This window comes from Lutra lutra, chromosome 2 (genome assembly GCF_902655055.1).
Source record: "Lutra lutra chromosome 2, mLutLut1.2, whole genome shotgun sequence".
NCBI classification, from domain to species: domain Eukaryota; kingdom Metazoa; phylum Chordata; class Mammalia; order Carnivora; family Mustelidae; genus Lutra; species Lutra lutra.
This window is the reverse complement of record NC_062279.1, coordinates 54330126-54402214: the sequence shown is the minus strand read 5'-3', so window position 1 is coordinate 54402214 and position 72089 is coordinate 54330126. Positions and strand designations below refer to the sequence as shown.

Sequence of the window (72089 nt, the reverse complement as noted above, 5' to 3'; positions counted from 1 at the left end):
TTACACTTGGTGGTTTCCTAAGAAATTTCTGAATATACACAGAGTATATTTTTTTCTTTCCTAAAGGGAAGAAAGGCATGGTTAAAAAGGACGTGTGAGGGGGCACCTGGGTGGCTCAGTGAGTTGGGCCTCTGCCTTTGGCTGGGGTCATGATCTCAGGGTTCTAGGCTCGAGGCGCACATCGGCCTCTCTGCTCAGTGAGGAGCCTTCTTCCCCCTCTCTCTGTCAAATAAATAAATAAACTTAAAAAAAAAAAAAAGGATGTGTGAGGACATGGGCTTCTCTATATGCCCAAATGAGTCAGCAAGACTGCTGAAAGTCGGGTATTAAGACTTTTAGAAGACGTTACGGTATGCAGAAAAAAGGCAGTGTCTTGGTGGGTAAGGGCAAATGTGGGACGTGTGCATTCCTGCTGTTCCTGAGAGTCCATGACAAATGCTGCTCATCAATCCTGACTGAACTCTTAGAAGCATGCTCAACATGGTACTCCAGACAATATTCAGGTTGGTAACGATTAGCACTTTCATCTAAGAACAATGTATTTGCTCATGGCTAACTGATGGCTACCAGTCTCTTCTATTTGTGCCACTACAGAGCTTATTTTGAAGTCAGCTCTGTTTCTCAGAAGTGAATCCTCGTGACAGCCAAACATCCCTAATTTAGTTCCTCCCTCAGGTTGAACCAGACGGCTATAGTGGCGGTTTGTCAGAGATCAAAGCATGATAAGACATGTTGTATAGCAACAACATAGATTCGGGAATCAGAAATTGGTTTGATCATGACTTTGTTACTTATCATTGGGTGACTCCTGGGAAAGTATGTAAACTTTTCTGATTTTCAGCTTTATAATTTCTGAAGGATAATAATAATAGAATCTAACCTACCACAATCCTGGGAAGAATAAAGGAAATAATACACGTGTATTTGCCTAATAAACTCCTGAAGATTACAAGTGATCTAGAAGTAGTGTATCAAGATAGAAAATTCACTTGATTTGGAGTTCAACATGATATTTCTAATTTTAATTTAACATTATTGGAAATTTCATAAACTTCTATTTTTACATATATTTTTCTTGTACTGAAAATCACATTTCTATTAACATTCATATACTTCTTTATTTTGCCATAGTCTGTTGATAACCAATACCAGACAAACTAGCTTATAAGCAACGGAAACATTTCTTAAAGTTCTGGAGGCTAGAAGTTCAAGATCAAGATCTCAGCATAGCAGGGTGAACACTTGCTTCCTGGTTCATTGTCAGCACCTTTTCACTGTGTTCTCACTTGGTGGAAGGGTCTAAGGAACTCAGTAATGTCTCTTAATAAGGGCACTAATTCCATTTATGATGGCTCCAACTTTGTGACCTAATCACCTCCCAAAGGCCTTCTACTTTCTACCATCTTCTACCATCATCTTTGGTATTAGGATTCAACATATGAGTTTTGGGGTGACCCAAATATTTAGATCATAGTAATATTTATACTGTTATATACTAAAATAATTTCAAATAACCAAAACCAGTGTTAGTATTAACAGTAAAACTACTGACTAATCGATAAGACTTCTGGCTTTTAGAATATATAATATTAAAGATACATAGACAACTATGTTCAAATATCATTTGAAATAATTATATGTATATTACATTGCCAATGTGATATTCAATAGTTTCAGTTTGTTTTTTTTTTTACCTCAATGATCTGTTTCTTTTCATCATTTTTCTTTTTGATTGAACTCTATTTTGGTAATGTAAAACATTTATATGGTTCAAAGGTCAAAATTACTTAAAAAGATAAATTCATCTTGCTTCCATCTCTGGTCCATCCAATCCATGTCTCACTTCCCCCCCCTTTAAGTTAATCATTTTTATTTATTTCTTTGAAAGATTTGGCAAAAACTAAGCAATTATACATATACAAACATGCTTTTTTTCCTTTACTTATTAGACAAACATAGAGAATACACAGTTCTGCCCATTGTGTTTTTCACAGGATAAGTAAAATCAGCAAGGATACAGGAGACCAGATCAATATACAAAAATTAATCATACTTCTATATACCAATAATAGACTAAAAATAAACTTAAGGGAAAATTCCACTTCCAATAGCATAGAAACATATCTAAGAATACATTGTTTTAAAGAAATTTAAGACTTGTAAACTGAAAACTACAAAACTGATGAGAGAAACTAATGAAGATCTAAATAAATGGAGACTTTTCCATGTTCATGAATCAGAACTCAGTGTGGTTAAGATGGTAGTTCTTTCCAAAATGATCTATTGATTCATTAAACCCCTATAAAAATCCCAGCAGGAGTTTTTCCCCCAGAAATTGACAAACTACTCCTGATATTTTTATAGAAGCACTATTCATTTTTTTATCATGAAATTTGAAATCTTTAGTGAACAGTCATCTCTATCTACACCCCTCCCCCACTTTCTGCCTAGTTTATTCTGCATCAGGCACCTGTTTTTTTTTTCTTTTTCTTTTTCTTTTTTTAATTTTATTTTTCCCTCCCTATTCCCTGAGTTAACTATACACCTTTACCTTTAGGGCCCACATGAGCTGGGTTTTTTTGCTCTGCACCTTCCTGACAAAGCTCTTCCAACCCCACCAACTGCACACATTCTTTGCTTACTTTGAAAATACTTATTCATTCTTCAGATTTTTACCTAAACCTTATTTCTAGCTTTATCCATCACCTCCTTCATAAATTACTGCTCCCTATCCTGTTATATATCCTCTTCTACTGTGAATATTTCTTTCATATACCAAATAATAATTGTTGGAAGAAAAATTCTGTACATATTTTAAACAGAGACTTGGACTGCTTTGTTCTGATCTCTGTTTTCAATTTTTTTTTTTTTTTTAAATAATGAACAGCCTTGCAAGGTAGAGCTAGTGTTTTCTTCTAGAGCAAAGGTCAGGTTTGTTTACTGTCTGGTATAATAAAGATAATATTTCCCTCTGGAGCAAAAGTCAGGCAGACTAACTTTAGCATCCCTTAAGATTTGAGTTCTTCTGTGATAAAACCCACCATGTGTGGTAGTAGGACCAGGAATCCATACTGTGCTCCCAGGGCTGCTAAAGCTGAGATTAAGAAAGGCCTTTATTTCAGACTCCAGCATTTTGTGTCTTCTGCTAGCATCCAAGAATCAGTGGCGGGCTAACTTGCTAGTTCTCATAGTAACGTTAAAGAGAACTAATACTTCTAGCATTTATTATGTGCTAAATATCTTATATCAATTGGCATGACAAATTTTCAAAGTAGTTCTAGTATGAAGGAACTCTCATTTAGTACATTTGCAAATAAGAAAACTAAATTCTTAAGGATATTAAATATTATAACTATTAGAAGTTGTTGAGATGAGGTTTGAACTCAAACTGTCTCCAAAGATCATACATTTAAACCAATGTATTATTTTGCTTTCCTCCATTTCAACTATATGACTATAAAAATATGTTGTTTAATACTCTTATGTCTATTTACTATAGTCTACTATCAGCACTATGAGAGAAGGGCACATTTGTCTTTCGTTCTCTACTATAATCTCAATGTCCAAACATGGTTTGCCAAATACTAGAAGTTAAATAAATATTTATTTAACAAGTTAATCTCCAAAAGATTAAACATTTAAGGACGGCTAAATGATCCCAGACCATATTATGAAAACTAAGGGTCCATAAATCACAAAATACTTACAATATAACGTTCCTGTTTCATAACACATTTTTAAAATTCTATTTCTTTGATTGATAAAAATATATGCTATACATCTATTAGAACACCTTCTTAAATATGAGTGTGGTCCCATAATTTCAATACCTGCATTTTCACCTCGGTTAATAATTGCAAATAGTGCCATATTTGTTGTGTAAAGCCTATGAGAATAGCAGAATTAAATCCATAAATTCAACATTTGTTTAAAATGAAGACTACAGGGCGCCTGGGTGGCTCAGTGGGTTAAGCCGCTGCCTTCGGCTCAGGTCATGATCTCAGGGTCCTGGGATCGAGGCCCGCATCGGGCTCTCTGCTCAGCAGGGAGCCTGCTTCCCTCTCTCTCTCTCTCTGCCTGCCTCTCCATCTACTTGTGATCTCTCTCTGTCAAATAAATAAATAAAAATCTTTAAAAAAAAATGAAGACTACAAGTTCTTAGTATTTGGGGTGGTTATGGAATTTTCACATTAACTGTAATAAAGACAAGTGATTAAATTATTGAGTGGCCATAAAGATCATATGTCAATACTTAAAAATCAAAACAATTGGTATTATATCCATTCATACCAAATTAATATTTTATATGCTCATTAGTCAGGAAAGCAACATTAATCATCACATTAAAAAAGTGTTAATTTAATTACATTGGTTTCTTAGGCTGGTTTATAATTTATTAAATTTCCTTGGCTTTATATATTCTGTAAGGACATAAATAGGAGTTAATCTAAATTGATTCAATAAAATTATTTATTCTGTTAAATATTATTTTCCTTCCCAAGCAGTCTATATATAACTTCTGTTAAAGAAACTCTCGTCTGGGGGGCCTGTGTGGCTCAGTGCGTTAAGGCCTCTGCCCTTGGCTCAGGTCATGATCCCAGGGTCTTGGGATTGAGCCCTGCATCGGGCTCTCTGCTCAGTGGGAAGCCTGCTTCTTCCTCTTTCTCTGCCTGCCTCTCTGCCTACTTGTGATCTCTGTCTGTCAAATAAATAAATAAAATCTTAAAAAAAAAGAGTCTCTTATTAGAATTGCCAAATTCTGGAAAACAAACAAGACCAAATGCTGCTAAAGATGTGAAGCAACCTGGTAGAAATGCAAAATGGTACAGCCTTTGAAGGACAGTTTTGTGGCTTCTTATAAAACCATACTCTGATCCTTTGATCCAGCAGTCACACTATTTGGTATTTACCCAAAGGAGTTGAAAACTTATGTTTACACAGAAGTCTGCACCCAGATATTTATCGAAGCTTTATTCAACACGGTCAAAACTGAGATGTGACTGAGATGTCCTTCAGGAAGTGAACAAATACATAAATGGTGGTGCATCCAGACAATGGAATATTATTCAGCACTAAAAAGAAATAAGCTATCAAGCTGTGAAAAGATATGGAGGAAACTTAAATGCATATTGCTAAATTAAATAAGTCAATCTTTTAAGGTTATATACTGTATAGTTACACTGTAAGACATTCAGGAAAAGGCAAAACTATGGAGGCACTAAAACATTTAGTGATTTTTAGTTTAGAAAGGGAGGGGTAAATAGGTAGAACATAGAAAATTTTTAGGGAAGTGGAACTATTCTGTATGATTCTAAAACGGTGGTTACATGTCATTAACATTTGTCCAAACCTCCCAAAATGTACAATACCAACAATAAACCTAATGTAAATTTTGGATTCGGCCTGATAACGTGTCACTGTAAGTTCATCAGTTGTAACAGATGTACCACTCCAGTAGGGAATATCAATTATGGAGGCTATGCATGTGTAGGGAGCAGGGATATATGGGAAATCTATATCCTTCCCTCAATTTTGTTGTGAATTAAAAATGTCTTTAAAAAGTCTATTAAAAATTCATTTTGTATTTTAATTCTTATTTAGAGTGACATTATCAAATGTCACTCTAATGTATCAAATAAAAAAAAACGATGAGAAGTTGAGAAAAACAACAGAAGAATGGAAAAGACTTTATATTTCAATATCTTTGGTAGTACTTTTTTCTGTACCTTTTGACAGGAGGCCCAAATATTCATTTTACATTGGAACCTGACAATTATATTTCCAGCCCCAGTTTTGGGAGCTATTCTTGGAAATTTAACCTTAGGTTTATTTCTCCAGTCTTTACAGAGATTCTGAGAAGTATCTAAAATTTCTTAATTAACCCTGTTCACTTAAAAATTAATAGAGGGCACTCACTTGTTTTGACAACTAAGAACTCTCATTACATAAATAAAATAAAAATAAAATACAAATCTGATATACGTAATATACACTTTAAATTCTAAGAACATGGGAGAATTAAAAAAAAGGTATAAAATGTTTTGGTTATTAGTTTCACATCAAATGAATGGAGCGTATTCTAGTTATTAATTAAACTTGGTTTTCATTTCTTCAACACTCATGACACCCTGAAATTAATGTAACCTCATAAAAGAATTCAAAAGACTCACAGTTATAATTTTAACAATATATTAGAACACTGTCATTAGAAATTCTTTTCTGTAGAATTCATTTATAAAATTGCTATTTCTAAATCAATTATATCTCTTTTTCTATTCTTTCAAATTTCCCCTTGTGGAATGTTAATGCATGGCAGTGTTCGTCTATTAAAATGTTAGTATTATGACTTTGTAGATCTTTATTATCTGTTGCTTTTAATGAAATGATGGCATTATCTTTGTAGGAATTAGTAAGGACTGTAAAATTAAATAATAATTTTTTTGCTTTGTCTAAACTATGCATTGTATTTATCTCATATTCTGTAAGTCTATAAAAAACACTATTCTCTGTTCTCATTTGTCCAGAGAGAGGTAAAGATTTAGAGGAAACAAAAAAATCCTACCATATTCTTTTTACAGATTTGCTGTCAGAAAATTAATATATTCTTTGCTAGATTGGAAGAGACTGAAAGCATTTAACAAATCTAACAAATGACAAAAACATAGATTAGTCCTATCTACACATTGTCATCATCGTTACTTTATTTTTTTTTTTTTATTTTTTTTAAAGATTTTATTTATTTGACAGAGAGAGATCACAAGTGGGCGGAGAGGCAGGCAGAGAGAGAGAGAGGAGGAAGCAGGCTCCCTGCAGAGCAGAGAGCCCGATGTGGGACTCGATCCCAGGACCCTGAGATCATGACCTGAGCTGAAGGCAGAGGCTTAACCACTGAGCCACCCAGGTGCCCCTCATTGTTACTTTAAAAGTGTATTTTCTTGTTTCCAGTAGTGATTTCAAAATCAGTTTTATAGCAAAGTGGCTTACTTTAGAGTCTTTTCACTGAGTGGCATTCCTGTAAATTATTTATACTCAATAAAACTCGATTATTGAGGTTTTTGTATTTTAAAGGGAGTATTTAAATTGTTTTGATTTGAAATACACTCTCAAGGAGGAGCCAGTAGAAGAAATAGTAAGTATATAAGTATAAAGCAAGGTACAAATTTATAAATATGAAAGGAAAGTAGTTACTCCTCTGGCTCTTTGTGCTTCACCAATATATATGAGCTTTTTATGAATTAAACATAATTTTCCTTTATCTTTCCCAGTTTCTGCTTAATTTTTGCCTTTTTAAGTGGATTTGTTGTATTTTAAATTTTTAAGAGGTCAAAGAATGGATCATTGCTTTTATGCATAGCAAAATTTGGACTATATGATTCTTATTAATTATATGTAGTAAATTATTCCTTAATATGCAAATATATTCATAATGAGCAAATCTTTTAAAATCATGTATCAATTCAGCTATACTTACAGTCGCTTTTCTAGCATTTGTAATTTAGAGTTTTTTACACTATATAAACAAAACATTTGTATTAAAGATGATTTAAACTACAAAAAGGCATATCAAAAATTTCTAGAATGTCCTAGAAAAATTGTAGTGGTTTAAACATTAAAAAAAATACAAACTGAAACAAAAGAATTACATAACATTTAAATGAAAAATACAAGGTTTACCTTGGAAAATAACAATGAAGTTGCTTTTCTGTTTAAAATTCATAAAGTAGTCCTTGAACTACATGATAAGCTAATACAAGTGGACAATGACCTCAGGTTTTTACTTTCTGCCAGAAGGAAGGTCATTCACGTGTATTTCTCCTTTTGCCTTCTTTGTTGAATTGCTTGAGTGCAAAGGATGTAAACAATTTGATCTAGTCTAATTTTAGAGTTAACATTATTTACCAGATTGAGAAGGTCATTTTGGTGTTATTATGTAATTAATGTATGAAGCAATAGGTAGAGTACTAAGGATAAAAACAAAAGACAGAGTGGTAACCTTGTTTTAAAACAGAATTTTTTTTTATGTATGGTTACTAAACTTATAAATGGCTATCATCTTTAGAACTTGAATTAATCTCATTTTCTATTTCTTCTATTGTGTTCTTGATATTACAAGTCTCTCCCTGCCAGTCAACTGACCATTTACATATTACACTTCAACAGTTCTTGGTTTTGGGATGGAAAACCAGTTTGTGAGAGCTTTGCTTGTCAACACAGTAAACACATATGTGGAATTTGGGATTTCAGTGTTGAATTATTTAAGATCTGCTGTGGGCACAGGACCCCATACCAAAGTAGGACTCAAGACATGTTTGTTGAACTAGACTTATTCTCAGAAATTTCTAGTGCTTAAAACATAACTTTATAAAGTTATACATGTGAAGTATCCATGATAATATGTTTTCCACAACAAGCACAGAATGATTTTCAAACTTAAAATAATCCTTTGCATTGTTTTTAGTTTTCAAATTGACCCACTCTCCATCATCTTTTCTAGGCTTTCCAAGTATGCAATCAGAACAAAGCCACAAGTTTGTAAAGATATAACAATTATATGCATAATTATAAAAATACACTAAAGTTCAAGGTACTTTTGTGAAAGCTATTTAAAAATATGTTGATACATTTCTAAAACCAGATTTTATTGCATTAGGTTAGCGAAATTAACTCATTCTAATATTAATCTCCAATATTTTGCTTTAAAATAATACAATAATGTTTGTTCTTCATAGCCCAGCTGTAGAACCTGGACTTTTTTGTTTTGCATATAGATTGAGGCAGGTGTTTGAAGTGTGTTCCAATTTCTCAACTTTGTTCTCATATAACAGATGAGCTATTATTCTATAGAAATATTTCATAAAATTGTGAGAAAACAGTGCACTGTGATTACAGAAAAGAGTTTAGAGTTAAGCTATAATAAAATAAGATAGGCATTGTGTCTTTGAGATATGTGATTAGAAATGTGAAGAAAAACCAATTTGTTTAGAAATTTGTAGAGAATCTTATACATTAGGGTTATCTGACTTGTGTTTGTATTAACTTGATCATGATGAATAGAGAAGTTACAGTTAAAAAAGGAAACTAAAATGAAAGGAGTAATGGCATATATTTTAAATTCTTTTGTTCAACTGGAGATACATGGAATTATTCTGACATAATACAGTGTTCTCAGGGGAAATTATAAACATTTTATATATGCACCAAGAATTGCAAAGGCTTCTGAATGCTTTCTTCAGCTTCTCTGAAGAAAGAGAAAACCTATTTGACCAAAGATTTATATGCTAATGAATTATAATCTCATTCTTTAAACCAACACACAGAGATATACGGTGACATTGGGACTTTTACTACCCACCTTAACCCATATATAGCACACCTCAATACGGAGTCCATTGCTATCAACTCAAATCCATTATGCAATTGCTCAATATGTTACAGAAAAGCAAAAAACAAAAACAAAAAAAAGTCAAAATGCACATTTTTGAAATTAGGAATATAAACTTGATTTTAAGAGCTTAGAACTTAAAGTCATACTCCCAGGAATAGGAGCCCAGTTCTAATATTTAAGAGCTGTGGTACCTAGAAAAATTGAACTTCTCTAAATCTTGTATATCTTACTTATAAAACACATGTTTGTCATGAGGACTCAATGAGACAATCTGTATAAATCATTTTGCACAAAGCCCGGGTCAGCGCAAAATTCACTAAATGTTAAGGGCCAGTCAACCAAATGAATTGCAAATAGTTTGAAAAAAATAGTAATTAGTCTAATGTCTATTTTTTTTTAGATACGTATTTAAAATATTTTTTTAATTTACATATCTTTTTATGTTAAATTTATGCACATGATAAACAAGAAGCATTTGTATAGAACTCCTCAATAGGATGAATGTGAATGACAGGACCCTTCTAGATTAGGACGCTTCAAAGAAATTAATTGTTTAAGGTTTTAGAATATCAGAATTTATGATTATAATTTCAATTGAAATACCAATGCTTAATATATTTATGATATAAATAAATATAAGTAATATGATATAAATAATCTGATATAAATAATTGGAAATAAATATAATTTAAAAGTATAATATATTGTTTTTATGCAGATTCTGAAAATTTTAACATAACAAAAGAATACTGTATTAAAAACATTTCGCATCATTCCAGACTTTAGGAACAACTATTACTTACAGGAGACAAATTATGCACTTGGATTAACATTTTTCTCAATTTTAGGTTTGGGTGATATTTGAAAGATTAATATGAATAAAAAAAAGACAATTGGAGAAATGCCATAAACTTAAAATATTTTGTGCTGAATCAAATTTTTTTATAATTCATATATGCAAAGATGTACTTCTGTCCAGTAAGTTTTGCTAATACAATACTTTTCCGAGAAAGGATGGGATTTTTTAATGCCCTATAGATTAAGATTCCTTATGAACCAAAGACTTTGGCCTGTGTAGTTTGTTTAGCCTTTACTACTGTGCTTTAGTGATTCTAAATGTTAACTCCCTAAAATCATTTAGCTATTTTTTTTAAAGATTTTATTTATTTGACAGAGAAAGAGAGAGAGCACAAACAGGGAGAGCAGTAGAGGGAGAGGGAGAAGCAGGTTCCCTGCAGAGCAGGGAGCCCAACACGGGACTAGATCCCAGGATCCTGGGATCATGACCCGAGCCGAAAGCAGAGGCTGAACCATCTGAGCCAACTAGGCACCCCCATTTAGCTATTTTTTAATGATAGCAGCACATTGCTCCTGATAAACTAACTTAATAGAGGTCAACTAGCTTGGGTTTGAATATTTTTTATTTTTAAAATACTTTTTTAAATAATAAAGCAAAATAAGCTTATGGTAAAAATGGAAAGTGTATACAAAAACAAATAGGTACTCTTTCCTCTCCTGATTTTCAACTATTTTCCTATAGAGGTAACTATTATTAACACCTATGTATATTACAAAATATATATATACAAAATATACAAATATGTATACAAAATATATATATACAACACACATTTACCTAAGTATAAATATTATCTTTTTGCATAAATAATATAATAAAATCTAAATTTTTAACACAGTCCCTTGCATATATTAAGCATTTAATAAGCTGTATTTGAATTACTTTTTCATAATCTTGTCTGATTTTTCCCAAGAAAGACATTGGACATATATTTATTAACCTACTTTTTTGAGACAACATAAATGGACTGTCATTTGAGATATTAGAGCATAAGTAAATATGGTTTATCAAGTAAAGAGAATAATGACAAATAATTTCACTATCTTGATTTATTTCAGGAGTTTCTTGCATAACATCTTGCTTGGGCCATTTTCCTGAAAGTAATCTCCGTTATGTATACTCCTGTTGGCAGCAAACCACAGCTGACACATCTCTAATGCAAGCATTATCCATTACAGGGCAGAGCTAAAATGGAAAAATGTGTAATTGGTTTTCCAGCAGACCAAGATCATTAACATGAAACACACTTGAATAAGCTTTGCTGGAAAGGTTTCATGCTACTGGATATTGATCGAAGGCAAAGGATCACTGGAAATGGTAGAATGAGTGTGAAGGAAAGTGGAAAATGGCTGAAGTTGCTTAAGCATACTAAACAACTAACTTTAAAAATTAAAAAAAAACTAAAAATCTAAGAACAGATGGCTTCACTATCAGCCATAGTATTGACTAACTTGTCTTTATGCTTTTGGTTAAACAAGAAAGCAAAGATATTTATTTTTATTGCTTAGATATTTTACATCTCAGTGTAAAATAAATATATGGCTAATTTACATAAACACAATGCTTATTTTATTTATTAATTTATTTAACGATTTTACTTATTTATTTGAGAAGGAGAACAAGAGAATCTCAAGCAGACTCATGGTAAGTGGGAACACCAACCCAGGGCTCAAACTCATGACCTTGAGATCATGACCTGAGATAAAATCAACAGTCTGTTGCTTAACTGATTGAGCAACCCAGCAGCCCCCCAATGTTTCTTTTAATTTTATTTCCTAGAAACTATTGCCCATGAGAATGAAGGCAATGACCGTGTAATTTCTATGAAATTTGAATTGCTGAGTCATTTCAATAGTATTATTTTTGCACGTTATAATTTGACAGTCATGTACTAATTCAGATTTACTATTTTTAAAATAAATTCATATCATTAAATATACTAAATAGAATTAATAAAAACTATAGTCATATACAGATTTCATATTTTCATGTTGTTTTACCAAGAGTTCAAGTATAATTAATATAATGATTATAATATAGATGCAGAGGGTGCTAGATAACATTTACATTTTGCACTTTAGATGTGGGAAACTTGGTAAACAGGAAGACTAAAAGAAAGTTCATGGAAAAGAAAACCTCATTACAGTGACCTTAAAATATACATTTTTCAAAAGGAAAAATAATTATTTCTCATTTTAAAGGAAAGCAATTTTTTTTAATGGGATAGCCTGTCAACTCAGTATGAAATCGCAACCAATTAAGGAAGAAAGCTTCTTCCTGGTAATGATGATAATTCTATACTTTAATTCTGTAAAACCTTTTTATTCATATAGCTCACATATATTTTCTTATTTCATTTACAGTAAACCTAGTGTCTTAAAATGTAAATGATATAACATGAAAAGAAATTGGGACACATAAATGTCCCAATGATTTCAGTCAATCTAACTCTTAAAAGAAATAGTATTTTGTTTACTCCTTAACCAAGTCAACTTAGAATATTCTGTACTTATAAATGAATTAAGTTTGCAAAAAATATTTAAAATAAAAAATAACTTTATATGATACTGAGGTATTAAATATGTTTGCAAATTCTTTGACCCTTCACCCGTATAAAAGTGAAATCTCTTTCTACTTCTCTGAAATAAGAACTGGCTTCTCGTCTCACTACTAATGAATAGAATAGAATAGAATAGAATACCATTAAACATTAGAGCTTCTAGGAATCATGAGGCTGCTGCCTCAAGGTAGTCATACCATAAACCCGAGAGATTAATAAGTATTGCTTTTGTTTAACAATGCAACAGATTATAAATTGACTCATCAAAAAACTCATAATTTTGTTTAAGGAATATATACCAGCTTGTCCTGAGAGGGACAGAATGAGTCCACAATTTAAAGAGGCAATTTGAGGGTACCTGGGTGGCTCAGTTGGTTAAGTGACTGCCTTTGGCTCAGGTCATGATCCTAGAGTCCCGAGACTGAGTCCCACCTCAGGCTCCCTGCTTGGCAGGGAACCGTCTTCTCCCTCTGACCCTCCCTCTTCTCATGCTCTCTCTCTCTCTCTCATTCTCTCTCTCAAATAAACAAATAAGTAAATAAATAATATCTTAAAAAAAAAAAAAGAGAAGCAATTTGATCCCCAAACTTCCATGGTTAGAGACAGGCTGGAAAATCTATAGTACTGAGAATATGGCCTATGTTCTATGGAAAAGTAAGAATGACTCATAAAGGGGAACCCAGACTCCAAAAGAGAGACAAGAGTCATGCTGAACAACTCCTAGAAAGTAGTTTAAAGCTTTAAAGAACTGACACTATGTACCTGATTGATTTCAGAATCACCATGGACTAGTGATTGTTATGTGCTTTTCTTTTATCAATTGTTTTTTTCTCATTTTGGACCACTATGTTCATTATATAGAATGAAGGTAAATCTTCTCTTTAGTTCATAGTTTTCCAGATGAAGAATAACTATACCCTAGCTGCAGTACTAAAGAAAAATACTTGAGGTACACATTTACCTTATTTAGATCCTGGAACTTGAGCCTAAATCTGATACTGAATAGAAAAGATGGGGAATATTAAAAGTCAACGAGTGAATTTTGCATATGGAGGAAATATAAATAATGTGTGGCCAGGCAGAGGATCTTAGTGGCTTTAGACATGCACACAAATTCTTTGAGATTCCTTCCTTTGGAGTGATGTCGTGTTTTCATCCTCTTGAATCCATGCAAATCTTATTAACTTGCCCTGAATGAAACCAGAGAAATGATGCTGCATTGCTTGGAAGTCTACGTCATCAAAGACAGCGGTCCTTCTTCCTGGCTCTTTCTCTTTGGGGTTATTTACTTTTGGAACTGAGCATTATGTTATGAGTAAACCAAGCAAATGGATGAAAAGTTCTCATGTAAGTGCTCTAGGCACAGGCCCAGTGAAGGTGTTAGCAACAGACAGAATCAACTACCAGGCATGTGAGTGGCTGAATTTTTAGCTACTTCATTCTTCAACCTCTGGTGCACTGCAGCTCATACCCTATGGACCATAGAAAAACTATTCTTACCAAGTCCTGGCAAATTGCAGACTGGTGAGCAAAACATATTTTACAGTTGTTTTAAACTACTCAGTTCTGGGATGATTTTCAATGCAGCAATAGATAACTGGAACATATATCTAAAATTGTTGAATGAGGACAGAATGAGATCATTTAATTATTCACTATATATGTGTTAAGCAGCTACCGTGGAAGTAATCTCAGAATTGAGCCTGAAAATAGCTTGCAGTCCATGTGTTTAAAACAATCTAAGAGTTTTATACTTTCTCATTGCAGGTTTCCTGAGACCACTATAATAAAAATTCATCATAATAAATGTCCAATTATTTTCTTAATGCAAAAGTTTATAAGAAACAAGTCACCACAATAAAATGTAGTTCACTCTGTAAGAGTACTTAGAAGGCCATACCTAGAAATTCTCCTCTGAATTTCCATACATGCATTCATGTACATTGATTGTAGAGATCATTGATCATGTATGTGCATTTGTTTTCCAGAAAACTCTCAGAACACTGTTGAAAAGCACCTGTAATTAGAAAAGAATAGTGGTATTTCAGAAAATCTGCAAGAGGAGAAGCTGAGTAATTCCTGGTTTTTCAAAGCTGCTTTCCATTGTGTGCAATCCATCCATTAATATGCAATATTAATTCAGAGTTGAAGAATATAGCTTAGGAAGCAGCTGAGCTAAGTAAGACTCTCTATTTTACCCCATCCCAATGCTGAGTTTCATATTAAGAGTTCTGAGGCAAAAATAATTAGAACATTAAGGAAATAGACCTATGCACAGATCTTTGTGGCTTCTAATGACAGGCACCTCTCATAATTACCTTCCCTTTCAATACTAAGTTCAGTTTATCAGGTGTTGACTTATTGCCCATAATATCTGCTCTGGTACTATAAAAACGACTGCAATAGGAGTTAGGAACCCTATCCCAAAGGAAATTGCTCTCACAAGATCAATATAGAGCATGTATATTTGTTGACGTTCCTCATAATACCCATTATTTGCTCTCCTCTCCCAGATCCAGGTCCTTTGTAAATTACTAACTTCTTGTCAGAAGTTCTACATTGGTGTAAAGTTTAAGCATATTAGTATATAATGGGTCACAGTCTTTCTTAATAGAATAGCATTATTTCCTTTGAATGCTGGTCCATTAGGTGGACCATCATTTCTATATTCACCATAGTCCCCATCATGTGGACTTGTTTATTTTTCCATTAAAATTGACTGTTTTTCACCTCCTATATTATACAACTTTGTTATTAGCTGAATACATGTTTAGGAGTGTTATGTCTTCTTTGAGAATTTGTCTCTAATACTATATATTTGTCCATATTTATCCCTGAGAATCTGCCCTGTTCCTGAAGTCTAATTATCTGAAGTAAATATAGCTACTTCAGCTATTTTTGGTTAGTGTTTGAGTGACATATATTTCTTTATCCCATTGCTTTTAATTTATAAAGGTCTTCATATTTAAAATGAGGCTTTGCATGAACATAACTGGTTTAGTTACTGCTTTTTAAAAATCAGATCTGACAATTTCTGTATTTTAACTGGGTTTAGACCATTAACATTGAAAGTTATTATTGTCATAGTTGGATTAGAAATCTATCTTCTTGCTTGTTTTCTATTTGTTGTATTTATTCTTTATTTCTTTTTTCTTTCTCTACTTTTCCTTGTTTTATTTTATTGCATTTATTTTTTAATGTATTTAATTTTAATTTAATTTATTTTTAAATTTTTCTTATTTCATTTTATTTTTTTTCCTTGCTTTAATTGAGAATTTTCTATTATTCACTTTTAGCTCCTCAATTGACTTAATATTTATAACTTTAACTTTTTTAGTAGGTGTCTTAGGGTTTAAAGTACAGATTTTTAAATAATCTGAGTCCATCTTCAAACACCTTTATACTTCTTTACTTGTAGTGTAAAAATATTATCACTACTTATTCCCAATTCCTGGTAACGTTGTTGTCATACATTCAATTTACATATGAATGACCAATACTTTGTTATTATTATTACTTGACATGGTTTATCATTTAGAAAATTAACAATAAGAAATAAAAGGGAGTGTTTTACTTTCATTTTTTCAACTCTGATTTTTATTATTGTCCAAGTTTCTGATCTATACCATATTTTTTCTTACTGAGGAATTTCCTTTAACATCTCTTATAGAGTAAGTCTAAGCAGTAATTTCCCTCATTATTGTTTGCTGAGAAGCTTTTTTTTTTTTCATTTTTGAAGGATTTTTTTTCTGAGTGTAAAATTCTGAGTTAACAAGATTTTTTTCTTCTTTTAACAATTTAAAGATGTCACCTGATTGCCTTTTTGCTTCTATAGTTTTTAATGAAAAATCTGCTGTAATTCTTGTTCTCTTGCCTTTGTAAGTATACCATCACCACAACCTGCCAGATGCCTTCAAGATTTTCTCTTTACCTTTTGCATTTCTGCAGCGGGTTTCCTAGAGGAGATGCTTGAAACAGGATGGAAACTACAAATATGAGTGGTCTACAGGCTTCTCACTTTTATGCTAGCCCACTCTCTGCCTTCATCAATGCATTGAAAATTATAATTTCATCTTCCTACTGGCTTTTATGGTGTCCAGTGGTACTAATTTTCTGCAAGAAAATTAGTGCTTGAGTTCTGTTTTAAGCTGCAGGCACCTAGCTTTCTATATCTCAATTTCAGATTGGTTGTATGCCTTATGACCTCAATTCTTGGAACAATTCAAAAAGTTAATTGGAATATATATCCAGCTTTTTTTTTTTTTTTTTTTTTGGTTGGGTGGAAGATGACATCCATTCAGCTCTCCACATTTCTGAGTTGAAGTCAAAAGATAAATATTTTAATAAATGCAGAGATCAAATAAATTAATAAGAAAAATGCTAAAGTGGTTTGAAAAATAAAAATTCAAGAATACAAAATAGTCATCTAATCTAATCGAAGGCCTTCTAAATTTGCATTTTTGTGCTGTGACTGGAGCTTGCCCAACCTTCAATGCTGTAAGTTGAGTATCATCATGGCAGTTTATCAGGTGTATGATCAATGATGGAACAAAAAGAGAAAAGTAGACAGTGTCCTCTGAAGTGGAAACTTGGGAAACAGTGGGGGAGAATGATGAATTTAGTCATTAGGGTCAAGCTGAGAAGAAAGAACTACCTGAAGATGCTACACAGAGGACAAGTTTGACTTTGCAGAAAGGTTCAAGAAACTTACCTAACAGAATCCTGAAGAACAAAATGTATTTCAGTACAGAAATTTTATGCAGATTTTATTTACTTCTTTTTCCTGTTTCATGGGTTTTGTTTTTCTGACTTCTAGAAGGCTTTAATCTAATCAGTGACATTTTTATTTTACTTTTGATAGAGTACTCAACTTCTGTTGACAGTACTTGCTACTGGTCTTCTAATGTGGTTCAATATCAATTGGCAGAATTTCTAAAATCTTTATGTGCAGAGCACTCTATTTTGATATTGAATGGTACTGAATCGATTTCCTGAAGTATTTTTAGTTAGAAGTCTTTCAACTTTTAACATTATTTTCATAGACTGAGAAGAAAGGAAGAAAAAAAATCACACAAGTCTATTCTACCATGTCTTGGTTGTAATATTTCTTGGGCAGTCTGTAATCTACTAAAGAGGCCTAATGATTCCTCTTAACAAGTTTAGCAAGCTTCCATTTTCTGAGGTATTATTTAGCTATGAAGATAGGGGTAAAGAAATAAAAAATAATAAAACCATAATGACTTGGAATCATGTGCTAAGTCAAGGAGTGCATCAAATGGTAATATGCAAATTCTAGTTTTTTTTTTTCTTTTTCTTTTTTAATTTATTTGACAGACAAAGATCACAAGTAGGCAGAGAGGCAGGCAGAGCGGGGGTGGAGGAGAAACAGGCTCCCCGATGAGCAGAGAGCCCAATGCGGGGCTCGATCCCAGGACCCTGGGATCATGACCTGAGCTGAAGGCAGAAACTTTAATCCACTGAGCCACCCAGGTGCCCCTGTAAATTCTAGTTTAATGATTAAGTCAATTAATCTTCCCACTGTTACAAAACTAACACCTCAACCTATTTATTTAATCTGCAGAATTACTTTACTTACTTTACTCTTCTGCCTTATTGATACCTTTGGGAGATCCATGGAAGTAATAACATCAGTCACTTTGTAGTAGAAAAAGACTTCTAAGAAAAAATTTTATTAGTATTAAATAACATTACTTAGGAAAAAAAAAAGTGTTGTGTTCAAACAATTTCTAGTAACTCTATATCATATGTTAAAAGTTTCTTTTCTATTGAAATTATCAGAGCTTTTAATATACCAGGAGTCATTGTCAAATTTTAAGTGTAGAATTATGAAGAATAAATGTTATATGTTTCATGAGCAAAATGCATTTTTGATCATTATTGATTATTGGCTTTTTGAGGGCACTTTGCACATGTGGAAATAAACCCTTTGATCTGGTTTTGACATAATCTTGCTTCTCCTTTTTTCTTCCTTATCATCAAGATTAATAATTACCTAAAATAATGTATTATTTGGAGCAGATAGAGAACAAAGGGATGTGTATTAAATTTAACCAAAGGTAAGTTGGTTATTGAGAAGTAAGGGACTTTTCTCCTTCAGAGTTTGTTGTAATTGAAGGTTCTATCTAGACAGGGCCTTCTGATTTAAATTTGAAGATAATTGATTTGCTTTAGATGTCAAACTCTGTCAATACAAGCAAATATCTGATCATCTGTCGCCAACTGTTTTCTAGCAGATAGAATTCTTATAAGGAGTGATCTTTGACTACTCTGTGTTGATAATTACCAGCACTCTAGAATAGATTGTGGACTAGGATTCTAGAAAATAAGGACACAATTTAAAGCATCTCAGAAGAGTTCCTAAATGGAACACCATTTAGGCTGGTGTGGATAAAGGGCACATGATTTGACAAAAATGATCTCAGAGATGGAGTGAGATCTGGTTTGTTTCCTGAGAGATGGTCACTTTTGGGATTTATCCCCAGCAAATATAAGTAAGGAAAATTAAATGAAGTGTAAGTTTTGCTACCTCAGAACAATAAACTGTGGGGTGGGGTGGGGTGGGGAAAGAAAATATTGACAAAACAACCTTGATCAAACACAAAAAGTTAATTCAGAAAGCATATGAAGCATTTGGAAATTTTAATTGTACACAATAATTGCCTGAGATTGTATCTTTCTTCTTGCTTTCTAGAGTCATTAAAATTAACAGAAATAGTATATATATAATTTTTAAGTATATGTTACAAGTTGATACCTCAACTGAAATCACTTTATAAGTGTGCTATTTGTAGATACTAGAGCAAACCATCTTAACATGTGAAATGCTAACAAAGATTACAAAAATAATAATCTATCTGAAATATCTTGCATTTCTATACCAAGCAATTATTATAAGCCAAATTTTGAAAATTATTTTACCAATGTAGAACATATATTAGAAAGTTAGATAATTTTTTTTCTGCTAATGTATTGAAGTTTTTCACTAACATTTCTTGTTAACTGGTTATGTTTTAGAGAAATGATTTTGACAAGCATATTAATTAGTTTTAAATTTGACAGTTTGAAATATCTTTTTTTTTAAATACTTTTTTTAGTATCCTAAGATGAGTTCTAATTATTCATAGGAATTAAACCATATCTAAATTTCCCCCTCAGTATTTGGCACCATTTTATTTTGTACTCTGAAAGTTCTAAGACATATGTTGTAAAAAACCCAGAAACATCACTTAAGTTAAACAATAGGCTGAGCCTTGGCTCTACCACATAAATACTGTTAAAAATTTAAAAATTAACTATTATTTAAAATTTCAGTAATATCTGTCTCAGAGGAACTTTGGGAGGTTAAATTAAATATATATTTTTTAAAATATTACTTTTAAATGCCTAGAAAGCACCTTGGTTCATAAGCACAAAAAGGTTGTCTTTTTTTAAAAAGATTTATTTATTTATTTATTTGAGGACGGGGGAGGGGAAGAGGGAGAGAATATCAAGCAGACTCCCCACTGATCACAGATCCAACCTGGGCCTAGATCTCATGACCCATGAAATCATGACCTGAGCCAAAAGCAAGAGTCTGACACGTAACAAACTGAATCACCCAGAAGCTCCTAAGCACAAAAGGTTTTTATTTAATTTCCCTCACAGCTGTTATTGGATATTAAACTATAAAATCCTAGAAATTCCTTATCTTTTGCCTACATATTCCCATCCACTTTTTACTCTTTTTACTTGTTTATTCAAAAATTATTTCTTGAGCATTATTTGAAGCTTTAGGCCTATAATAATGAATGATAAATATAAGTGTAAGCTTGTTATAGGTCAGATTGTGATTTTAGATAAGGGGTAAAGGCTGTGAAGGAAAGAGCTGCCAAAGATTTGAGGCAAGAACATGACAATGCACACGTGGATGCCGAGGGGCCTAGTGTAGCTGGAGCAAAACGAGTGGAAGAGTGTTCAGTAGGTAACAGGGAGCTGGGGCTATGCCCTTTAAGGCCCATAATCATTTAACAAATACTAACTCAATACATATTGTTGTACTTTTTAGAGTACATGGGTATGAGGCAGGCTCTCACCGGGTATGGGAAGATGACAAGAAAACTCCTAATGACCACAGAAGGCACTAGGTACTTTAATAGAGGAACTAAGGAATGAAAGCAAATGTATGCATGGGGGAATTGAAAGACTAGTTCATGGATTGAAAAAGTGGCTTAAATTGAGACATAAAATTTTTTCAGGTGAATTGCTTGAGAAGTGCTATAGGAAGGGTATTAGTCAGTGGAAAGGAATTTCCTTCATGAAATCAAGGAATTACTTGGTCAAAAATTACTTAGTTTGGCTCAGACACAGAGGAGTTCTTCAGGCAATTTTTGACTCCAGGATGCTGTTAACAATGGTTTTGTAAATAAATATGGGGGAGAATATGTAAATAAATAAATAAATGGGAACCATTTGTTCCCACTGCCTTATTACAGTATTAAGTTCTTTTTTTCAGAGATTGCCTCACTCCAATACTTCATGTCAAGGTTATTTCATGTAGTTTGATTAACTTGTTGTCTTGTCACCAGTTCTTAGATATGTAACCCACTGTCTGTTGAATTTTGATATGGGAAAGTTGTATGAAATTTGAAGTTGCAGCATTTTCTCTGAATATAAACTGATCTATGGCCTTAAGGCAAGTTTCAATGGTATCCATTGGAGATACAGTTTTCAAGGACATTATCAAGAGGTGTTCTCTGGCCTATGTATGTCATGTGCCAGAACACTCTTATGAAGGAGTTTTTCTGTACATTTCATATTCACATGATGTCAAAACAAATGTTCAGCATTCATAAATAAACACAGAAAATATATTCCTATCACACACCAGATTACAGCACTTGAATTCTTAAGCATCCAGGAATAAGACAGATGACATAATATAGAAATGTGAAAAACATCATTTCTTTCAGGGTGAACTTTGACCATTTGGGAATAGAAGACTGGAGAAATCCAGGCAGATAAATTCTGTTTCCTCCTTCTTTCCTCATTTATCTTTGGATAGATTGCATAGAGAAGTCATGGACCTAGGAATAGTCTTTTGTTGTAGTTTATTCCAGGATGCCCTTTATGGCTGAACTGTTAAACCAGCCGTGCAACTCCCTGTGTTTCTTTTGTGACTCATTGTCAAACATTAACCACTGTGGGGTGGGGATGGGGAAAGAAATCCCTTGTGTCTTGTGAGGCATTATTTTCTTTATCGCTTTTCTATTCACTCACTCTCACTGCCTTGGGATTGTACCTCTCATAAAAAGAATCACTAATTAATAACCTCATATCAAGCTTTTCTTTATTGGCAAGCCAGGCTATGAAATTTTATACTAGAGATTTTTCTAAAAAGAAGACATTCAGGATCAAGTTTTTTGAATTTTACTTTCCACTTGTCTAGAAATAATAGATACCACATTACAAAATATGTAACCTTAGCACTTTACCTGTAGTCAGTTTGGATGAGGTATAGGTGAAGGGAAGGATACTGGGAGAGCAGTGAAGCAGCATGAGAGCAATGGTAGCTCTTACAGTAATGGAGAATGTGTAAAGGAAAAGGATGGGTTCAAAATTTTTGCCAGACTCTGAAGGTCAGAAGGCTCCCATTGCATATTTAGGGAACAACTTTATTTTTCTCTGTCAGAACTGTTCCTATGATCTGACTTTAAGGATGGTTAGCATAAACTGACCATCTTTATCAGGTAACTTGTATAAAAGTTAGGTTCCTGATAGGAGATGAGTGGAACTTGGACACATAGAGTAGGGGCAATTGACTGGAAGTCTTGAACACTAATTCTCCTGAATCTTACCACCTGGTAGGAACAGCCTCTTATTCCTTACTGTAAAAAGAAAGCCTCCCCTTCAGTGGATACCATATAGTGTCCTCATATGAAGAAGTACCTCACAAAGTAATGCTTTTACTCCTCAGAACTCACCCACACAACAACAGCTTGATAACAATGAACCTAGGTACAATGTGGAATCAAAGTCCTGATTTGGAAATGACTGACTACGTATTAGAGGAATTATGTGGTTTGGTTAATATGGACTGATAAAATTTGAGAACATGTACTGATAAAATTTGGGAACATGTATTTATAAAATTTGGGGACATAAAGAACGATAAATTTTAATGAGTGAGGCTAATGGTATAGGATATAAAGACAGAGGAAAATTCACTAATGTGAAGGCATGTTACTTATAATAGGTTTCACTGTTTTGGCAAGGATCCTAAAAAACTGGTTATAATTTTCTAGAGCGGTTCCTTGAAGCTTGAACTTGATTTATTTATTTTTTTTAAAGATTTTATTTATTTAGGAGAAAGAGAGAGAGAGCACAAGTAGGGAGAGCAGCAAGCAGCTCCTTGCAAGCAAGGAGCCCAATGTGGGACTTGATCCCAGGATTCTGGAGTCATGACCTGAGTTGAAGGCAGATGCTTAACCAACTGAGCCACCCAGGTGTCCCTCAAAGTTGGTTTAAACATGGAGCAGATATGTTAGAAATCCCTTGCTATAGTTTTGTAAAGGTGATAGAAATATTGGACCTGGCTATCTTTCTCAAGGGTGGGCTCAGAGATGTTTATTATTTTACAGAAATAAAAAATTCTCTGGTGAGACTGATTCTAATACCTTAAAGATCATCAAACTTGGATTGATTGTAGGGGATTCTTCCATAGAACTGGATGCCTGGTATCAATGGGAATGATATTATAAGATCTAAGAATAACAGAAGCAATGTGGCAGAATTTTATTATCCAATGCATAGTGGGCATAATTATCACAGTGGGCAGGAAGTCTGAAGAGGCTTTCAAGATTCCATTATTTGCAGGAATTGACGGTGTTGGTTAAAAATTCCTGGTGTTTTCAGGGGGCAAAGTAAGTAAACACTTAAAGAATTAATGGCAATCTTTAACAAGCTCTTTCAAAAATTAGTAAGATAGGAAACAATTGCTAACTCATTGATTCTCATTCAAAAACGGACAAAGGCATCACCAAAAAAAAAAAAAAAAAGGTACAGGCCAATATCCCCTATAAATGTAGATGCAAAAATCTCAACAAAATACCAGGAAACCAAACCTATGTACATATATATATACACACCATGATCTAGGGAGATTTAACTGGTAATGCAATTGATAAATTCTCTCATTTTCTGTTGACTTAATATTTTCATTTCTCTTTATATTTTGAAGAATACTTTTGCTGGATATAAGATTCTTTGTTGATAAGCTTTATCTTTCAACATCAAGTCTATCATCTCACTAACTGAAATCTATCAGTCCTCCAGGGTTTTTTTTTTTTTAGGATTTTATTTATTTATTTGATAGAGATCACAAGTAGGCGGAGATGGGTTGGGGAGAAGGCTCCCTGCTGAGCAAGCAGCCTGATGTGGGGCTCAATCCCAGGACCCTGGGATCATGACCTGAGCTGAAGGCAGAGGCTTTATCCACTGAGCCACCCAGGTGCCCCCCCTCCAGGATTTCTGGTGAGATTCAATTCTCAATTTTATTGAGGATTACTTATACATGATGAGTCACCTCTCTTGCTGGTTTGAAGATTTTTTTTTAACTGTCAATGGTTTGATTATATTGTGTCTAAGTATAGATATTTTAAAATTTATCTTATCTGAAGTTTATCTAACTTCTTGAATGTGTAGATACATGCTTTTCTCTCAAATTTGGGAAATTTCCAAGGATTTTTTTTCAAATGTTTTTTTCATCCCTTTTTTTCTTTCTCCTTTTAGCACTCCCATTATGTTCATATTGAAAATTTTGATGGTGTTCCATGGGTCTTTAAGGATCTGTTGATCTTTATTTATTTTTCTCTCTGCTCCTTAGACTAGATAATTTCAATCGTGGTTATCTCTCCTCCATTCACTCTTGCATCCAAAAAAAAAAAAAATGGTGTTTCTATTCCACTGCTTATCTGAAGCTGTTATAAAAGTGTTTAATTAACATTTTAAATAAAATATCCAAGTCTCAGGCTTTTTATATTTCTTCTCAGTAACATCTGACAGTATTGGTCATTGCCTTTCCCTTGAAGTTTTTTCTTCACTTTACCCTGAGGATTTTCTTACTGGATAAACTTCTACTTATTTACCAATCATTTTAAGTACTTTGCTTTTCATTTCTACCTTAAAATGATTATTCACAATCATGGCTTCAAATGCCACCTATCAGTGTCAACTCTGTATTAAACATGTTTCTGATATATATAAACTTGATGCTTTAATATCTCTTCTACATGCATATGCCAGACATGTCTTGTTGTGAGTCACATTGCTTTGGCTTCCTGTGTCCTTCATCATCCGCATCTTTGAGAGGAGTCTGTTGTCCAGGGGTGCACTTTGAAATACATATCAACAAATAGAGTCTACACTTCTCACCTACCTTATATTTCAAGTTCTCACACCCTAGGCCATTATATAGTTGTCCTAATAACCCCAATCATAAACATCAGACAACTAGAGACAGCCCATAAGCCCCAGAGCCCATTGAAACTATTCAAATTAGTATTAAGTTTGCTTACATATCTTACCTGTTCCTTCCTACAGAAACCATGATAAACTCTCTTGCCCATGCTTCCTCTCTTTCCCTCTGCCTCATGACTGATCCTGGTGTTTCCCCATGTAGCTCCCCCAACCATGGCATGACATGTATTCCCTTTCTTTTGAGATTTGTATCATGAACTACCTTGTATCCATGTATCATTAAAGTATTAATGGTAGTCACCTCCTTGTCTACCATATCTAATAATGTTGGCCCTTCCATATCTAAATAATATTAAAACCTATTGAAAAAGACTCATAAGTTTTATCAACCATCTGAAACTTTTATCTGAACTCTAGACTTATATATGCTAATTTCATACCTCCAATGTTTAATATGCTTACCAAAGATATTGAAAATCAAACTCCTGATACTTCACCCATATTTATTCTATTTCTTTTCTTCTCTAACTTAGTGAGCAGGAACTCCTTCCTTCTGGTTTTGTAGATCAAATACCCTGGAGTTGGTTTTGATCCACAACCATCAATTAGAGTTATTTTGTTGGCAATTTCTTCAAAATATATTCAGGATCCAACCACTTTTATTACTACTTATACTCTTACAATGCTGGTCCAAGCAACTATCATCTTTGAGTGACTTTTTAAGTGTTCTTTCTGTTTTTGCCCTTTTTGTCTATGGTTTACACTCAACAGAGAGGTTCAAGTGATCCTTGAGACTGAAAGAGATAATTGTAGTTATAGAGAAATGTGGAAGAAGGCAACTTGTAGGCAAGGGGGAGATAGATACAGGAGGAATACTGTTGGTATAAGTTTTTTGATTCTTACTGTGAATGAGATGAAAAATTAATGGAGGTTTTATGACAAAGTAATTACACAAGTTAGCACATACTCAAAAAAATAAACATACTAACATCTCAAAGTGTTTTTACTTGTTATTTCCTCATGCTAGAGTTCTATTTTTCCAGATAAAATTCCTGAGAATTCTCCTACCTCTATCAAATTTTGTATAAAACCACTGTCTTTTTTTTTTTTTAAAGATTTTATTTATTTATTTGACAGAGAGAGATCACAAGTAGATGGAGAGGCAGGCAGAGAGAGAGAGAGAGAGGGAAGCAGGCTTCTTGCTGAGCAGAGAGCCCGATGTGGGACTCGATCCCAGGACGCTGAGATCATGACCTGAGCCGAAGGCAGCAGCTTAACCCACTGAGCCACCCAGGCGCCCTAAAACCACTGTCTTAATGAGTCTTTCCCTAGCTATTCTAAATAAAAATGACCACTTCCACATGAGATTCCAATTTGACATTTATATATATATATATATATATATATATATATATATATATAAATATATATATATATATAATTTTTTTTTTTTGGATAGTGAAAGAGAGAGAGCACATGAGCTAAGAGAGGCAGAAGGAAGGCGAGAGAGAGAGAGAGAGAGACTCCAACAGGCTGCATGCCCAGCATGGAGTCTGACACATGATCTGATGTGGAGTCTGATGCGGAACTTCACGACTTGAGATCATAACCTGAGTTGAAATCTAGAGTGAGATGCTTAACCAACTGAGCCAACCATGTCCCCTGACATTTATATATTCTATTTTATTTCTTATTTTTGTGTGTATATGACTACCCCTAATAGAATATAAAGCCCACTAAGGCATTGATTTTTTTAAAAAAGATTTTATTTATTTATTTGACAGAGAGAGATTGCAAGTAGGCAGAGAGGCAGGCAGAGGGAGACAATAGAGGAAGCAGGCTCCCTGCCGAGCAGAAAGCCCGATGTGGGTCTCCATCCCAGGACCCTGAGATCATGACCTGAGCCAAAGGCAGATGCTTAACCCACTGAGCCACCCAGGTGCCGGAGGCATTGATTTTTGTCTAACCACTGTTTCCTCCCAAAACCTTGATTAATAACTTGTGCAAAGAAGATATTTAAAACATGTATTTGTTAAATGCATTATGTTTTTCAGGTCTGTAATGAAATAATTAGATAGTGAGGATATCTGTGACCTGTAGAATTGTTTCCATGAATTTGTTTGCTAACCTCAGTTCAAATCTTCATTTTCCAACTGCCAATAAACAATAATAAACATATGTTTTCACCCTTAAAAGAGGACATGCATCTTCAGCAATGTTTAAGTTATTAGAAATAATCTACATATATTATGTATCATAGGGCTTGGCAGGTAATAGTTATTAAAATAGATGGTATCAGTAAAAGTTTTACTTTTACTCCATTTTCCAATGTCCAATGTTATTTTTTTCTGTTCTTCACACATCATTTATATGCAATTTATAAAGTTTCTTAATTATTAATGAGTCTGTCATTCCCTGGATTATTATAATTTAACAATTTCAAAAACTTGGCAGATGATGAAAGAGGTAGTAGTTTCATAATGATTTTGTTTTAAAATGCTTTTTATAACAATTATTTTTATAATGCCTCACTGCTGACAATAGCTTTGTTTCTTCTAGAGTGACATGCATCTATCACCAGCACATCAATATTTAAAACAAACTTTGTGCTTTCCTTGGTTAGAGATATATGCTTTTATTTTATTTTATTTTTTTGAGGATGCACCAGGCAGTATAAGCATATCTCACTTTTATCATAAATTTATAGTTGTTGCAAAAATGTAGATTCATGAAATTGAAGTTATACTTCAGGATCCTGCCAATGTAATTTCCTTTCTTTTTACCCCTGAATTTTAAACAATGATCTAACCTTCTCTTCAATATTACTAATTTAAAAGAAGATAACTAAATGAGTATTCTCCCTTTCCAGGTTCTAAAATAATGACGCCTTAGGGAAAGTCTTTTAATTTTACCAGTGACAGGTTTAAAATGTTACTGAAAACAAGATGTGTGAATAGAAACATTTTGAAATGTCATGCTATGCACACTGAGTACTTGACCTCATTTATATTCATTTTCCATCTAATATAGATAAAGCACATCTGACAATTGGTATTTTGCATATAAAAATCTTGCATTATCCTTGTCAGAGCCAAACACATACATCTACCTCTGATGCTCAAGAATAAAATCTCTTAATATCAGGAAAAGTTTAACAATTAAAAATATTTGTACTTTGTTGTAACCACTTTTGGCACATAAGCATTAAATTATCAAATGCATATCAAAAGAAAAAAACAAGTATTATTTTATAATTATTTATTTGGGGTACAATTATCAAACTTATTTGTGGCTCCTTTCTTCCTTAATTGGAGTTATAGCTTTGTGTTTCCATATCAAGTAAAATACCTAGCACTTAACAGGTTCCAGTAACATTTAATTGAAAAAATAAATTTGACATTTTGAACTGGTTGCAAAGTAGTCTTCATAGATATAAGTTTTAACACAGATATTTTATATGAATTTCAAATAACAAATAGCAGTGTTAAATATAAAAAAAAGACTTTTTTATTTCCAATTTTTCTCTTCCTAGAACTTGGAAAATACTAATTTTGAAATTTATCAGCTTGGAGTACTAAAGAAGAAGGAATATTAGGAAATGCAGTTTTAAGTAACCAAAGAGACAGACATTTTTAATCATAAAAGTGAAAAAGAAACTTGCTTAAACCAGTGATTTTTCAGTGTAATGGTTCTCATTTTCTTGCAAATGTTCTACATACAAGTTTCTCACTTCTGTGCATCCAGACTGTGGCACTATGGAAATAAATCATTGAAATATATTTGTAGTTGTATGTGAAGGGGGGAAAAATAAGCTGAATTCAGATGTATTAACCCCAATGAAGAAAGAAACCAAAGAAGAGATATTTGAATGTACTGATTATCACAACCAGGTCAACCTTCACTGGAAGACTTGAGCTCATGTGGGCAGGGATGGGAGAACACTTTGGAAAGCAAAAGAGGTATCATGAATTTGAGAGGGGATCCCCTAATGTACAACTGATTCCCTTTGAACTTTGTAAGAATTAGAAGATACAATTTTAGCCTTAAGTAGAGGACTATTTTGTATACAGTTCTTGACCTAATCCATATGCATGATGTCATAACATTAAAGATAGTCATAATAAACTGATTATATTAGAAAAGAAGAAAGATCTTAAATCACTAACCTAAGCCTCCCCCTGAGTAAACAAGAAAAAGGACAGCAAATTAACCCAAAACAAAGAGAAGGAAAAGCAATACTATGAATAGTGAGGAAATCAATAAGATATGAAACAGAAAAAGTCAAAAAAATCAAAGGCTGGTTCTTTTACATTATCAGTATAATTCCAAGTTGATAAGAAAATGTATAAAAAACTTTATGTCAATAAATAAGAGAACTTAGAGGAAATGGACAAATTGTAGAAGTATACATGGTACTGAAACTGACTTAAGAAAATGTAGGAAATATGGATAGGCTTATACAAGAAATTGAATTAATAATTAAAAGTCTTCCACAAAGAAAATCCAGGATCATAATTCTATAAAAGATTTTGAGAAATAATAATACTAAACTTTTTCTACACAATACAAAAACTTTTCTAAAAAAAATAGAAAGGGTAAAAACATTGTCTATGATTAAATGGATTTATCCCATATATGCCAGATTGATTCACCCAAAAATGAATTAATGTAATATACCATAATGCTAGATTAAAGGATGGAAAAACACATGATCATTTCCATAGAATCAGAAAAATCATTTGACAAAATTCAACACACATTTGTGTTTTTTTTAAAAAAATGCTCAATACATTTAGAATGGAATTTCCTCAGTCTGATAAACGGCATTTACAAAACGACAACTAACTTCATACTTGGTGAAAACACTGAATGCTTCCCTTTAAAATCAAGGACAAAGCAAGGATATCTAGTCTCACTATCAAGTCAACATTGCACTAAAGATTTTGACAATACAGTCAGACAAAAATAAAAGAAATGCAGTTGTTGAGAGTGTAAAGGAAGAAGCAAATTGCCTGTATTCACTTACAAACCCAATGTAAAAATCATAAGAGAGCCACACATAAAAGCAACAACAGAACAAGAACCTAATAAAGTGGTTTCACAACTTTACTGGATATGATACAAATGTACAAAAATCAATTATAGCTCTATATATTGTAAATGATACAATAATGAAATTAAAACAATTCCATTCACAATAGCATCAAAGAGAATAAAATGTTTGAGTGATTTTATAAAAGGAACATATGGCTTATGTGTTCAAAACTTAAGAAAAAAAAAGCTGAAAGAAGTTAAAGAAGATCTAAATAAAAGAAGACAATCTAGGTTCATGGATTGGAAGACTATGGAGTCTTAGTCTGTTGGTTTTTCTATTCAAAGTTATCTATAAATTCAATGAACTCTCTGTCAACATCTCAGCAGGTTTTCCTTCTGTCTTTTCTTTTTCCAGATATAGACCAACTTCTTAAAATTTGTATGGAAATGTAAAGCACTATGAGTAGGCAAAAGACCTTGATAATAAAGAATGGAGTGTGAAGGCTTAAACACTTGAGTCTCAAAGCTTACTATACAGCAATAGTAATCAAGATGTTGTGGTACTAGCATAGGACAGACACATAAATCAATGAAACAGAACTGAGAGTAAATTAAAAAATGAGTTCTCTCAATTGTAATTATTTGATTTTAAACAGTAGCATGAAGGCAATTTAGAGGGAGAAATTCTTTTCAACAAATAGTTGTGTGACAGTTGGATATCCATTTGTAAAATGATAAATTTAGACCCAGACCTCACATCATACACCAAAATTGTCTTGAATGAATCATAGATCTAAATGTTACAGCTAAAATTTTAAATGGCTTACAAGAAGATGTAGTAAATATTCATGATCTTGGACTAAGCAAATATTTTTTAGATACAATGCCAAAAGCATAAGTGATTAAGAAATTATAATTCAGAATTCAATAAAATTCAAAAGCTTCATGCTTCAAAAAACATGACCTAGAAAGTAAAAATATGAGTCCCAGACTCTAGGAAAGAAATCTACCAATCATATATTCGATTTGATAATACACAAATTATTTAAAGAACTCCCACAATTCAATAATAACTATAATAGTAATACAAGTAAAAAAAGAAAAGGAAAATAATATTTGAATAATCACTCTCCCCTCCAAATATGCAAATGACCATTAAGCACATGAAATTGCACTCAACATTATTACTCATAAGGGAAACGCATATTAAACTATTTCATACCATTAGAATGGTTATAATAAAGAAGATAGATTTAAAAATCTATAGGCATGGAAGGTATGGAAGAATTGGAACCTCATACCTTATTGAAGATGTAAAATGATTAATCCAATGTGGAAAATGGATTAAAATAATTCTTAAAAATAGAGCATTAATTTTCCATTATGACCTAGGAACTTTTTCTGTAGGTATCAATACAAGAAAAATAAAAAATGAAAATATATCCATACAAAGTCTTGTATTACAAATATTCATTGAAAAACTACTTCTACCATCCAGCCTGATACTGAATATTATAATGAGTTAGTTTAGCTTTTAATAAACCACAAAATGTCTTCCAAAGTCTCTGTACCATTTTTTAATACTTTCAGTAATGAGTGAGCATGCTACCAAACAGCAGCAGGATACACATTCTTTATAAGTTCACAGGAAACATTCTCCAAGATAAAACACATGTTAAATCACAGAAAAGGAGCCTAAGCAAATGCAAGACAATTGAAATCAAACCAAGGATCTTTTCCAATTACAGTGTGATGAAACTAGAAATCAAAAACAAAAGAAACTTGGAAAGTTCACAAACTTGGAAATTATGCAACACACTCTTGAACAAACAATGGATCAAAAAAGAAATCAATAGCGAAATTTAAAAAATGTAGAAACAAATGATATTGCAAATGTAACATATCAAAACATGGAATGAAGCAAAAACCATTCTAAGAGAGAAGTCTATAGTAATAAATCCCTACACTAAAAAGAAGGAAATATCACAACAGAAGCAACATAATACCTCAAAGAACAACAACAAAAAAGAACCCAAACTAAGCCAGTGTTAGACAAAGGAAGAAAATAACAACGATCAAAGCAGAAACAAATTAGATACCAAAAAAGCCATAAGAAATATCAACAAACTAAGGCCTGATTTTTTGAAAGGATAAATAAAATTGACAAACTTGTAATTAGATTAGGAAAGAAAAAAGAGAGAAGACTCAAATAAATAATATCAGAAATGAAAGAGAACACATGAAACTGAAACCAGAGAAACATGAAAGCTCATGAAATACTATTATGAACAATAATATGCCAACAATTTGGATAACCCAGAAGAAACGGATAAATTTCTGGAAACATACAACTTACTAAGACTGCATCATGAAGAAATAGAAAATTTGCATAGACCAATTACAAGTAAGGAGATTGACTCTGCAGTCAAAAACCTCCCAATAAACTAAAACTAAAGACTCATGGTTTCCTTGGTAAATTACTAAACATTTAAGGAAGTAAGGCCAATCCTTTTCAAACTCTTCCAAAAATTGTAGAGAAGGGAATACTCCCAAACTCATTTTATGGCATCAGAATTACCATGATACCAAAGCCAATAAAGTAAAATACTGAAAAATATAGAGCAATATTTCTGATGACTATAGATGCAAAAATTTTCAACAAAGTCCTAGCAAATGAAATTCAACAATACATTAAAAGAATCAAACACCATGGTCATGTGAGATTTATCCCTGCAATACAAGGATGGTTTAAGAAATGCAAATCAATAAATATGATATGCTACATTAATACCCTTAAAAGACTATATGATGATACAGTAAAAGCATTTGACAAAAGTCAACATTCTTTCATGATAAAAACTCTTAACAATTTGGGTATAATGGGAATAAACCCAACATAATAAAAACCATATATGGTAAGCCCACAACTAACATCATACTCAACAGTCAGAGGAAGAACACTTTCTGCTGAGATTAGAAACAAGGCAAAATTAACTAATTTTCATTACTCCTATTCAGTACAGTAGCCAGAGCAATCAGATATAAAGAAACAAAAGCCATCCAAATCAAAATGGAAGAAATAATATTGTCTCTGCTATGCTGTTCTCTCTTATATTGAAAATTCGGAGACTCCACCAAAAAACTCTGAGCACTAATAAACATATTCAATGAACAATGAGCTATCTGAAAGATAAAGAAACCAATTTCACTTATGATGTCATTAAAAACAATAAATTACTTTGGAATAAATTCAACAAGGAAATGAAAAACCCATACACTGAAAGCTATTAGACTTTGATAAAAGAAACTGGAGAAGACACAAATAAATGAAAGATATTTCATGGCCTTAGACCCAAAGAATTAATATCGTTGAAATATCTGCACTTCTCCAAAGCCATCCATACATTCAGTGCAATCCCTATCAAAACTTAAATGACATTTTTGACAGAAACAGAAAATTTAAACAAAAATGAATGGAAACAGAAAAGGTCCTAGAAAGCCAAGGCAGTGCTGAGAAGAAATAACAAAATTGGAGGCAACACCATTCCTAATTTCAAATTTAATTACATGACCGAATCTTGAAGGTGTTATGCTATGTGAAGTTAACACACAGAGAAAGACAAATACTGTGAGGTATCACTTATATGTTAAGTTTAAAAGAGTCAACCTCAGAAAGAATAGAATGGTTGTGGCCAAAGTATGTGTGATGGAGGAAATTGAGACATGTTGGACAAAGGGCATAAACTTCCAGGTATAAGATGAATAATGTCTGGGGAACTAGAGGATAGCATGGTGACTATAATTAACAATACCATATTATATAGTTGGAAGTTGTTAGAAGAATATATTTTACACACACACACACACACACACACACACACACACACACACACACACACAGTTAGTTATGTCATGGGGTGGAGGTGTATACTAACCTTATTGTGGTATCATTTCAATATCTATATATGCGTGTATCAAATAATCACACTGTACACCTTAAATTTACATATATTATATTTTAATAATATCTCAATAGACTGGAAACAATTTAAGAAGTTATTTTCAATTTCAAAGAAATATTTAAAAATTGTCTATCTTTGTTATCTCATTTTATGTTTTACAGATTGAAGACAGATAAGCCACAGAAAAATGCTTTAGGTCAACAGAATAGAAAATAAAATGAGAACTAGAAAAATAGGGGACCTGGGTGGGTTAGTCAGTTAAGCATCTGCTTTGAGCTTGGGTCATGATCCCGGGGTCCAGGGATCAAGCCCCACATTGGGCTCCCTGTTCATCATGGAGCCTGCTTTTCCCTCTCCCTCTGCCTGCAGCTTTCTTTACTTGTGCTCGCCTACTCTATCAAATAAATAAATAAAATATTAAAGAAAAATAAACACTTATTATCACTGGATCTCAAATCAATTTTTTGCTAAACACTGATGTATCTTGTGTTATTCATTGTAGAGAATTTATGTTTAATGTATCATGATACAAACTCTTTACTCAAATCATATACTATATGTGAATTCTCTGACTCTGTAAGACTTCACTGGCTTCTGCAGCTTTTCCAAAAACCCTTTCTTTTGGCAAAAATCATTGTAAAATTAACCACTTATGACTTACATTGTATTTAGTTTTGCCTCCTCTCTACAAGTTAGTGATAGTATTTTATGTGTTATCATTATTTTTTTGAGAAGCAATCGTAGTCATTGTGTGTGTGGGACTGGGAAAGCAGTGGGAAGAATAGCTTTAGGATAACATAATTAATAATCAAGGTCAGTGTATAAACATTCAATAATTAATCTCAAATAAATATTTATTTGAAATGATCAACTCTTGTCTCAAAGTATGATATTCAGAAATAGAGAAACGTTGAATTCTTTTTTTAATATTTGGATTAATCATGGTTGTCTGATGAAATCAGTGCAGAAAAATTTCATTTTAATAACTGATTCATGGTATCAGTGGAAAACTCATGACATGAAAAATTAATTAGAATACTGTACAAATACAAAAATAAAGCTGTCACCATCTAAATCTATTCTTCAACTTTCACGTCCCAAAAAATGGAACAACCAGTCTTAGTGTGCTTTCCAAGCAATGAGACCAATCTATTATGTCTCCTTCCTAAAAGACCTGGTTGGCATATATCAAAATTTGAGAGTCTAATCATATTTACATGGAAAGACAAGTGATAGAGGAACAGTTTAATGCACACCTCAAAAAACAGACACATCCAAGGAATGATGCTTTCTTCAAAACAACTAATTTGGCTTCCACAATAAATTAAAGGCATTAGCAACAACAAATACAAAAATAGGTAGGTATAGGGGAAATTATCTAGAATACAAGTAACTTAAGAAACATAACTTTGAGTGCAATGTAGTTGAATCTGGCATGGATTCTCATTTACATAAACATGGATAAATTTTTTTATGACAAAAATTGATTGTTATAAACTTACATCAAGAAAATACTTAAGTTTGGTATTAATGGATTCATGGTGTCTTTTTTTAATAGTTTCAGGGATAAAATAGCATGTGTGGTTTGCTTTAAATGCTTTAGCAAAGAAAGACCAAAAAGAAGGAGCCACATAAAACTCACGTGGCAAAATCTTGATAATCTGAGTATTAAAGGTTTCATTATAGATCTTATATATCTTCAATAGGTTTAAAGTATTTTTTAAGTATGATGGCTCCACTGACAGAAATTACCTGGAGGGACAGACAGCCCATTTTCATTTAGAAGAGATCTTACCTTGGGGAGTCTGAGTGGCTCAGCTGATTAAATGTCTAACTTCAGCTCAGGTTATGATCTCAGGGTCCTCGGATAGAGCCCCATGTCCGGCTCCCTGCTCAGTGGGGAGTCTGCTTCTCTCTCTGCCCCTCACCCCACTCATGCTCTTTCTCTCTTTCAGATAAATAAATAAAATCTTAAAAAAAAAAAAAAAAAGATATGGCCTTACTTAGTCTGTTTCGACAATTAACTATTGTACTCTGTTAACAGGCCAGATCATGGAAAGGGATATAATATTTAATTTGTTACATTTTTAAATAAAATTTTTAATTTCCTGAAATTCATTGATTAAATATTAATATGGACTAAAAAAGTAAATATTTTTTCTTTAAGTTATTTGAGCATATAAACCGGCAGCATCCTATACGTTGTGGAGTTCACAAAATCTAAACAACAAGAAACCAAAGGTATAACTCAGAAGATTAGGAAACATAAAGGAAATGGATACAAGTACTTAGGAAGTTATAACTCATCTTTTACCTTTAAAAACTAATTTATGGAGACAATTGTGTGTCTCAGTCAGTTTAGCACTGGCTTCCAGCTCAGGTCATGGTCCTGGTCTGGAGCCCTCTATTGGGCTCCCTGCTCAGAGGGGAGTCGCCCTCTGCCTTTCCCCTGCCTTCGCTCATTCTCTTTCTCACTCAGATAAATGAAATCTTTAAAAATAACCCCCTATTTTACTATATAATTGTTGTATTTGTTGGAACAGACCTTAATTTTTCTTGAGCAAATTTTGTGGTGCATTGGTAAGGTATTGAACTTTTTTTTCAACTGAGTATATAGAAATGTAAAGGTAGTATGTCATTAGGGTGGTGTAACATCATGCATTCTGTTCTCATTTACTTCAAGAGCAGCTACACATATTACATCATTATGTAATTTATTTTCTAAAACAACACTACTCTCTCATCTCAATTCAATCAACCATTTAAAACCTAACAGTGTTGCAATTTACAAACTGAGACTCAAACTTCTCCACCTTTCACTGTTGCCACTATATTTTCACCTTTCACCACTAAAATCATTGAGTAAATTGTTTTATTATTATTTTTTTTAATATACACTTTATGACTAAGGTAAGGATAAAGAAGGAAGAATTGCTAGAGTGATGTTATTGAATAAACTAGAGGGAATGAAATCTGCTGCAAAGTTGAAAGATTTAGTTTTATATATGTGTATTAAAACCTCTATAATTACAGGAGGGAAAGTAGAACTATTTGTTATAGATATCAATAAATAGTGTCGATAGTCCCTTTGATTATTTTGATTTTTTTCAGTGAAATTTGGTCTATGTCTGCAGATAAATAATTGTATATATAATATATATAGTTACATATATGTATATAAATATATAATTTATATATTATATCTGTATAGAAATATATGTACTTACCTTTTTTAGACGGATCTCTCCAATACTCAGATCAAGATATAGTCTGTTTTCATCACCTCAGTAGGCTTCCTCATACCCCCTACCATTACCTTCAAGGTAATCACAATGTAAGTATCTTTAACAATAGGGGCACCTGGGTGGCTCAGTCTGACTGTTGGACTCCTGATCTCAGTTCAAGTCATGATCCCAGGATTTTGAGATTGAATCCTGCATCAGGGTCCATGCTCAGAGTGGAATCTGCATGAGATTCTCTCTCCCTCTCCCCCTCCCTCTGATCTTCCTCTCTAAAATGAATCAATGAGTCAACCAAGGAATCAATCTAAACATCTCTAACAATAGATGGTTTCTATCTAACTGTACTCCACATGAATGGAATCAAACAGCATGCAGTCTTTTTTCTGATTTCTTTTACTCCTCATGTGTCTGTGGGATTCATGTAACTATCTGTGGATAATTCTTTTTGTTATTGTTGTTTTACTTTACGGTTATTGCACAGAATTCCATTGTGCAGATGTTTTATTTTATTTAATACTGAGGGAAATTGGGGTTATTTCTAGTTTTAATTTTAAGTAAAACTTCTGTTACCATTCTTCTACATGCTTTTGGTCTACATAAGCACTCCCTGATGTTTAAAAATGTAGTAAATCTCAGAATGTACTCATTGGAATTTTTAAACATTTTCTGAATATCTTTGTTGTTGTTACCTCTGGTATTATGAATTACATATGACATGGTTGACAAATAAATACTTTCTTCGGGAGGAGGGGTCAAGATGGTGGAGAAGTAGCAGGCTGAGACTACTTCAGGTAGCAGGAGATCAGCTAGATAGCTTATCTAAATATTGCAAACACCTACAAATCCAACAGGAGATCAAAGAGAAGAACAGCAACGCTAGAAACAGAAAATCAACCACTTTCTGAAAGGTAGGACTGGTGGAGAAGTGAATCCAAAGCGACGGGAAGATAGACCGCGGGGGGAGGGGCCGCTCCCGGCAAGCGGCGGAGCAACGGAGCACAAAATCAGGACTTTTAAAAAAGTCTGTTCCGCTGAGGGACATCACTCCAGAGGCTTAATCGGGGTGAAGCCCATGCAGGGTCAGCGTGGCCTCAGATCCAGCAGGGTCACAGAAGGATCAGGGGTGTCTGAGTGTCATAGAGCTTACAGTTAGTAGAACAGGGAAGCCGGCTACAGAGACAGAGCCAAGGAGTGAGCTCTAAGCTCGGGGTTACCTTGAACCGGTTGCAGGCTCAGTCAGCTCGGAGCCCGGCCGGAGGCCAGGGTGACGGGAGTAATTGGGTGCTATTCTCTGAGGGTGCACTGAGGAGTGGGGCCCCGGGCTCTTGGCTCCTCCAGGCCAGAGACCGGGAGGCCGACATCTTCATTCCTGCCCTCCAGAACTCTACGGAAAGTGCTCAGGGAACAAAAGCTCCCGAAAGCAAACCCAATCGGATTACTCAGATCCGCCCCGGGTAAGGGCGGTGCAACTCCGCCTGGGGCAAAGACACTTGAGAATCACTATAACAGGCCCCTCCCCCAGAAGATCAACAAGAAACCCAGCCAGGACCAAGTTCACCTACCAAGGAGTGCAGTTTCAATACCAAGGAGAGCAACTGAATTCCAGAGGAGGAGAAAGCAAAGCACGGAACTCATGGCTTTCTCCCCATGATTCTTTAGCCTGGCAGTTAATTTAATTTTTTCTTTCTCAATTTTTTTTTTCTCTTCTTTGGTTAAATTTTTTTAACTTTTACCCTTTTCTTTTTTAAGGTTTTTTAACTAGTTTATCTAATATATATATATTTTTTCCTTTTTATATTTTTTCTTTATTGGTTCTCTTTTTTTAATTGTTTCTTTTTTTTAATTTCTTTCTGAACCTCTTTTAATCCCCTTTTCTCCCCCTCACGATTTGGGATCTCTTCTGAGTTGGCTAAAGCATATTTTCCTGGGGTTGTTGCCACCCTTTTAGTATTTTACTTGCTCCTTCATATACTCTTATCTGGACAAAATGACAAGGCAGAAAAATTCACCACAAAAAAAAGAACAAGAGGCAGTACCAAAGGCTAGGGACCTAATCAATACAGACATTGGTAATATGTCAGATCTAGAGTTCAGAATGACGATTCTCAAGTTTCTAGCCAGGCTCGAAAAAGCATGGAAGATATTAGAGAAACCCTCTTGGGAGATATAAAAGCCCTTTCTGTAGAAATAAAAGAACTAAAATCTAACTAATTGAAATCAAAAAAGCTATTAATGAGGTGCAATCAAAAATGGAGACTCTCACTGCTAGGATAAATGAGGCAGAAGAAAGAATTAGCGATATAGAAAACCAAATGACAGAGAGTAAAGAAGCTGAGCAAAAGAGGGACAAACAGGTACTGGACCTAGAGGGGAGAATTCGAGAGATAAGTGACACCATAAGACGAAACAACATTAAAATAATTGGGATTCCAGAAGAAGAAGAAAGAGAGAGGGGAGCAGAAGGTATATTGGAGAGAATTATTGGAGAGAATTTCCCCAATATGGCAAAGGGAACAAGCATCAAAATCCAGGAGGTTCAGAGAACCGCCCTCAAAATCAATAAGAATAGGTCCACACCCTGTCACCTAATAGTAAAATTTACAAGTCTTAGTGACAAAGAGAAGATCCTGAAAGCAGCCTGGGAAAAGAAGTCTGAAACATACAATGGTAAAAATATTAGATTGGCAGCAGACTTATCCACAGAGACCTGGCAGGCCAGAAAGAGCTGGCATGATATATTCAGAGTATTAAATGAGAAAAACATGCAGCCAAGAATACTATATCCAGCTAGGCTATCATTGAAAATAGAAGGAGAGATAAAAAGTTTCCAGGACAAACAAAAACTGAAAGAATTTGCAAATACCAAACCAGCTCTACAGGAAATATTGAAAGGGGTCCTCTAAGCAAAGAGAGAGCCTAAAAGTAGTAGGTCAGAAAGAAACAGAGACAATATACAATAACAGTCACCTTACAGGCAATACAATGGCACTAAATTCATATCTCTCAATACTTACCCTGAATGTTAATGGGCTAAATGCCCCAATCAAAAGACACAGGGTATCAGAGTGGATAAAAAACAAAACCCATCTATATGTTGCCTACAAGAAACTCATCTTACACCCGAAGACACCTCCAGGTTTAAAGTGAGGGGGTGGAAAAGAATTTACCATGCTAATGGACATCAGAAGAAAGCAGGAGTGGCAATCCTTATATCAGATCAATTAGATTTTAAACCAAACGCTATAATAAGAGATGAGGAAGGACACTATATCATACTCAAAGGAACTGTCCAACAAGAAGATCTAACAATTCTAAATATCTATGCCCCTAACGTGGGAGCAGCCAACTATATAAACCAATTAATAACAAAATCAAAGAAACATATCTACAATAATACAATAATAGTAGGGGACTTTAACCTCTTCTCACTGAAATGGACAGATCATCCAAGCAAAAGATCAACAAGGAAATCAAGGCCTTAAATGACACCCTGGACCAGATGGACATCACAGATATATTCAGAACATTTCATCCCAAAGCAACAGAAGACACATTCTTCTCTAGTGCACATGGAACATTCTCCAGAATAGATCACATTCTTGGTCCTAAATCAGGTCTCAACCATTATCAAAAGATTGGAATCATTCCCTGCATATTTTCAGACCACAATGCTCTGAAGCTAGAACTCAATCACAAGAGGAAATTTGGAAAGAACCCAAATACATGGAGACTAAACAGCATCCTTCTAAAGAATGAATGGGTCAACCAGGAAATTAAAGAAGAATTGAAAAAATTCATGGAAACAAATGATAATGAAAACACAACGGTTCAGAATCTGTGGGACACAACAAAGGCAGTGCTGAGAGGAAAATATATAGCGGTACAAGCCTTTCTCAAGAAATAAGAAAGGTCTCAGGTACACAACCGAACCCTACACCTAAAGGAGCTGGAGAAAGAACAAGAAAGAAACCCTAAACCCAGCAGGAGAAGAGAAATCATAAAGATCAGAGCAGAAATCAGTGAAATAGAAACCAAAAAAACAATAGAACAAATCAATGAAACTAGGAGCTGGTTCTTTGAAAGAATTAATAAGATTGATAAACCACTGGCCAGACTTATCAAAAAGAAAAGAGAAGGACCCAAATATATAAAATCATGAATGAAAGAGGAGGGATCACAACTAACACCAAAGAAATACAGACAATTATAAGAACATACCATGAGCAACTCTACGGCAACAAATTTGACAATCTGGAAGAAATGGATGCATTCCTAGAGACATATAAACTACCACAACTGAACCAGGAAGAAATAGAAAGCCTGAACAGACCCATAACCAGTAAGGAGATTGAAACAGTCATCAAAAATCTCCAAACAAACAAAAGCCCAGGGCCAGACGGCTTCCCGGGGGAATTCTACCATACATTTAAAGAAGAAATAATTCCTATTCTCCTGAAACTGTTCCAAAAAATAGAAATGGAAGGAAAACTTCCAAACTCATTTTATGAGGCCAGCATCACTTTGATCCCAAAACCAGACAAGGATCCCATCAAAAAAGAGAACTACAGACCAATATCCTTGATGAACACAGATGCAAAAATTCTCGCCAAAATACTAGCCAATAGGATTCAACAGTACATTAAAAGGATTTTTCACCACGACCAAGTGGGATTTATTCCAGGGCTGCAAGGTTGGTTCAACATCCGCAAATCAATCAATGTGATACAACACATTAATAAAAGAAAGAACAAGAACCATATGATACTCTCCATAGATGCTGAAAAAGCATCTGACAAAGTACAGCATCCTTTCCTGATCAAAACTCTTCAAAATGTAGGGATAGAGGGCACATACCTCAATATTATCAAAGCCATCTATGAAAAACCCACCGCAAATATCATTCTCAATGGAGAAAAACTGAAAGCTTTTCCGCTAAGGTCAGGAACACGGCAGGGATGTCCGTTATCACCACTGCTATTCAAATAGTACTAGAAGTCCTAGCCTCAGCAATCAGACAACAAAAGGAAATTAAAGTCATCCAAATCGGCAAAGAAGAAGTCAAACTATCACTCTTTGCAGATGATATGATACTATATGTGGAAAACCCAAAAGACTCCACTCCAAAACTGCTAGAACTTGTCCAGGAATTCAGTAAAGTGTCAGGATATAAAATCAATGCACAGAAATCAGTTGCATTTCTCTACACCAACAACAAGACAGAAGATAGAGAAATTAAGGAGTCCATCCCATTTACAATTGCACCCAAAACTATAAGATACCTAGGAATAAATCTAACCAAAGAGACTAAGAATGTATACACAGAAAACTATAAAGTACTCATGAAAGAAATTGAGGAAGACACAAAGAAATGGAAAAATGTTCCATGCTCCTGGATTGGAAGAATAAATATTGTGAAAATGTCTATGCTACCTAAAGCAATCTACACATTTAATGCAATTCCTATCAAAGTACCATCCATTTTTTTCAAAGAAATGGAACAAATAATCCTAAAATTTATATGGAACCAGAAAAGACCTTGAATAGCCAAAGGAATATTGAAAAAGAAAGCCAAAGTTGGTGGCATCACAATTCCGGACTTCAAGCTCTATTACAAAGCTGTCATCATCAAGACAGCATGGTACTGGCACAAAAACAGACACATAGATCAATGGAACAGAATAGAGAGCCCAGAAATAGACCCTCAACTCTATGGGCAACTAATCTTCAACAAAGCAGGAAAGAATGTCCAATGGAAAAAAGACAGCCTCTTCAATAAATGGTGTTGGGAAAGCCACATGCAGAAAAATGAAATTGGATCATTTCCTTACACCACACACGAAAATAGACTCAAAATGGATGAAGGATCTCAATGTGAGAAAGGAATCCATCAAAATCCTTGAGGAGAACACAGGCAGCAACCTCTTTGACCTCAGCCGCAGCAACATCTTCCTAGGAACATCACCAAAGGCAAGGGAAGCAAGGGGAAAAATGAACTATTGGGATTTTATCAAGATCAAAAGCTTTTGCACAGCAAAGGAAACAGTGAACAAAACCAAAAGACAACTGACAGAATGGGAGAAGATATTTGCAAATGACATATCAGAGAAAGGGCTAGTGTCCAAAATCTATAAAGAACTTAGCAAACTCAACACCCAAAGAACAAATAATCCAATCAAGAAATGGGCAGAGACATGAACAGACATTTCTGCAAGGAAGACATCCAGATGGCCAACAGACACATGAAAAAGTGCTCCATATCACTCGGTATCAGGGAAATACAAATCAAAACCACAATGAGATATCACCTCACACCAGTCAGAATGGCTAAACTTAACAAGTCAGGAAATGATAGATGCTGGCGAGGATGCGGAGAAAGGGGAATCTTCCTACACTGTTGGTGGGAATGCAAGCTGGTGCAACCACTCTGAAAAACAACATGGAGGTTCCTCAAAATGTTGAAAGTAGAACTACCCTATGACCCAGCAATTGCACTGCTGGGTATTTACCCTAAAGATACAAATGTAGTGATCCGAAGGGCACGTGCACCCAAATGTTTATAGCAGCAATGTCTACAATAGCCAAACTATGGAAAGAACCTAGATGTCCATCAACAGACGAATGGATAAAGAAGAAGTGGTATATATACACAATGGAATACTATGCAGCCATCAAAAGAAATGAAATCTTGCCATTTACGACGACGTGGATGGAACTAGAGGGTATCATGCTTAGCGAAATAAGTCAATTGGAGAAAGACAACTATCATATGATCTCCCTGATATGAGGGAGAGGAGATGCAACATGGGGGGTTGAGGGGGTAGGAGAAGAGTAAATGAAACAAGATGGGATTGGGAGGGAGACAAACCATAAGTGACTCTTAATCTTACAAAACAAACTGAGGGTTGCTGGGGGGGAGGGGGGTTGGGAGAGGGGGGTGGGGTTATGGACATTGGGGAGGGTATGTGCTATGGTGAGTGCTGTGAAGTGTGTAAACCTGGCGACACAGACCTGTACCCCTGGGGATAAAAATATATTATATGTTTATAAAAAATAAAATTAAAAAAAAACTTTCTTCATTTGACTTATAAGACACCATATTATTCTGCCTTTACTTCATATCTTTCAGTCTTTTTGTTCTCAAATATCTTTACTTTCTTTTCTTATACATAAAATTTGAAGGTCTCTGTCCTCAGTCTCTTGATGATATCACCTCCCATTTCTTCATTCTCTTGATGATATCACTCAGTTTTACTGCCTTAAATATAATAATTTTGATGACCACCAAATTTATATTCCTGACTTTGCCTCATATTCTGAACTGTAGCTTTCATATATATCAACAACCTACTGAATCCCTCCATTTAGAACTCTAACAGTCATCATAAACTTAAGATACTATGAACTCAACTTCTATTCTTCTCTTCCCTTAATCTCCTTGTTCTACAGTCTAAGGGCAAATCCATTTTGTATTGCCCAGACCAGTCATCTGTGATCTCATCTATAATAGCTGCTCTTTCCATAACTCATGGTGCATGAGAAATCTTGTTCTTTGATGTCAAAATATGTCTAGAAATCTAACTACTTTTTATCCCTTCTATCATGCTGGTCCAAAGTAACATATCTGTGTCCTTGATTTTTTTCTTCAATAGTGTTCTAAACATTTTCTCAGATTCTGCTCCCAGTTTCATACAGATTCTTCTCAACAGAACATCCAGAGAGACTTAAAAATGTAATCTACTCTCATTTTGTCTTCTTTCAAAACTTTCTAATGGCTTCTAGTGTCACTTATAATTATTACAATGTTTAAAACCCTAGTATTTTTATGATTATCTGATTATTTTCCCAACTGTATCTAATTCTTCTGTTCTATTGTTCTCACTACCTTCCAGCCATATTGGATTATTTACAATGATCAGCTCCAGACTCCACCCCACCAAACCTCACCCACATTCCAAAACCCCATCAGGTGCATATACATTTACAATTGTTATGTCTTCTTGATACATTAACCCCTTTATTATTATATGATGTGTGGAAACAAAGGCAGAATTAAATTTCCTTACTACTTATAGCCCATTGGCAAGTCCTTGAAACAGGCAGAGTGACATTCCACTAGGAGCTCAGCTGCCTTTGAGGTGGTTTTGGTATGTCGGTGAGGTTCAGTGAGGTGGAATCCGGAGCCCATAGCAAAGAAAGAATTCTTGGGATGTCTTTGGTGCAGAATGGTTATTTATTGAAGCAGGGGAACAGGACCCAGGGGCAGAGAGAGCTGTTGCACTGGGGTTGTGAGGGGTGGCTGATTATATATTATGGGGTTGGGGGATAAGGAAAAGGGAGGTATCAGAACTTTCATATGTTAAAGAAGACCTACAAGATACTGAGGCCTTGTCATTGCCAAGTTAAGGTTGGCCCCCCCCTCACCCCAGTAAGGCATTAACATTAGGATAGTTGGGAGATCCCTGGAAGAATGTCATACATGGAGGTGGAAGTGGGGGTGGGGGAGGTTGCAAGGTGTCAGCTTATGCTTTGTCTTCAGCCAGTACTTTTCCTCCCTCATCAACTTGATGTTAATACTCTGTTAAGAGCAAAAGACAATCTTAGGCCCCACACCCAAGATTCTGTAAGTCTACTTTACCATACAAGAATTCCTTTGGAAACCTCCTTTATCTCGACACCCACCCTAGTGCCAAGATACATGTTGGTAATCATCCTCCAAGCATATGATCCATATACATCTGAAGGGTCTCATGACTGAAGGTTTACTAAACAATAACAAATGAACTTTTCTAACAATAGCTAGCCCCCTCAGGACCCTGGAAACCTTGTTTCCAAAATACCTGGTAGGTTTATGCTCTCCCTAACCTCCCCCAACCCAAAACTTGCCCAACTTGAAAGTATATAATGGGACACTACTAATGACTTCTGTGTTGCGGAAAATCGGAGGTGACCGAGGAAACCCAAACAGCACACAGAAAGATGGGAGAACACAGCTTTATTAATGCCAGCGGGCTCAGTGGGATCGTTCCCAAATACTGAGCACCCGACTGGGTTAGGAGTGAGTTTTTATGGTTACAGGCAATGGGGAATGGTAGCGGGGTTTCTTCGTGGTCTCCCAAGGCCCAGACACTTTCCCAGTTCCCCAAGGCCAAATGGCCCTTTCCTGTGGCAGTATAATCTATGTGGAGGCTGTTGGGTCTCCCCAAAATTGGGTACCCCAATAATGGGTCAGTGATTAAAGGAGTGAGACTGATACAAAGCGAAGGTCAAGCTAAGCTTTATTTCACACCAAGCATCAAGAATCAGACCGACCGTCAAACAGACCGGTTGGGGCTGCCCCTACAGAGAGGACAACCCCTCCCTGCTTTCCAGACTAACTTTTATAGAGCAAAGGCCATGTGGTTGGGCCTGGCCACACACAAGTGGCCAATGATATTGTAACACACACAGATTGTAAACTCCACAGTGATGTTAGGGTAATTACAATTTACCCTAGTAGACATTTGAACCAGCCTATCACCTAGTTCAGAATAGGCGCCCAAAAGGTGCCCAAAGGGTGGGGCCCATACTCCACGGTAGCTAGGAGGCAGTATGCACCCCCACTGATTGCATACCTCCACCTGGCCTGACCCACCCTTGTATTTGGACTTTGTTACCTGGGAGTGGTTTCCAGGACTTGGTTTTAAATAAGTTCCCCTGAGGGGGAGGGCAAGGTCAATTTAAGTTTTACAACAAAATGGCAGTTCAACTGGGGTGGGGCTGCTCTGGCTGAATAGGCCCTTACAGAGGCAACTCAGGAGAGTGCTAAATCACCTCCAGGGCTGTTTCTCTTTCTTTTCTTATTCAAACAAGACCAGACCTCTGGTCTTTTTCTTCCATCTCCAAGGAGCAATGACTTGTTATCTTATCTTAGTCAAAGGGGATGGCTATTTGGTCTTTTCTTGCCCTTAGCTGGAGCAAAGGGGAGCCAGAGATGGTAAGGGGCTGGAGCCTAGAGTCTCTATCCGCTTGACCAATGCAGCTCTTTCTGCCCTCTGGTCCTCTCATCATGCTTCAATAAAACCACCTTTTCATTTATTTATTTATTTTAATTTTTTCAAAGATTTTTATTTATTTACTTGACAGATGGAGATCACAAGTAGGCAGAGAAGCAGGCAGAGAGAGAGGAGGAAGCAGGCTCCCTGCTGAGCAGAGAGCCCGATGTGGGGCTTGATCCCAGGACTCTGGACTAATGAAGTCTCAGGAATTCTTTTTGCCATTGGCTTTGAACCCTAACATCTTTCCTACATCATTATGTAATGACTTCTAATTATGATAATGACCTCTAGATACTGTTTTTGGCTTAAAGTCTGTTTGGTGTGATGTGAGTTTTCCACTTGCATAGAATACCTTTTTCCATTCTTTCACTTGGATCCTGTATGTCTTTTAAAACTAAAATCAGTCTCTTGTAGGCAGCATATAATTGGGACTTTTTTTTCTTTGAATTCCATACAGTCAGTTTGTGCCTTTAATCTGTGAATGCAGTCTATTTGAATTTAAAGTGATTACTGATATGTAAAACTCACTATGGCCCTCTGATTGATTGCTTTCTATTGGTTTTCTCTCTCATTGTCTCTTTTCTGTTTTAGTCTACCTTTTAAATGGATGTTTTTCCATAGTGGTATACTCTGTTTCTCCAATTTTTGTTTGTTTCACGAGTCAACTCTAGATTTTTGCTTTGTAGTTACCATGAAATGTCACAGAGAACATCTCAAAGATAAAACAGTCCATTTTTTTTTGAAGATAGCCATTTCTTTGCCTTTAAAGCAACAACACTTTTACTATCCTTTTTAAAAAATTTTTGATGTCACAAGTTACCTCTTTCAGTGTTATGAATTTGTTACGAATTGTAGTAGCTTCCGTTATTTTTAATATTTTTTTCCTTTAAACTTTACAGTTGTTAAGTGGTTAATACATCATCCTATGACATAATTGAAGTTTTCTATACCTGACCATATATTTTTCACCTTCACCGGTGCATCATATATTTTGTATTTTTTAATCTCACTGATCACAGCATTTTTTCATTTCTACTTGAAGAACTTTTAGCATGCCTTGCATGGTACGTCTAGGGGTGATCAATTCCCTCAGTTCTAAAGTCTTTTTTCTTCCAATCTGAAGGATAACATCTATTTTTCTTTCTCCTGGCCTGAGAAATCCACTGACAGGCTAATAGGGGTGCCTTTCCTATGTAGGATGCCTGGGTGGCTCAGGCAGTGAAGCATTTGCCTTCAGCTAAGGTCATGCTGGGATTGAGTCCCACATCAAGCTTCCTGCTCAGTGGAGAGTCTGCTTCTCTCTCTCCTTCTCCCTCTGCTGCTCTCCTGCTCTTTCTCTCTCTGTAAAACAAATAAATAAAATCTTAAAAAATACCAAAAATCTTAAGTAAATAAAATCAATTCCTATCTAACTCATCTATTTTCTCTTTTATCTGCTCTACTCCACTTTAGATACTCTTAATTATACCCTTCATCCCACTCACTGAATTCTTCTGCTCCAGAATTTTGGTTTGTTACTGTTTTGTCTTTCTTGTAAAGAATTCATTCTGTTCATGTATCTTTTCCCTAACCTCACTGAATTAACTTTCTGAGATTTCTTACAGTTTGCTGAATTTCTTCAATATGGCTATTGTCAATTGCTTATGTGCAGGGTTATCTTCAGATGGGTACTGTTCACTCGTGCACTTGCCTGGCGATCCTAGGTTTGTCATGGGTAGACCTGCTTCACTTTTATTCCCTCTTGTGGCAGTATTTATAAGCTTTGGTTTTTTTCTCTTGGTCTCATAACAAACTGGCTGAGAAATCTCTATTTTGTTTTTCAGAAGCTCCAGTATATGATCTCCCTCACCCTCAAACTGTGGACCATTTTGCTGAGAACATATAGATTACCCACCTGCTCTCACTGCCACACTCAGGAGCATATACAAGGGGCCCAACACACAGTGGGGAGATGTATGAGTTTGGCAATTGGGGCTTTGGAGATGCCTTTGGGTTGGTAAGGAGATCCTCCCGTGGGACAATCCCAGAGGCTTATATGCAGACCTCTTGCTGAAGTCCTAAAGCCAGAGCATGAATCAGGTTCCTTTCATGAACTTTGATATTCTTATCTGCTTTCTTCCCTTTCTTCTTCACCCTGTGATGGTGGTTCTTCCTCAGAAACTTGATAGCTGCTGGAGACAAACAGGTTTCTCCTTGAGACCCCCAAAACTAGGTTAGCTGAGTAGCCAAGCACTTTTTCCAACTCTACCATGAGAGAAGTTGAGTCTTTTGACCACTGCAGAAAATGTTTCTGCTGCCACTGCCAGAGAACATAGCCCATTGCTATCTCACCTCGAGGAGGGGCTGTGCCTCTCCTAGTGGAGTTCCCCACTGTCCATTGCAACCAAACTTGTCCTTATTCCACTCCTGTGGCATGCTGGAATCTCCCCTTTGGCAGACTGAACTTGGATTAACTCTCTCTCACCCGTTTATTTCTACCCAGTTCAGTTCCCTCCAAGTTTGTTTCCGTCCTTGGCCAAAGCAAATGGAGGTGGGATGGGTTTGTCAACTCCCTTGGATTTGCATCCTTTACCAAGGACTTGATTGTTTATTTTCCCATGCACAAATAAGCAAGAGTCCTCCCTCGTCTCCCCCACTGCTAAGGTACTCTTGCTCATGTATGGATGTCTGTAAGTGGTTGTTTAAAGAGGGGAATGAAAAAGGGAAAATGTCTTATATCACCATGGTGCTGACCTCAACACCTATGCTATAATTAATACACCTCTGTCCCCTTTTAAATTTTACTTTCCTTATTCTTGCTGATGCAGTTCTAACAGATGAGCACATTTGTTTGCAGATATGAAATGTCTCTGAGTTATTTATTGACCTTATAGTGAAAGTCACAGATGATTACTGATGTCTGTATCTCTGTAAATTGTTTAAGTAAGGTCATATGTCTTTCTGGAATCTATAGTAATTCAGTATTCCATAATGTGGTTTAATGTTGAGAAAATAATCTGGGGCCAGGGCAAGAGTACTGAAGATAAAGTGTTTCCACCATGTGCAGGGAGCACACAGAACTGGGATAAAAAATGTAGTCGCATTTATTCATATTGAAGAGTAGTTAGACATAAAGTGTGATGGAGATGATGAGGCCAGAGTGGGAGAACTTTTATCCAGTTGCCATGGTCTTTAGAATTGAGAAAGTCTTGTTGCTAAGCAGTTCAATCTAGAACACAGTTAAATGAGAAATGAAAGGGAGGGGATTGTTACTACTCTTTGTCATGTAAAATTTCAAATAAAAATCTGTTTTTCATAGCCATCAGTGTTCAAATTATCTATGACAGGACTATAGTGCAAAAAGACCAGGGGGACCATTAATTTTACTGCTGGTAAGTCATTTGAGAATTTAATAATAAAGGATAGAAGCAGTAGTATTTGCACATACATGAATACATGCACAGGTGCATAATTCAAACACACCGTGATTCTTTGCCAATTTTTTAATCTTGAGGAGGGTCTGTAACCTGTATATGTCTGATTCTGGACTATTTACTCAGAGCCAAAAGTTTTTGTTTCTAATGGGTTGCTACTCATTGTTTGGGAAAAACTGAATTAGACTATAAAGGAAAGTGAGAGGGGAGATGTATTAGGGTAACTAGACTGATGAATTTTATTAAGCTGTAGGGAAAGAAAAGAATTCATTAAAGATAATATATGATTGGGGCACCTGGGTGGCTCAGTGGGTTAAGCCGCTGCCTTCAGCTCAGGTCATGATCTCAGGGTCCTGGGATCGAGTCCCGCATCGGGCTCTCTGCTCAGCCGGGAGCCTGCTTCCCTCTCTCTCTCTCTCTCTCTCTGCCTGCCTCTCCGTCTACTTGTGATTTCTCTCTGTTAAATTAAAAAAAAAAAAAAAAAGATAATATATGATAGTCTATTTGGAAGTTTCTGTACTATTATGGTTCTCTACCACATCAATGAAAATGTTATACTTTGGCACCTGGGTGGCTCAGTTGGTTAAGTGACTGCCTTTGGCTCAGGACATGATCTCAGAGTCTTGGGAGTCAAGACCCATATAGGGTTCCCTGCTCAATGGGGAGCCTCTTTCCCTTTCCCTCTGCCTGCTGCTCTGCCTTGTCATGCTCTCTCTCTCAATCTATCAAATAAATAAAATATTTTAAAAAATAAAGAAGAGAAAATGCTATACTTCCTCAGGAAGTATGTCTTTTGTGTCAGTCTATAAAAGAATGTTATGAGGACAAATTCAGTCTGACTCACATATTTTCGGAATATGTTTTCCTATTACCTGTTTGCAAGATGACATCTTAGGAATTATTTCTGGTCAATTTAAATTGAATAAGAACACTTTTAACACTATCTTATTTAAAGATAATTGTTTCTATTATAATCAATACTCCATAATGATTACCAAATATATATCAAGAGGGCTATGGAAAGCAAATCAGTATTTTAGGATTCTGCTCACAATTTAGAGGAGGTGTCCTCTAAAAAAGATTTAATTTAGGGATCTTAGGTCTTTTTGTTGGCTCTTGGCATCTTGTGAAATATCCCTTCCCCTTAGTCCTAGAAAAATATCCACACACTCTAAGAATTTAGGTCACTTTAATGATGAGGTTAATGTTCAATCTGAAATAGGTTTCTCAACTATCTGCAAAAAAGAAGGACAAATAAAAATATTGGATCCTTATTAAATGTGCATAAATGAAAAATTCTCTCTTTTTTAATTTTTTTTTTACAACTTAAAGTACCATTACTAAAACTTAATAATAATTACTTGTAAAACAAATACAATGGATTGTCAGCTGAGGATCCTGTGTATTGATGAGGGAATTAAAAGAAAAATTAAGAAACAAAGTGGACAACAAATCTCAAAATTTTAGAGGTGTCCAGGGGTTGAAATAAACATCTGTTTCTGACTTCATCCTTTAGGCTGAAATGTCAGTCTGCTTATCCAGTTTGTACTTTTCACCTTTCACATATTCGTTCTCTACACATTCTGATTTTCTTACAGTTTGGGTAATTTGTTGTAGAAGTATAGGAAGCAGGAAAAGATTTAATCCTGTCTGGATTGAGCCCACAGTGGTTGAATTGATGGAGTCTAGAGCCAGTCTATAGGTATAAGAGGTAAAATAGGAGAACTTAACAAGTGGGAAACAGTGAAAAGTTTTTTCCCAGAAACTTTGGAAGTAATTTTTGAATGAGAATGAGACTTGTGGTTAACTATTTAATATGTAAGAGTTAGGACAGTGGAAAGTAATAATAAGAGTTAGGATTAGGGTTAGGCATGGGGTTAGGGTTTGTTAAACTTTAGGTGATAGTAAGATACAATGTGCAGCCATAGGTAATTTGTCAAAAATGAGTTTTAAAGCTTGAATAATCCAGGTTCTATATCAGTTGTCCACATGTTCACGAAACCCAGAATATAGGGCAAAATTATTGGTGGATAATACATTAGGAAATAAGACATCCAATTTTTTGAAGTTTGTGTAGGACTAATTTGGTAGTTGGTGTATGAATAAGAAAACAGGCTAAATAGTGGTTTAATGAAATGGCTAGCTATTAGGCTTGTGGTTTGGAAGTGGATTTGAGTAAGAGTGAACTGCAACCAGATGTCTGGTAGTATGGCATATGGGTATTCTGAGTACGGAAATCTTTTCTGCTGGTCTTTCCATGCTTTTCAGATGTCAACTGGTAGTTTTGTGTAGTAGAATTAGCTATGAATAAGGAGCTATCCATGGAGAAGTTTGATAGAGAAGTGATTGTTGTTGCTTTTTATGAAAGGGAAATTCCATAAATGACAGGAAAATAATTCCAGAGAAAAAAGGTCAAAGAACATAGAATCAAGATTTACCAAAAAATAAGCAAAAATGGGCACACAATCTAAGAGATGATAGGCCTTTAATTAGGTATCTTTCAATTTTATATTATTATTGTATAATATTATGTTATATATATTAGATTATATATTATAATATATAACATACAATTAATATATATTATATTATAAAATGATATATAATTTACATATTTATATTATCCACTATGGGAAGCAGATTTGATTAGTCTTTTTTAGCTCTCTTATAGCGAAATTCAATATCTTATGTTTTTTCAACTACATCAAGAGTTTTTACTTTAATGGTATTTTTTTTTTTAAAGATTTTATTTATTTATTTGACAGAGAGAAATCACAAGTAAGCAGAGAGGCAGGCAGGCAGAGAGAGAGTGGAGGAAGCAGGCTCCCAGCTGAGCAGAAAGCCCGATGCGGGGCTCGAACCCAGGACCTGGGATCATGACCTGAGCCGAAGGCAGCGGCTTAACCCACTGAGCCACCCAGGCGCCCCAAGAGTTTTTACTTTAAACAATCTCACTTTATTTTATTATTATTTAAAGATTTTATTTATTTATTTGACAGACAGAGATCACAAGTAGGCAGAGAGGCAGGCAAAGAGAGAGGAAGGGAAGCAGGTTCCCTGCTGAGCAGAAAGCCCGATGCGGGGCTCCATCCCAGGACCCTGGGATCATGACCTGAGCCGAAAGCAGAGGCTTTAACCACCGAGCCACCCAGGCGCCCCTAAACAATCTCACTTTAATGATCTGATGAAGCTTGTGGGTATTTCCCTAGATAAATAAAAATAAAAATTTTATATGTAAAATATTGAATTTAATTTTACAAATTTCTAATGTATATCTTTGCCCCATCCCCTCTGTCTAAATTTGAGCTCCATATTATTAAATTTTCTTGAGATGTACAGTCATTTAGGTTTCCCAAGTTTGTAGCACCATGTGTGCACATTATATGTTACACTTTATTGAAAGAAGAAAGCAATAAATCACTATCACTAGCCAGACATTGTAGTAAAAACAAATTTCATTTTCACAAATATGTGGTAATACATTTTTGTTACTGAGATGATTTTTTGTTTCTATATTTCACACAAAATATGTATATGTATTTTTATTTATGAAATAAATGTGGTTTATTGTCAAACCTAGGACAGTGGTTATCTTGCAATCTTATAAATGCAGGCTTTGATGTCTTGCCACTGTAAGACAATATTAACTTACCCAAAGCCTTCCTCCTTCCTTCTAAGATTATTGATTTCCTTTGCATTTCTGAAGGAACTTTATTTTACCTTCAGTGTATGCGGATCTCCAGCTGTTTGATTTCCTTCCATTTTACATGGCTAGAGGTTTTTAAAATTCTGTTGTTCTTTTTTTTTTTTAAGATTTTATTTATTTATTTGACAGAGAGATCACAAGTAGATGGAGAGGCAGGCAGAGAGAGAGAGAGAGAGAGAGGGAAGCAGGCTCCCCGCTGAGCAGAGAGCCCGATGCGGGACTCGATCCCAGGACCCTGAGATCATGACCTGAGCCGAAGGCAGCGGCTTAACCCACTGAGCCACCCAGGCGCCCAAAATTCTGTTGTTCTTAAGAGCAGAATCAAAGATAAACATATTTGAGTAACATCCATCACCAACCCAATATACTCCCTCTTCAAATACTGCTGTTTTGTGTTGATTAGAGAATGAAGGTACCATTATAGTAGCTACCAATATTTGTGAAAAGAGGATCTCAGGAAAGAGACAAGATAATAAATAATTTGTTACATGGAATCATATATCACAGACATTGAGAAGAAAATATGTGAGTAATTTTTATCTCTCTCCTGAGTAATGCCACTAAATAATTCCTTAAAAAATGAAAGGAAGACATATGTATTGGTAATTATACCTAGCCCATATGTGTACATCAAGAATTCTTCATCAAAACATGATAGGTATTCACCTTTCCATTAAGAACACTTTGTTTTATATATTTATTGTGGAAATGTTCATATGTATTCATATATTTAGAAAACAGTATAATGGATCCACACATGTCCTTCATCTAAGTTCTGTAACTATCAGCCTATGATCAATCACCATAATTTTGTACACCCAGTCTCACCTTTCCTTACTACTATTTAAGACAAAATGCAGTGCACTATAATGAGTCACGTCTTGAGCCCAACATGTCCCCATTTTAACCCATTCACATACCTTTTTCTTCCTCCTCCAGCTCATACCTCCCCCACCGTTGTCTTGTCTCTGTCCTTCATCTTTTTTTTTTTTTTTAGTGCTGCTACTCTAATAATGTAACTTAGCAAGAGAATAGATTAAAGGTCAGCACCACATCCCGCTTAGAGGGAAGAAACAGAACAGTGATGCTTCCTGACCTGCCTGCCCTCTTTTGCTCTCATCAGTGGCTGAATATGGTGGCTCCACAGTAGTTGTGGGAGAGGTCCTGGTGCATGTAAGGCTCTCTTTCTATGTTCTGGCTGGGGGTGTGTCAGTTCCTTTCTGGATGGTTCCAGGTTGGGCACCCCTATTACTTTGACACCCAGAAGTGTTGATCTCTTGAGACATGACACTGGCATGAAGCCTCCAGGCTTGTTATCTTACAGCCTGCATTTTGGAGACCAGAGGCACATACTCCACATGAAGATCAATAAACTTTTTTTTCTGTCCAGACACCTCCCAGTGTTTACCTACACAGACCAGGGTGTTCTCCATGAGAATCAGCTTTTAGTCCCGAAGGACTCCTGCTATCACAGTTATGTGGAAGGGGACACAGAATCCCAAGTTGCTCTCAGTACCTGTTCCATGGGCTTTTGAGCAATATGATAGCAAATGACGTTGCTTATTAAATCTAGCCCCAAAGACCTTCCACCACATTTGAACAGCTGATATATAATATCAACAGTGAGAAAACACAATTCCAGCTTATGAGATGTACACTAACAGATGAAGAAATAGCACAACAGTTGAAGTTTCTAGAGAGTGATAGCTCCATTTTGATCCAGAGTGGGCATAAAGATTAGTGAATCACAAATGGTTTCTTGAATTGGCAGTAGTGATAGACCACAACTGGTATGTTTGGGGTAATATCTCAAATGTGCAGAATACAGCACACCTTGTTATCAATTATGTAAATCAGTTTTTTAAATCACTGGATCTTGCTATGATTTTAATAGGAATTGAGATATGGATTGCATAAAACCTCCTTTCAACTGATAACATTGAACCTCTTGAGTAGCATTTTACAAATGGAAGAATGGCGCCTTTGGCACCCATTTGCCTCATGATCTTGCATTTATTTTTGTAAAGAAAACCTATGCTATTGACATTAGCATGACCTATATTGGAAGTGTGTCTAATATACTCTCAATGTGGAGTCATTAGTTTCACACAAGAAAACTTGCATGGTTTTGCATTTACAGTGTCACATGAAGTGGGTCATTCTCTGGGTATGCTAGATGTGATAACACTTATAAATATGGGAATGAGAGGTGCATAATGTTCCCTTAGAGAGTGACAATAACTAACCTCAGCAACCACAATTATGCTAAGTATTGAACACTGTGGCAGAAAAAAAGTGTTTGTACATTTCAAAAACTCCAGACAGAATCTCCAATTATACATGCTGTGGGAACTGTGTGGATGAAGAGGGAGAAGAGTATGACCATGGCTCCTTAAACATGTGTACAAAAGTTCCATGCTGTCAGTCAAAGTCACTCTGAGTCCTGGAGCTACTTGTGCTTTGAGGCTTTGCTGCAAAGACCTCAAGATCATGCCTTCAGGTGACCTGTGTAGAGAACATGCAAATGAATGTGACCTTCCTAAGTGGTGCGATGGGAAATCTATCAGTGTCCGGAAGATATGTCTGTACAAGGTGGAATGCACAGGAAATAGCTACTGCTATGAAAAGAGATGTAATATTCGTGATGAACAGTGAGGAGAATGTTTGGCAAAGAGGCCAAGCATAGAAATCAGAGTTGCCATAACTAATGAGCATCCAAGGTGACCATTGGGGTAACTGTGGTAGAAATGGTTCTACATCTGTACAATGTAACATATCAGATATCAGATATCCTGTGTGGGAAGGTTCAGTGTCAGAATATGACAAAAATTACTCTTCTGAGTGATCATTCTTTATTTTTTAAAGATTTATTCATTCATTTATTTATTTATTTCACAGAGAGAGAGAAATAGAGCAAATGGGTGGAGGGGCAAAAGGGGAGGGAGGCAAGCAGACTCCCTGCTAAGTGGGGAGTCTGAAGATGGGCTCAATCCCAGAACCCTGAGATCATGACCTGAGCTGAAATGGAGTCAGAGGCTTCAGCAACTGAGCTACCCAGGTGGCCCTTCTGAACAATCATTCTACTGTACATTCTACTCGTCTTAATGGTATTACCTGCTGGGTATGGACTACACGCTGGGATATTAATACCTGATATTGGTGCAGTGATAGATGGTAGGGTGTGTGCAGAGCAGATTTGCATCCAAAGGAAGTGTATCCTTATGTCACATCTGGCAAGATCTTATTCACCTGAGACCTGCAATATGATCAGGGTTCGTAACAACAGACATTACTGCCATTGCAAGCATGCGCAGAACCCTGCTGACTGTGTGGTAGAAGGCTTTGGAAGTAGTAGAGATAGTGGCAGCCCCTCACAGAAAGAACAAGATACAAAGGAAGTTTTACATGATACTACTTGGGATAATTCCATTTTGCTTCTTATGTGTTTTATTACCCTTGCTTTTTCTAAGAAATGAAGAAAAGGATGAGAAAAAAAGAGCAGAATGTTCCACTTGCTCCAACTTCACTAGAGAAACAAAACCAGAACACTCCGCCTGCACAATCTTTAGTATAGAATCAATAGGGTTCATAGTTCACCTAAGAAAGTAGGTCAAGGAGTTTCAACTTAACCTAAGAAGGAAGGGCAAGAAGTTATTTTAAAAAAGAAACTCAATTCCAAATGAACTTTCCCATGTATTAAGTTTTAGTCTCCTGGCAACAGAAAAGTTACAGCATGTGTCACAGGTTAATGACAGAAAATCCTAATGAGTTTTTATCATTGGGAATCATAAATGTTAACCATTAAAAATTAGTGAACTACATAGTTCCTACCATATTTCTACTTATTTTAAGCAATTTTAGTGGTTAGTTTTTCATGGAATTAATCTCTTTATGTTCTTAAGCAAAGCACACCTCATGGATGCTGTGTGTGTGTGCGTGTGTGTATTTGTGTGTAACTTGTCTTTCATTTTCACACATCCTTCCTTTTTGAATTCTACTTTGTCTCAAAGGGAATGGGAACCTATAAATTGTATTTCTTCTCTGATGGATTTCTCCCTGTGTGCAAACTGGGGGACTGGAGTGACTTTGGAAACCTGGGAAATTTTTGGATTGGTCTACACAACAGTGTTGCTTCATTAACAGCTTTCACCTTGGCATCAACAGTCATTTTCTTTCTGTACAATATTTATATAGATATGTAGATGATACATAGATGGTAGATAGATGATAAATAGAATGTGTGTGTCTCTGTGTGTGTATATATACAAAAGCAATTTTTAGAACCAACTGATAATTACCAGAAGTAGAGATACTAGCATTGCTATCAAGTGTCCTTCCTTCCAGTTCTAGACTCTAAGCCTCTGAGTCCTCCTCCAAATCCCTGAAGCTCAGAACCACTTTGGACAACCCTTTCCCCAGAGGTCAGAGTTCTAGATCCATGGGACCTACTCCAAAGGTGTGGTTCCAATAAGCACACCTCCTCCTTTTGATCTCCAGTCTTCAGGGCAATGGCTGCACTTCCTGTTAGGAAAGCATGGCTTCTCATGGAGGGCTTTGCTTATTGTGATTGAATTCTGACTGATAGAGTACTTAGAGTTGGCCCAGGTGCAGGACATCTGCTGAAGGAAAGAGAAATCCCCAGTGTCTTAGTTACCATAGAGGGTTAGATAGACTCTCAACATTGACACCAAGGGCTCTAATTCACTATCAGATTTCCCCAAGTCACAAGAGCTTAATCTGAGAGCTCTGTGGAATGCTGGTGAGCTCCTTTTTGAAATTTCTCAAAGGCACCAATCCCCAAAATCATGTTGTATTTTGAACACAAGACAGAGCAAAAGGAGGCTTATCTCAAGCAAAGGATGTCTCTCTCCATAATACACTTATCTGATTTTGATCTTGCATGTGGCAAGAAGTAGAGGCTGGGGTGTGAACCTCTTGGTGATAGAACCCAACCATCCATAAGCTTTAGAGTTGCGAAAATGGAGTCACATAAACTCACAACTGAAAGCCCAGCAAACCCAAGCCTGAACAACATAAGGAAAGGAGAATTAGCCCAGAATTTACTAAAAGTCATTCACCTTTGATCTGGTACTACCTATGATTCGATACAGGTAATCAGCTCCTCAGCCTGTCTTCCTAACAGAGGAAAGAGAGAAAACTTTGGGGTCACCTAGAGCAGTTATGGGTGTCTTATACACAATTCCTGCACACAATAAAAATTACCATACATGTTAAAAATCACAATTCATGACTTATTGCTAAGAGAAGAAAAAAGGAAAAAAAGAAAAGAGGGAAGAACATTAAGTATGACCAGATAGTAGAGCAACAGTACATGAAAAACAAAAATTAAAAAATAAAACAATGATAACATTTAAAATGGAAGAAAAATATACAAAATATAACAAATGTAGACTATGCTAGGTATGTTGGAATCTATACAATTTCAAGTAGATATTATAGAACTAAAACGTACAATACATAATAGGCAATTCAGTGAACAGTTTGAACAGTAGTTTGGGCATATCAGATTACAGAATTACTCATCTGGAAAACGTCAGTGGAAAAATCCCCACACTCCTGTATGCAGAAAAATTAAAGCAAAATACATTTAAAAAGTTCTAGCATCCCTAATTTGGAACCCAAAAAAGTAGCAAGAGAGATGTGAACAGAAATGATATTTAACAGCTCTTTTTTAGCAATTTTTTTTTAAAAAGGAAGACATTGTTTCACTATGGGTCACTTATTTCTCAGAGGCCTGGTCAATATTTCTTTCTTTTTTTTTTCTTTTGTTTGTGAGATTCTTAATAATCTATTTTCAAAACATTCTTTATTCTGCCTGCAGGGAAGTCTGCTGATCTCTTCTAATAATTTTTTTGATATTATTTATTTCATCTCAAGATTTTCCATTTGTTTCTTATCTATGCATTCTGATTTCTCTTCAAATATATGGCTTATGCTAGGACACATGTTTAATTAGAATAGGTGGAGATTTTGTTTTAGTTCATAGAATGTTTTTAAACATAAAAAAATGAAATTAAAAATCAAATGGAAAAACAAAACAAATGGTGAAATCAACTAGGAAAGTCATTTTACAGAATGAAAGTGAATCTAATTATAGATATGTAATGGGAAGTGTACTGAGACAATACACAAGGAAGAAGCTGAAGACATAAAATTAAAAGGTCAGGGCGAGTGACTCAGATGGTTGAATTTCTGACTCTTGATCTCAGCTCAGGTCTTGATGTCAGGGTCATGAGTTCAAAACCCTATTTAGGCTGCATGCTTCACATGGAACTTACTTAAAAATTAGAAGTAATTAAAAAATAATTAAAATCCATGCACTGGGTGACATATGTAAGTGATCAATCATTAAATCCTATAACCATTAACTGGAATTTCAATAAAAAATTGGAAAAAAAATAAGCAAACAAATAAATACATCCATACTGTGGGTAAAATAGTGTGACCAATAATAATAATGATAATAAAGTAAATCCATGCTCATTTAGCCGGAGTTTTTCTTTTTCTTTTCTTTTTTTTTCTTTTTAAAGATTTTATTTATTTATTTAACAGAGAGAGTATGATCACAAGTAGGCAGAGAGGCAGGCAGAAAGGGGGCAGGAAGCAGGCCCCTGCTGAGCAGAGAGCCCGATGAAGAGCTTGATCCCAGGACCCTGAGATCATAACCTGAGCCAAAAGCAGAGGCTTAAGCCACTGAACCACCAGGAACCCCTAGAAGGAGATTTTCATTAATTAATAGCACCAATGTTTTGAAATAAAAGAGGAGGTTGACAGGTCGACTTGGGAAAGCAACTTATTATAAAATGTAATTTCTCTAGTGATGTGTATATCATTTAAATTTTGTTGAGCTACAGTCAATGATTAGCTATTATTAGCTATAGCTATTATTCCAACAATTAGTAAATCTTATTTACTCTAAATTCACTAATATTAATAAGTCATTCTTTCTACCACTAGTCAGCAACAATTTTCAAGCAACTGAGTAACGCAGTTACATAATGGAAACTTAGAACATGAGAAAGAAAAGGAAGGTATAGTATTTAGAATGATTATGATCAAGTCTATAAATACTAAGAAAAAAATTATATGGAGATTTGATAACAATTTCACTATTTGACTTATGGAGATGCTTACTTCAAAACACAAGTGCCTGACCAATATTTTGACCTGAACTTTTTCATTAGTTGTTAAACTAACCAAATAAGAAGAACTGAGTTGTGAATTTTCATTTTTCTTTCTTTTTTTTTTAAATCCCACTTGATCATGGTGGATGATCTTTTTTTTTTTTCTAAGATTTTTATTTATTTGACAGAGATCACAAGTATACAGAGAGGCAGGCAGAGAGAGGGGAGAAACAGGCTCTCCGCCAAGCAAAGAGCTCGATAAGGGGCTGAATCCCAGGACCCTGGGATCGTGACCTGAGCTGAAGGCAGAGGCCTTAACCCATTGAGCCACCCAGGCACCCTTCATTTTCCTTTTGATACATTGATTCAATTCCTCTAGAGGTGGTGCATGTATTTCCTTGAGTGATGTAACTTTGGTATGTGACTTAACAACCTCTTTAATGGGTTTTATTTACTTTTACCATGTTAATCTTATGACTCTTATTTCACTGGGCTAGAATTCTGTACTTAACTATACTACCTAGTATTCAAAGGAACATACGAACACTGATTTCTTAGGACAAATTGTCATATTCATAATATAGTAAAATCCACATTTTTCAGATCATTTAGAATTAGTTTAACATGATTATTAAAAATCATATAATTTATCAATGGGTACACATAATAAAATGATAGCTAAGAAATTATAGAGTCTAAGATCACTGGATTGTATATTATATCAGAAAAAGCAGTAAATATTAAAAAGTTAAGTATTTAACCAAGAAATTAGAAAATAAAGCACTGAAGATACACGAACATAGAAAAGGACATGAATTTAGGTGGTGTAGGAGTGTTGACCATACTGACTCTGCTTTTGGCCCTCCATCTTGTTCTTGTTTCTCCTCTCTTGGGGCTACATGTTCCAGGCCTCTTGGAGATTTATATACACGTAACTTAGAAAATACCTGCCTAGGCTGTGATCAGGAAAAGGCTTGCTCTAGTCCTCCATACATTTGTTAAAAATAACACAGTTTCTTTTCTTTTTTTAAGATTTTATTTATTTATTTGACAGAGAGAGAGATCACAAGTAGGCAGAGAGGCAGGCAGAGAGAGAGGAGGAAGCAGGCTCCCTGCCAAGCAAAGAGCCGGATGCAGGGCTTGATCCCAGGACTCTGCCATCATGACCTGAGCCGAAGGCAGAGGCTTTAACCCACTGAGCCACCCAGGCACCCTGAGATAACACAGTTTCTTGCCTTCCTGACTCACAGGTGGTGCCCCAAGAACTCAAGGTCAGCTATCTGTTAGGTGCATGTGAACCCTTTGATCTCATTACAATGCCTTCTGCATGTCCCCTTGTTCTATAATATCTATGGACTAAGGTCTAGACATTGCAGAGAATAGCTGTGCTCCTCTGTACTGCTGCACACCCGGTCCCCTCTGTCAGCCAGTTATCCTGAGTAAAACTCTGCATAAATTGTGTGGACTCACCTGTGTTATATTGAGGTCTCAAGGTGCCTTCTCAGTAGGGAGGACAGTCTCCCCTCCCCTACCTTCTAACAGGTACTGTTAAGAATTAATGGCTTTTATAGTATGAAAATCTTTGGAGATATTAAGAAAAAATGAAAGAGATGAAGAACTATAGGACAAAAAATGAAGATAAGACAACAAATTCAAGGGAGAATAATACAATGTTGAACATAGTATGGAAACTTAACAATAGTAAATTTTAAATGCTGGGTGGACTTTTTTTTTTTTTTTTTGAAAATGTGACATACAGAGAAGTCAATTTTAAACTCTGAACAATCTATAGTAAAGGAATTGGATTATTGGTGTAAAATCTACCCACACCCAAACCAGAAACTCCAGTAGGGCTTACAGCCCTTTTTAGAATTGTTTTATCCTGCCTGAAATTTCAGTTCACCTATTCCATATTATTTCCTCAGATCTCTGATGTCCTTAAAACATTGGTTAAAATAAAATTAGGATTTGGGCACCTGGGTGGCTCAGTTGGTTAAGCGGCTGTCTTAGGCTCAGGTCAGGATCCCGGAGTCCCAGGATTGAGTCCTTCATTGGGCTCCCAGCTCCATGGGGAGTCTGCTTTTCCCTCTGACCTTCTCATCTCTCACGCTCTCTCTCACTGTCTCTCTCTCAAATAAATAAATAAAAATCTTTTAAAAGAAAAAAAAATAAAATTAGAATTTTCTAGGTTTTTTTGTTGTTGTTGTTGTTGTTTTGTTTTGTTTTTCCTTTGGAGAGGACACATGGTCTGTTAAGACTTAGATATCCTACATGGAATTGTAAATTTCTTCTTTATCTTATTTTACAAGTGAAGTTACCAAGGGTTGAGTGGCAAGTACCATTTTCCTTTCTTTTGAGATTTTGAAGTAATTCTACCAGAGTATAAAATATGTCCCCAAGATGGTAAAGGCAGTGGTGTGGAAAATTCAAAAGCTTTTGATGTAAGACTCCTTCCTGTGTTTTCCGTTATTCCAAAGTCAGTACTCTATCAGTCAGAATTCAGGCACAACAAGCAAAGCCCTCTCTGAGAAGCCCGCTTTCCTAAAAGGAAGTGCAGCTATTAAGCCAAAGACTGGAGATCAAAGGGAAGAAGTGTGCTTATTGTAATCTATACCTTTGGAGTGGGTCTCATGGATCTAGGACTCTGACCTCTGAGGAGAGGGTTGGCCAAAGTGGTGATGAACCTCAGGGATTTGGTGAAGGGCTCAGAGGCCTGGGATCTAGAGCTCCAAGGGCAAGACTCTTTATAGCTGTGAGAATATCTCTGAGTCTGACAGCACTGTTGGTTCTGGGAATTACAAAAAAAAAAAATGTGTGTGCATATATATTATAGCTATATGTATATGTATATATATATAGTATATCATATCATTCTGTCCTAATCTGTACTACATTTATATCTGTATATGGTAATATAAAGATTGTGAGGCGCTTCCTTTGCCAGGGTGAGAGTCAGTGAGGCAGCTCTGATATGAACAACATTCAAAACATTTCCCATGTGCAGTTTCCCTCTAGCGTCCACTATTCGTGGTAGCTAAAAATGGAGGACTCACAAAGGAGAAATGTGATTTGTAGTTTCCTATTCCCTGTGTATGAAAGCAGATTACAAAGGGAAGGGTTGTTTGGAATTGTCAGACAGCAAGCTAAACACACACACACACACACACACACACACACCCTTCTGAGGGCACTGCCATTGCTCAGGAAACACAGAATAATTCCATAAAAATTGCTGAAATTGCCTAAAATAATGGAAAAGAGAGCTGTTCTGAGAATTAGTATATTTTGCTTATTGTTCAATGGCTAGTGTGTATGATCCCAAGTGATTAAAAAAATCTCAGGGATTTTCTCTCAGTGATCTGTGGTATAAGCTGTAACATTTTTCCTGCCAGGGGACTAAAATTTATCAAATGGGCAAATTCATTTGGGTTGGGTTTTCTTTTGGAAATCATAACTTTTTAGTTTTCATTCTCAGGTGCAGGTGGATCACTCACATCTTGATTAGTTACAGGTGGCTCATTCTGCTGTGCATTGGGTGCATGTGGAACATTCTGCTCTTCTTTCTTATCCTTGTTCTTCCTTCTCATAAAAAACGAAATTAACAAACAACATAATAAAGCCAAAAAAGGCATCAACCAAAATAATAACTGGTAAGTCTTCTTCTGCTGCTGCTTCTGTGACACTCCAGTCTTATTTCTTGTTGGGGGTGGACCACTGTCAACACTGCCTCCTGTGCCTCTTACCTGGCAGTCAGGGGGGTTCCACTCATCATCACAATGGCAGTGATGTCTATTGTTGCAGATCCCATTCCTACTGCAGGTCTTGGGCGAACAACTGGTTTTCAAATATGCCAAAGGGATACACTTCCTTTGGACACAGATATGGTCTTTACCACACTCTGTACCATCTTTCACTTCACCAAGATCAGGCAAGGGCATCCCGTGATGGAAGTCTATACCCCAACAGACATTATCGTTGAGGTGAAGCCAATGCAGAGTAGAATGGTCTCTCAGAGTGGGGATTTTTGCCACATCCTTACACTGCACCCTCCCACACAGGGTATCTGAGGTGTTACATTTTGTAAATTGATGGCCCTTGAGACCACAGTTACCAAAACGATCTCCTTGAATATTCACTGTACTGTAGCAAATCTGACTTGCACTCTTGGCATTTGGGCCAAAAATTTTGCTACACAGTTCATCGCGGATATTGCATCTCTTTTCATAGCAGTAGCCACCCCCTGGGCATTCTATTCCATCTTGCACATACACATCTTCTGGGCATTGATAGGATGTCCCATTGCACCACTCGGGAAGATCACATTGATTTGCCTGTTCTCTACATAAAGCACCCGATGGCATGAATTTGCAGTCTTTGCAACAAAGCCCAAAAGCACAAGCAGCCCCAGGACTCAGAGTACAGTCTAACTGACAGCATGGATCTTTTGTACACAAGTTTAAGGAGCCACAGTCACACTCTTCTTCTCCTTCAACCACACCATTCCCACAGCGTGTAAACTTGAAGCTTCTCTCTGGAGTGGGTGGGTGGAAGATACATCTGGATCCTGCAGAGGTGTGCCAAAATTGAGCATAACTGCAATTGCTGAATTTGGTTGACCACGGCTGTGCTGCATGCATTATGCACCCATTGTCTGCACATTTACATGTTTCCTCATCATGCCCCATACCCAGAGAATGACCAAGCTCATGTGACACAATGAATGCAAAAAACCCCAAATCATCACTTGTGAAGGTATCCACTGCACAATTAGTATTGTAGTTACATATTGATCTGACATATGATATACCAAATGTACCATATCCTCTTTTTACAAAAACATGGGCAGCATCGTGGGGCACACGGATGTTAAAGCCTTTTTCTTTCCAGGCACAAAATAAATTCATGAGTACACCCATGTTCTTTATTTCCACAGGGTTTCCTTTAGTCCAGACCTCTATTCCAACTAAACTCACATCAGTATTTAGGGGTTGATAGAAGGTATTTACGTGGTTCATAGTGGTAATCACTTCCAGTTCCACAGCTGTGACATTATATTCATGATAAGCATATCGATGGTAGTCTACCACCACTGCCATTTCAACAAATCTCTTATGTGTCCACAGACCTCCATATCCACTTTGCAAAGTGGAATTATTGCTTTCTTGAAACTTCATTTGTTGTACTATTTTTTCATCTGTCAACCCACACCTCATGAGTGGGAATTGTTCCTCCTCATCATACATCTTAAATACCAGATGTTCAAATGTGGTAGAAAGGCTTTTGGGCAAAATCTCATAAACGATGTGATTTATCTGTAATATTCCTTGAAAGTTCCCAAAACAGGTACTCAGAGAAACCAATGAATCCGGATCCCCCTCCACGTAACCATGGTAATAGCAATCTTTCCGGACAAATGGCTGGTCTTCAAAAAGAGCACCCTGGTCTGTGTATGTGAACACTGGGAAGTTTTTGGATAGCAAAAGCTTCTTGACCTTCATATGGAAAACATGTCTCTGGCCTCCAAGATGCAGACAGTAAGAGATCCAGCCTGGAGGCTTCTTGACACTGCCAGTGCCTGTCATCCTCAAAGGAATCACCACTTCTGGGGGACCATGGCGATAGGAGTATCCAAAATGGGACCATCCATAAAGGAGCAGAAACACCCTCAGCCAAAGAATGGGGACAGTGATCCTCATATGTACCAGGACCTCACCCACAGCCATTCTGGAGCCACCATATTCAGCCATTGGTGAGAACAAACCAGAGCAGGTCAGGAAACATTACTCTCTGCCTCCTCCCTCTGAGCTGGATGTAGGCTGATAAATAAAGTGTTGATATTTAAGATCTGTCTTCTAGCTGTCACACCATCAGAGCAGCAACACTAAAAGAAAAAAGATAGAAGGGCAGAGACAGGGGTGGGAGATAAAAGCAAGTCAAGGTGGAGGGTAAAGAGAAGGCTATGAGTTAAAATGGGTTAGTGTTTGGATCATGGCTCAGTATACTGCATTGAGTTTTCTCTTAATGGTAAGGCAGAGTGGGACTGTGTGAACAAAACAGTGGTGATCAGCCATAGGTTGACTCTAGATGAAGGACACATATTGATTCTTATACTGTTCTGTAAATATATGAATGTGTGCCAACATTTTCACAGTAAATACTTAAAACAAAACGGTATTAATGGTAGCATGAACACCTATCACATTTTAATGTAGCAGTCTCAATTTATACATATGGGCTGGATGTGAACATCACTATATAGGTCTTCCTTTCACTTTCAAATGATAAATTATTTAGTCACATACATTACTCAGGCAAGATATAAAGATTACTCACATATATTATTATTTTTTCTCATTGTCTGTAATATATGCTTCCATGTGACAAATTATTAATTATCCTCTTTCCTACATTCCTCTTTTCATCTAAGCCTGTGAAACTGCAAGGACCAAAGCATCAATTGTTTTCACAAATATTGGCATTAAAACCTGAATTTATAAGATTGCAAGATAACCTCTTCCTGGGTTTGACGGTAAAATGTATTTATTTCATAAATAAAATTACATATACACATTTTATATGAAAAATAGAAGATAATGGTGCAACACATTCAGAAAATATAAATGAACATATATGTTGTGAGACTAATGGTCTGGAGATATTAATGGTCTTAAGTTTGGACAGAGTGCTTGGGCCAAAGCTACACATTAGAAATTTGTAAAAATTTCAATATTTTATATATACATTGTTTATTTTTAGTGTCTAGTGAGAATATCACAATCTTTATGAGATCATTAAAGTAATATGAATGCTTGAGGTAATGAAACCAAGAACTCTTTCTCCGGTTGAAAAACCAGAAAAGCGAAGTCAGCTATTTATCTATTTGTCTATTTGTATTTATCTAATGTAAACCGATCAAATCACCTCCCATAGTAGGTAACATAAAAGTAAAAGATGCATGATTAAGGACTGATTATCTCCTACTCTTTATACCTGACCTCTTTTCTGCAGAATCATTGTGTTACCTATGGAAACTTCCTTTCATGAGAAACAAAGATCTCTCTACTCTCACTTTCCAAGGGAAAGTTCTATTCCTACTTCATTTTACTAAACATACCAGTCAACAATTCAAAGCCAGACAGAAATATTTTCATTCTCAGTATTCCTGTATGGCATACAGAACAGATGACTGGTCCCAGTTTCCACTGATTGCCAAAGCCACTTCCAAACCACTAGACTGGTAGCCATCTCATTAGATCACTATTTAGCTTGCATTATTACTCATACACCAACACCCACATCAATGCTACATAAACCTCAAGAAATTAGGTGTCTGATTTTTTAAAGATTTTATTTATTTGACAGATAGAGATCACAAGTAGGCAGAGAGACAGGCAGAGAGAGAGAGAGGAGGAAACAGGCTCCCTGCCAAGTAGAGAGCCAGATGTGGGGCTCGATCCCAGGACCCTGGGATCATGACCTGAGCCCAAGGCAGCGGCTTTCACCCACTGAGCCACCCAGGCACCCCAGGTGTCTGATTTATTAATGTAATTTTACCCACATTTTAGAATTGGTGAGCATGTAGACAACCCATGTAACACCTAGTTTTAGTTTTATAACTCATTTTCAACATTTAGCCATTGGTCTATGGCTAAGCATTATATTTTGGTATCACCTGTATCTAATTATCAAACTCTAACTGTAATCCTAACCATAACCCTACTCCTAACCCTTATTATCCTCCATTGTTCTGACTCTTACATATTAAACCATTAACCACAACTCTTATTCTTATTCAACACTTAATTCCTTTCTTAATAACCATTTTCACTAATAATTTGGTAAAGTGCCATAATAGTACAGAGACTTCCAAGTAGATGGTCATATATCATCTTTTACAATTTATTTTTTTCCTTTCCCAAGGCTTTATCAAGTATTAACTCTATTTACTTCCACTCTCACTCCCATTTATAGTCTATCAGTTTTTCCCAAACTATCAGTTACAACCCATTAAAATATAATTTTTTTCATTTAACCAACTAAAATAGACCAGAATAAGACATAATCCAGGTCACAGATCCTCTTGAAGATTAAAAAATAGGCAAAGAATCATGTGATGTGTATGTTTGTGTGTGTGTATATACGTATGCACAAATACTAGTACTTCTCTCTTTATAGCTAAATTCTTGAAAGACTTACCCACAGTAGAATAAATGGTTCCCACTATATTTTTAAAATATAGCCCTAACATAGATAGAGGTAGTACCAACTACCTCTTTATGTACAAAGACTTTGATCTGCAACTTTTTATAACAAAGAGAAATAACAATCCCCTCCCTTTCTTCTATCATTCGATTGTGTTCTAGATTGAACTGCTTAGCAACAAGACTTTCTCAATTCTAAAGACCATGGCAACTGGATAAAAGTTCTCCTATTCTGGCTCCATCAGCTCCATCAAGTTTCATCTCTTAATTACTCTTCAATATGAATAGATAGGACTGTATTTTTTATCCCTATCTTATGTGCTCCCTGCACACAGTAGAAGCACTTTATCTTCAGAACTTTTGCTCATACTGTTGTCCTGGCCCCATACTATTTTCTCAGCATTGAACCATATTACGGAATACTTTAATTACCTCAGGTTCCAGAAAGAAGTTTGAGCCTATTTAAATCATTTTACAAGTATACAAACATCAGTAGCCATCTGTAACTTTATTAGATTAATGAATAACTCAGAGATATTTTATATCTACAAATAAAGTATTTCATCTATTAGGGAGTATTGTTAGCAAGAAAAGGCAAAATAATATTTGAAAAAAAGAGAGAGATGAATTAAATATAGTGTGGGTAGTGATGTCAGCAACATGGTGGCATAGATACTGCTCATTTATCCCCCCTCCCATTTTTTTAAACAATGAGTTAGACATCCATACATTAAAAAGGAGGACCTCAGCACCTGGAAGGAATCCAAGAGAACCTTTGCTCATCTGTGCATCAGAATATAAACAAACAAGACCTCAGTAAGAATGGATCCAAGGGAGTAAAACTGTCTCTCCTCCACTTGTTTTGGTCAAGGAAAAAACCTGGAATGTGCTGTCTGGACAGAAACACACAGGTGAGATAAAATTTATAAAAGTCCAGCCTGTCATAGTGGAGATTTCAGCATTGCCATTTGAGCAGAATAAAAATGAGTTTGGAAGCAGTGGACAAAGAGGAACTCTACTAAAGCTGTCCCCCTCCCCAGGTGACACTGCATAGGACTAAACTGTCAGTGGTTACAGAGATGTTTCTCACAGAGGTGGTAGAAAGAGGTGACTTCCCCAAGGAGAAGTTGGAAAGTAGTGGGTGATTGTTGGGTTAATCTACTTGTGGGGGTCAAAACTGGAGAAAATTGTTTCTTTTCAGCAGGCCTGATTTGTGAGCATGTACCTCCATGACGAGCAGGCAAAGAAAGGAAAGAAAGCAGACAATAATTTCAAAGATCCTGAAAAGAATACAGTGTCTACGTGGATTCAGGACTTCAGCAGGAAATCTTCCCACAAGCTTCTGGCAGTACCCTGCGGGAGAATATCCCTATCAGCCTGCAGGCACCCTAATTAGAAGGACAAGATTAAAGGTGTTGTTTGGTAAACTTTAGTTAACTGTTTGCCTTTCTTTTTATAACAGACTATATATTTCATCTTTGTACAAGTTTTACTCAGCCATAAAAGAGGTATTATTTACAGAATTTGCATATTATTTGTATATGTTGAAATCCTAACCACCAAAGGTATTGGTATGAGTAGGTGAGGCTTGGGAGCTAAATTGGTCATAAGGATAAGCATTCATGAATAGGGTTAATGTTCTAGTAAAGAAGAGCTCATAGCTAGCCCCTTCTGTCATGTGAGGATACAAGAAGGGCCCTCGCTCAACCATGTTGGCAATCTGGTCCCTGACTACCAGCCTCCAGAACTATGATTGAATAGATAGATAGATAAATAGACAGATACTTGTAAGCCATCTAATCTGTGGTATTCTGTTATAACAATTTGAATGGACAAAATTAGTTTACAGATTTTGTGTTGACTGGTGAGAAGAATTGAGAACTATTTTTAGTCAGTGAAAATATATGTTTGTTGGGTCTTTATTTGAAAATTTTTTTTCATTTATTTAGATGTTAGTCACAAAAATTATAATCATAGTTTAGGAACTTTGGATCAAGATAAAATTCTCAAACAGAGAAGTAAATCAAAGTTAACATGTTTGGTTCTTACTAAATAGGAGCAACTGGTGGGGAAT

At 35.5% G+C, this 72089-nt stretch overlaps 1 protein-coding gene across 1 annotated transcript; it reads right to left on the bottom strand.

The window, feature by feature from the left end:
• Window positions 1-65088: 65088 nt before the first annotated feature.
• Window positions 65089-70133, bottom strand: LOC125094002 (disintegrin and metalloproteinase domain-containing protein 20-like). The gene is made up of 2 exons (XM_047719792.1): window positions 70011-70133; window positions 65089-67695 (listed from the first exon to the last, which is right to left on the bottom strand). The coding sequence occupies exon 2, from the start codon at window positions 67559-67561 to the stop codon at window positions 65273-65275; it is 2289 nt and encodes a 762-aa protein (XP_047575748.1). The 5' UTR covers window positions 67562-67695; window positions 70011-70133; the 3' UTR covers window positions 65089-65272.
• Window positions 70134-72089: the final 1956 nt, after the last annotated feature.

What these genes read in the sequence shown, in the direction of transcription:
- LOC125094002 (XM_047719792.1), bottom strand. Translation starts at nt 67,561, where the DNA reads ATGGCTGAATATGGTGGCTCCAGAATGGCTGTGGGTGAGGTCCTGGTA.